Genomic DNA, 72,089 nt, shown 5'->3' on the forward strand with positions numbered 1-72,089 from the left:
ACGTGCCAATAGAGGGTATGCGCATGCATAAAGTGAGTGGCAAATTGAGTGGCAGATAAGTGAGTTTTACGTTGTTTAATGCTATCAGATATTTTGATAGCAACAGATTTTCAGTTTGGATATATGGGCTGTCAAGGCCAGTTTTTTATAGTAGGTGTGGACTGTGGTAGAGCCTAGTTTTAGTTATAATGTGGTAAAATACACTACATAGGCGTTCCCACATAACTTCCGGGTATGATGATGTCACGTGCATATAGCCTCCATTGTGTTCATATAGGTATAGGTGCTCAACAAAGCCAAAAATACAAAACAAAACAAATCATCAAATAATCACATCATGGGTTTGTCTAATACAGCACACCATTTTTTTTAATTCTTGAATTAACTATCACTGTTTTGTTTTTAGTCCGGCACCAAGCCTAATAGGTTGTAGATGTGCGTGTCTTTTTGGCTCTTTTTCAGCCTCATTAATTTGCCATTTGTCTAATAGTTGTTTGCATCGTAACTACGAGCTGTGCGACCTCTCCTTCCTTTACTAGTTTTGTCTCCCGTGGTCAGCACCTCCCCACGATTGTTTACTAGTGTCTACCTCTTTTGTTTGTTCTGATATCATTTGTCTAATTACTAATACAGCAACACATTCTCTGTGCACATAGCTCCACAAAAGCACAACACCATAGGACACTTTCAGGACCGGTGAGAGTAATGTTTGGGTTTGGATGAGCTACAGTGAAGTCTACTAACTAAAACACGGCGTCTCAGAACAAACGTAAAGTATTCTGTGACCGACCGTTCCTCTCTAAACTCTGCTCCAAGCCTTTATTTGTTTTATGAGATTCTTCCGTGTCATTGTGGAAGGGAAAGTGAACGGGCCAATTTTGTCGTTTAAAACCGCTGTGTAGAACAGCTGTTGTTCTGTTCAGTCAAGTACACAAGTGCCCCAGTAAATGGGTGGCTGTATCAACAGAGGGTATAGCCTCGTAAAGTTAAGGATGTCTTCCTGCACATCTGCTTTCACGGCAAATGGATTCACCATCATAAGGTGATTTTACCTGTTACTGCAGTTATAGTATTATTAATTACACATTTCCATTTACTTAAGAAATCACTAAATTGACCAACTTCACAATCCAAGTGCACCATGTTCCGGTTTTATTTCAGTTGTCCACATGCCATCGAATAGTACAGTTAAATCAATCGTAAAAGTTGAGGTATACTGCGATCGTAAGTTATTGAAAGATATACAATTTATATCGATGGATATATATATACTCCATACCTAACCTCGCCTCACCAGGCTTTCCACCACCTCGGAGGAAAGCCTGGTCTCTGTTTCAAAAGTCTGTTTCAACAGGCGGCGGCAACTTCCCTTTCCCTCTCAATAAAAGCTCTCGTAGCCTGTAGCTTTTATTGAGAAAAGGAAAAGGAAGTTGCCGCCTGTTGTTCCTGCCTGTTGCCTACAAAACAATACTACAACATGACGTAATTCAATTCAATTCAATTCAATTTTATTATAGTGTCAAATCACAACAAGTTGTCTCAAGACACTTTACAACCAACAAAGATCCACCCAGAGCAAGCAACATTGCGACAATGGTAACGAAAAACTCCCCTTTAGGAAGAAACGTCAGGCAGAACCCGACTCTAGGGTGGGCGGCCATCTGCCTCGACCGTGTCGGGGGGGGGGGGGGGGGGTAGAGGGAGAGAGAGAGAGATAGACAGAGAGAAAAGACAGAGAATAGGCAGGTGGGCTCCGTGGAGGGGTCTGGTCCACATCTGGTCCAGGTCGAGCTCTGTGAGGCCGGGTCCAGGTCACACTTCTGGTGGGCTCCATGAAGAGGCCTGATCCACGGTCACACTCGGCAGTCAGTTGGGGGTTAATATTAGAGGTCCGCAGAACTGCGACGGGGAGGACGAAAAGAGACTCCGGGGAGAGATTCCCCGGATGCTGGATTAGTGGCAGGCCTTACTGGAGCCTATATAGTGTATATTACAAGTACTGCTGGGAGACAAACCCACACAACAATGTACGACCATGGTATCCAGCTAGACCCGGAGACAAGTCTGGCCATAGGCTTTGTCGTAGAGAAAGGTTTTCAACCTTGTCTTGAATGTGCAGAGCGTGTCAGCCCCACGGACCGAAGCCGGGAGAAGGTTCCACAGCTGCGGTGCCTGGGACCTAAACGCCCTGCCTCCTATTGTAACTTTTGATATTTTTGGAACAGTAAGCATGTTTGCATATTGCAAACGCACTGCTGTTCTATTTGGTTTGTAGGGATCAATGAGATCCTTGAGATATTGTGGTGCCTGACCATTGAGGGCTTTGTAAGTGAGAAGAAGAACTTTGAACTCTATTCTGTATTTGACCGGGAGCCAGTGTAGGGAGGCCAGTGAAGGAGTGATATGGTCTCTTCTTCTGGTACCTGTCAACACACGCGCCGCAGCATTTTGAACTAACTGTAGGCTTTTCAGAGACTTGCCTGGGCAGCCTGATAATAGCGAATTGCAGTAGTCCAGCCTTGAGGTGACGAAGGCGTGGACAAGTTTTTCTGCGTCATTTTTGGACAGGATGTGCCTGACCTTTGCAATATTTCGCAGGTGAAAGAAAGCATTCTTTGAGATTTGTTTGATATGAGATTTGAAAGACAAGTCTTGATCAAAGGTAACCCCCAGATTCCTCACAGTGGCCTTGGAGGCCAAAGTAATGCCATCTAGAGAAAAGTTCCCATCGACCAACTTGTCTCTCAGGGGCTTAGGGCCGATCACGATAACTTCCGTTTTGTTAGAGTTGAGGAGTAGGTAATTACCTGCCATCCAACTCTTTATGTCTTTAAGACATGCTTGAAGTTTGACTAGTTGGTCCGTTTCGTTCGGTTTCATCGATAGATATAGTTGAGTGTCGTCTGCGTAACAATGAAAATCTATGGAGTGTTCCCTGATGATGTTGCCCAGAGGGAGCATATATAAAGAGAAGAGTATTGGTCCAAGCACAGAGCCTTGTGGGACTCCGTATTTGACCTTTTCACGTGTAGAGGAGCCATTATTGACCTCTACAAACTGAAAACGATCAGACAGATAGGACTCGAACCATTTCAGTGCGGCACCCCTGATGCCAACCAGATGTTCCAGTCTCTGTAGCAGAATGTGGTGGTCAACAGTGTCGAATGCAGCACTAAGGTCCAGCAACACCAGTACGGAGAGGAGGTTATTATCTGCTGCAGTCAGGAGGTCATTTGTAACTCTCAGCAGGGCCGTCTCAGTGCTATGGTTAGCTCTGAAGCCCGACTGAAAGCCTTCTAATATATTGTTGTTTTGTAGAAAGTCACACAACTGTTTGGCGACCGCTTTCTCGAGAATTTTGGAGAGAAACGGAAGGTTCGATATAGGTCTATAGCTAGCTAGAATGCCTGCATCAAGAGTAGGCTTTTTGAGTAGAGGTTTGATTACCGCTACCTTGAAAGATTGTGGCACGTAGCCTGTCACCAAAGACATATTGATCATATTGAGTAGGCATGTACCAACCGGAGGCAGGACCTCTTTGAGTAATCTAGTCGGAACTGGATCCAGGGTACATGTCGTTGATTTTGAAGAAGATATCATTGAAGTGAACTCAGAGAGCTCGATTGGAGAGAGACTATCCATATATATATTTGGGTCTGCGGCCACCTCTGAGACCACCATATTTGGTGGCAGTCCAGTGGGAGCCGAGAGTAGTTGTAGATCAATTTGATCTCTGATAGTTTCTATTTTGCCATTGAAGAACCTCATGAAATCGCTACTATTGAGAGTCGTAGGAATCCGTGGGTCCGTGGAATCACGGCTTTTTGTCAGTTTTGCCAAAGTATCAAAAAGAAACTTTGGGTTACTTTTGTTTCCCTCTATTAGGGATGAATAATAAGTGGCTCTGGCCGTGTCGAGAGCCTTTTTGTATATTTTGAGGCTATTCTGCCAGTCTATACATGATTCTTTCTGTTTGGTTGAACGCCATTTCTTTTCGAGTTTGCGAGACGTTCGCTTGAGGATATAATCCGTTCCCGACAGGATCATATACCCTAAATGAAATGGTGCCCAGGCTACTCCATACCTAGCGTGACCGGATTTGACTGAGGGGCTGCCATTGTGCAGCCTCCAGCTTTTCACCAGAGGAGAAAAACTGAATTAATTTATTTTGTATCAAAAAATGAGTCAGGCAGACTCTTCATGTACTAGTCCTAGAGCATGTCTGAAATAAATGTCAGAGTTGAAATCGTGAATATGAAATAAATGCTTAAACATGTAGCGATGTGTAATGTTAGTCCACACAGAAGTGAACCTTTCAAGCCCAGCTGTTTTCTCAACTTGCTGTTTTCTGCAAGACGTTATTCTGTAAGCCATATCTTCCAAACCGGTGGGTCAAACAGAACAAGCAATATGTCAATTTGAAGCTATGATTCCCTGCTTTCATAGGACACGAACAAACGGAAATGACAAAAATCCAATGGCAGCGCCTCAGTCAAATCTGGTCACTACATCATATACCTGTACTACCTGCCCAGCAGCACTCTACAATACATGCATACCTCACTTTACCCAAAATGAACACCCCATACCGCTCTGAACCTTCTCTCACATCCACGTGCAGTTTCTCTCTTTTTCTCCTCATTCTGTTGACTCTGAAGCAGCTTGACAGACAGACGGTCATGATAGCCAACGTCTCGTTAAAATGTCAGGGGAGAATGTATTCCGTGGTTGTTTTAGTCTCACTCAATAATTTAGTGTGATCTTCCACAGTTTGATTCAAAATAACATTGTAATTGTGAATGTGGATGGTTTGGCAGGCAACCTATGCTGGACCATTATTAGAGGAGCAAAAAGAAGAAATGTATCCTCGCCTGAGGGTCAACCATTTCTTCCACGTTTGAAAGATTAGCGTGTTTCTTTGGCAAACTACACATCCTGCCCCGTAGGTTATTATAAAAATAAGACTGACAGAGGCGAAATAGTTCAATATCACCTGGACGAATTAGTGATGTACTGTTTTGGACCGTTTATGTTGAAGGACATGTCAGTTTGAGGCCAGAGCATGTGTCAGTGTTTTGGTATTGTGTGCATAATAATAATGTATACGCAGGTGTGTGCAAGAGAGGAGAGGGCGGTGGGGTTTCGTTGCACAAGCAGAGTAAGACTAAATACCTCTGGTTAAGCTTTGACCGACTGCTTTTATTAAGTATTGCATTCCATCTTTATGAATAGATGGAGATCTCATAGTCAACTTTGTAGCCCCCCCAACTCCCACTTTAAGAGCCGGAGGCCCCTCCATCTGATAGCACTTCAAATATCATCAGGTTAAATACAAGAGGAACAGCGAGTGTTTCTCAAGACCACTTTGTGGTCAGTGAGGGGTGGGGGGGAGCGGGGGGGGGGGGGGGGGGGGGGAGGTGCAGCAGAGGCCTCAAACCCCAGACTTGGTGTTGGAAGGACCAAAGGCCGGGTTACAGGGGCCAAATGGCACCATTTGTGAGAGCAAATTATGAAGAAATGTGGTGTGGGGGTCTCCTTTCAGAGTAGGTTGAAGGAAAAAATGTTCATGCAGCCCAAAAACTTGGTCTCACAGAATCTGAATAGTGTTAGGGTTAACGATAGTAACCCAACATCAAGAAGGGCAGGATTGAGGTGCCCTACGGATGTGTTGAGGCAGTTTTTTTTTGAGTGGTGCGAGCCACTCCTATATACGCAGCTACGTATGTGTGTCCCTATGTATACTGTCTGTCTGAGCACGAACAGCTGAAACCTCGCTAATACCACTGAATGGCACTGTTGAGCAGCGACGCACACACACACACACACACACACACACACGGGAGGAGGGCTAGTACTACAGCACGAGTATAGTACAGCACCACTCACTTCAGACTGGTCTGATTTCTTTTCAGTGGATGAGGTGGTCACGCAAGGTTTGTCAGAAAACAAATTCCCACAGAGTGTATGGAAATCAGAGACGGTCCTGCTGTCAGCAGTGTTAATCCGCACAGACGCTCGAGACATTTTCTATTTTTCTCTCTGGATGTAGCTGTCATCGTCGGTTCCGTCCATCGTTTCCACATGAAAAGAATATAGGGGGAGCAAATTTGGAGAGTGCTTCGCTCCAATGTGTTTTAATAAGTCAGATGATACAATACCCCACACTTCCTCCATCCATTTTTGTCAGTTCTTTTAAGTGAATCCATGTTCACTCCTCCTCACAGTGTTTCTCTTGAAAAAGCTGTAAAGGTTTATTATTTTCCACACCGTCGCTAACCTCATCTTTAACAGATGCTGCGGTTTGTGTCCCGCTTTTGTCAATGCACTACAAAGCTTCCCTTTGTGAGAGGGTGAGTTCTTAACGTACGTATTGGCTGTCTTCACCGAGTACGACATCCAAACAGAGTGGTCAGGAAAAGACCACACATGCAGTCTCAAGTCAGACTATCACTTCAAAGACCTTATGACACCAATGCCAACCTCTCTAAAACCTTCCAGTGTTGGGTTTCCCCTCATTCTTCCTACTTTCACCATAATGCTCGCACAGTACTCATAACTAAGGGTCCATTTTACACTCCCGAGTTAAATTATCAATACAGATTTTTCACTGGGCATGCCTGTACAATCGTTGTACTTATTGTGCCTCCAGACCACAGTCTTTTGTGTGTCCAGCCAGGGTTGCCAGACCCCGATTCGATTAAAATAAACATGTGCACCTGTCTCCAGTGAGCAGCAGGAGGACCAAAAGTTGAGGTGCAGGCCTGAGACATTCTTCTTCCTTTACAGTTTACCATTTTGAAGTGTCGGTCAAAAATGTTGCCGTTTTCCTTCAAGGGTGCAAAGAAAAACCTCAGAGGCGTTGAAGAATTTTACATTCAATGACAATGAGCTGCAGCAGCATTATAATAAAAAATGATCCATAATTCAATGAAGACAATTCACCACAACAACCTCTATAGTACCCACAGTGAGGATTTTAGAGTGGTTAATAACACGTCTAAATATAATTAATGTTGATGGCCGAGTGCCTGTTCTGGCCTGTTTCTTGGGCGGTCATTCAGGGAACAGAAAGTGTAGAGAACATTAGTTGTAGTAAAACTGCCTCGGCAACAGTCTGATAAGATCATAACATTTACTGGAGCTAAACTGATACCTCTAATGGCTATTCTGAGCACAACCTTATAGGTGCTGTAGCTCAGCACAAATACATGGATTCATTGACTCTTGCAACCTTGACAAAAGATGTTACCAAAAATGAAATACAAAAACTAAATACAAACTAATTTTCAGATAGGGTAAGTGATATTTCTATTTTATTTTTTTGGTTGAAAAAGGTTAAGGTTCTTCGGCATGGCCGTTTTAAGCCCAATGAGTGTTTTTTTTGCTAAACTAATGCTTGGAATGGTTTCAGCATCATGAAAGCCCCCTAGTTTGACACATCACATGCTAGATAAAGCATGATGACATTTTGAATATTCTTCTATGGGTTGTTAATGGTATGGTCACATATGCCAATTATGGAAATTGCCCATTATGCAAGTTAGCATCCAGCAGTTTCTACATGCTGGAGACCCATACTAAACATTTCTAACATAAAACGTTGGTGTACTCAACCTGTCTGGGTTCACTTTTTGGCTACTAGGCTATATAGCCTACCTTTAGGCTAATTGAAATGTGATACTGATATAGCCATGTGGATATTTTGTTTAAAAGTTGGCTAGAAAAATCTATCCATCCATCCATCCATCCATTCTATCCATCTATTTATCTGAACGTGGAGACAAACGGGAGTATCAGAAATGATTGATTGAAGTATGTATTAACAGTTTGCAGAATTACAGTAGCCTACATTTCAAGTATACAACTCAATAACAAAAACTGTGAGTGGACGACCAATAAAGCACTAGACCTGTTTAGAAGAGGGTCCACCTTTGTTCAATTCAACATCATATGGACAATTATGTCATAAAAGAATACAATGCAAGAAAGCAGACAAGACGTATCTCGATTCGTATAGGCTAGTGAACTTGACTCACTGCATGCAGACAATCCAGACATTGCAGAGCCGCCCATAAACTGCCTCTGCATGCGTGAAGAGACGCGCTATATAAAGCGCGGTGTGCGACTCAGTGCGAAGGACACCCGTGGGTTAGTAGGCTAGAACTACAGTTCACTTCACCTCGCCAATCTAACAATCTATAGCTGCAGATAGAAATGGATCATTTTAAACGAACATTATGATCAATTTAAAGCATTTCTGACTGGACTGGTCTGGAGAGCTCTCTCTCTCTCTCTCTCTCTCTCTCTCTCCATCACCAAATGGAAACATGATTGCAGATCATGTTCGCCAAATTGTTGATAGGATTCGGTGAAATTGTTACGTCTTCAATGGATTATTTCTGGATTATCACTTTGTGAAGGAATATAATTTCGTAACATTCGTTAATCGTTTTGAACACCTTTCTTAACTGAACGGATTTCTACCCCATCTATTGGTGAGTTGGCCTATTTGTTTAATTATTATCTAAATGAAAGGTAGCCTATAAAACGATCTAGCCGGTGGCAAAACGACATTAAAGCAATAGTCTTATCAAACATAGAGAAGTTTCACTTAATTGTATAGTTGGTTTTGATTTGTGATTCTACAGACTGATAGCTATACCTGAAGTGATCAATGTAGAAACATTTTTGTTTGATATCATTCATCAATAATATGTATTGGAGACATCAAGCCTGCTTGATATACTTTGGCTATAGGAAGGTAATTAATTATGTTTTCATTGTCGTGCATAAGAATATTAAGAATAATATAATAAATAGGCTAAATCAAAAATATAAACTAGAAATTTCAGACTTGGAGTTTAGTCAAAGTATAGTCATAATTATCCATGCATTCTCGGTTTCCTTTCCATCAAATGTTTGTAAACACCGTCAAATCCCACTATAAGCTTGAGGAATGTGTCTGAGGTCGCAACAGCACTGTCATAACTTGTCCTTGGCTGAGTTGGCTCTCTCTCTAGTCATACTTAACAAGGTTCATGGGGTGAATGGGCTTTGTGTCAGCTTTAGTTTCCGAGGTAAATTTGTGGTCTGTGAATTTTTGGGAAAACATTCTGAACATTTACAGGCTACTGTAGGAACATATTGAGTATAGGCTATATAGCATAGTCTCAATAGAATATCATTTCTTATTAAATAAAATATTTATTAGGTGCATGTTTCTTGATAATTCAAACCCATATAGGCCTATCCGACCATCTCAAAAGAATATCAATATTAGGCCTTGTTCTTATATAGCAGGGCTATATTATAAAATGACTGCCACCCTCACAAATAGGAGTGAGAGATCCTACATTAAGCACCATATACTGTGTATATGCTGGTCTGATGGACAATGTAACTGTCAACTGAACAGAATGAACAGAACCAGAGGCTGATGTAGCAAAAGTTTAAAAAGTACAGAAGGGAAGAGTGGTTATTATTAACATGATCCTAAAAGTGGGACTGAGCCCAAGGGCAGGTGATACAGGGTGAAGGCTTCAGGGCCTATATATATATATATGAGTCCTATAGCTCAAACTAAACATAGCCTACAGTCCTACACAACAAATAAACCAATCAAATTCAAACATTAAATACGCAAAACCAAAAGCAAATAAAGCAAGAGCAAACAAAATCCAACCCATGCAATGTTAATGAATGTGTGTCCACTGTCCAGTGCATGTCCTCAACACCACTATGGCAGATGGCCCAACAAACAAATACGATATGGCACCGTGGGAAAAACAGTTAACGGTTGGAGCTTAGGTTAGGTTGTCCTACAATAGAATTATACATCTGGTTTCCCCTCAATAGACGGTATGCACATGCATAAAGTCAATGGCAAATCGAGTGGCAAAATTAGTGACAAAGTGAATTTAATGTCGTTTATCGTCATTTAATGCAATCAAATACAACTTTGTATGAATGGGCTGTCAAGGCCAGACTTCCGGGTTTGATGTCACACGCATACCCTCTATAGGCCTACAAATTCATTACATTATACAAAATATATAGCAAACGACAAAAATACAACAAAATACCAAAACAGACCCAGTCAATATACTCAAGGCTCCTGCACTGAACTGTGGATGTGGTTAACCCATGGTAATGATTTACTACAGGATAGGTTAACTTTTTTAGGGTGCATTAGTCATTAGTGTATAGTCAATGAGTGACGTATAGGTGTAAGCAGAGTAATATAGTAAGAGTGACGACACTAGCGTTGTTGACTCCCATTGTAACAATGGAATGCGGAAGTGCTCATTGTACGTATCTCAATGGGATAGTTCCAGCCATAGGAGCAATGTTTGGAACTATAGCCCATATAGGCACCCGCTTTGCGGCGAGATCAAATCGTGTCGCTACTCTCCTACTCTACACTCTGAGTGTAAAGGTGGTTGCACACTGGACACGTTTTTCGGAAAACCGATGGAGAAATGCCGCTAAAAATCAGAAAATCGCGCTCTCACATCTTTCTTTCACACTCCCGTCCATATATGACAGTGGACTGCATGTACAGGCTACTAATAAAGCTACTCATGAAGCTTGGCAATATGACTTCAAATCAATAGCATTTAGAAAACAATTACAATAGAAAACTTGTCATAGTGTTTGCATCGATTCATTGATACACAAGAAATGGAAATAATTAATCAAAAAAGCTTTTTGATTATTAGGTTAATTGAAGGGTCATTGATAGTTGAGAGATGTACCAAGTTCCTTATCTAGTTCCTTATCTAGCTTCCTGTCTTGCGAATTCACCATCTCTAGGGAGCTATAGGCCCTATAGACACCCACAGTGTCACATTGGTATACTTTCGCTGGCCTTTCATGCATGGGGGCCTCTTTGGGGGATCTTCCAGATTTCCTGTTCTTCTCCCTGGCCTAACTGACAACTAGATAATATCTCATCAAGCATTCACACAATAAGGTTTTATGACGGGGGGGGGGGGGGGGGGGGGTTGAAGGGAAAGCACCTGACAGATGGAGATAATTAGTAAAGCATATATTTGTACTTCACAACATGTAATGAGGCATGACCATATAGTTGATCAAGTTGTATCAGGTCGTAGAGGTTTTAAACGTAAAACACAACAACAGATATTTGACAACAGTTGCATCCTGGACAGGACTGTATGAAAACTGAAGAGGGTCTATAGGCTCTCAGTTTTAGACACAAGTTCTTGCTTGCCTAGCTTCTCAAACTGTTTCATGATCAGGGAGGTGATATATGCAGGTGTGAAGTCACGAGGCGTGACTAATGGGCATGACTAATGGGAGATGCATGTTTTCATATGCAACAGTTGACTATTAAACATTGTCCCCATGTCAATAACCCTATATTAAAACCCGGCCATTCCCCTACCCTTTACAGACTCCCAGCTCTCCCTCACAAAACATCACACCCTGACGAAATCCCCATATTAATAAAAATTAATTATCAAAGCATCAACATTAGTTTGAGGTTTCCTTACCAAGTACTATAGGTTGAGAAACACCTCATGCCTCCAACCAGGTCCCCAACAAACACTCAAATCAGGCTTCTGGCCAAACAGAGGCCACACCTGCTCACCCCTTTTATGCACTACCCTTAAAGGGGCAGTGCTACAGTTATTCCATTAAATATCAACATCAACCACAAACAATATGATTTATTTAAACAATATCCAATGTGTACATGGGGCAGCGGTGGTTCAGGGGTAGAGTGGCCGGATGGTAACCGCAAGATTGCCAGTTCGAACCCGCCAACCCGGGCTCCCCCAGAGTTAGTGTCGAAGTGTCATTGAGCAAGACTCTGAACCCCTAATTGCTCCTGATGTGCTGGTTGGTGCCTTGCATGGTTTCCGCCGCCATCAGTGTATGAATGTGTGTGAATGGGTGAATGTAATGCAGAATCTATGTAAAGTGCCTTGGATAAAGGCGCTATATAAATGCACCATTTACCATGGTGGAAAGTACTTTGCTTGAGTATTTCCAATTACCAATACTTTTATGTTCAACTCCATTTACGTTCAATGTTCAAATATTGTATACTCCACTACAATTATTTCAAAAATGTAGTTGAAGATTTTGATTATTATTACAAAACTTTTGAAAATAGCAGATCTACAAGCTCACAATGCACATGATGCTACGCACTGTGAGCTTGTAGATCGGCTACTTTCAAAACTGTTAATCGGACATTCTGCATAATGAGTACATTTTGAATAGCAGGCTTTTTACTTGTAACAGAGTACTTCTATATTGCAGTATCGATACTTTTACTTGAGTAAAACATTTAGGTATACTTTTTCCACCACTGTTTATTGACCTATACTCTTTCTCCTGCAGGCTCTCTGTGCCATGGGCCTTGTCGTCATAATAACCGTCATATTTCAACCATGTTAGCGATGAGCCACTACAACGCCTCGGCCCCCCATCACCACCACCACCTCCTCCTCCCACCGCTGGCCGAGGAGGTGTCCAACATGGAGGGCCTCATGTCCCTGTCCCAGCACGGGAACCTCACCTCGGACGAACAACAACAACCCGGTACCTCCAGCGAGCCCATCGCGGCCATGCTCTCCATGACCCTGGGCATCATCTCCAACATCGTGGCCCTCGTCATCCTGGCCAACGCCTACTCCCTGCAGCGCCGACGCTCCAAGGCCACCTTCCTGCTGTTCGCCAGCTCGCTGGTGGCCACCGACTTCACGGGACACGTGGTGCTCGGGGCGCTGGTCCTCACGCTCTACCTCTCGGGAGGGGTGTCCCCCGAGGCGTACGGCGCGGCCGACGCCATGTGCCAGTTCCTGGGCGGCAGCATGGTGTTCTTCGGCCTGTGCCCGCTCTTCCTGGGCTGCGCCATGGCGGCCGAGCGCTGCCTGGGCGTCACGCAGCCGCTGCTGCACTCGTCGCTGGTCACCACGGCGCGGACCAAGATCTCGCTGTCGGTCATCTGGCTGGCGGCACTCTGCGTGGCCATGCTGCCGTGCTTCCGGCTGGGCTCCTACACCTACCAGTACCCAGGCACCTGGTGCTTCATCAGGGTGCTGGAGGACGACACCCAGGTAGGGATATGGAGCTCCATACCCCAAAAATAAAAAGCCCATAACAAGCTTATTGAGTGAGTATACCGGTATCAATAAGCTTTGGGCTTATCATTCAAGCCTGTTATTGAGCATAGCGGCTCATGACATCATGTTTAAACAATCACGACAAGAGGTCAATCAAGAAATAAATCTAATCAATCATCCATGCTGGCACAAACATGTCGGTCTAAAAGTGTATTGATACCTACAGTACCAACCAGTGCTGTCCAGGTAAACAAAATTACACTTTTAAAGTGACTGTAAACATATTAACCAGTTAACAGTTTCTTCAATATTATTTTCCAAAAGTAAAAAGGTCAATTGCCTTCCGTCTGTTACTGTATTTGAAGGCCATAGTAAAAGATACTTGTTCTCTCTTCAGAATTTATCGTCCACAAAATAATAGAAATGAGAAAATGCTCAAAAATAGTGAGCTCGATAAGAACCCGGCTCGATAAGCCTGATGGATAAGGTGCTCGTTATTATCAATAATAAAAAAATGAACGAGCCTTCATCCCTAAACACCCTGCAGGAGGCGGACGTGGCGTTCGTGGTGCTCTTCTCCGGCCTGGGCCTGACGTCTCTGGCCGTGGCGCTGGTGTGCAACACCGTCAGCGGGCTGACGCTGGTGCTGGCCCGGCTCCGGAGGCGGCAGCCCGGCAGCCAGCAGCACCGCTCGGCCATTAAGTCTCACGACATAGAGATGGTGGCTCAGCTGGTGGGAATCATGGTCACCTCCTGCATCTGCTGGAGTCCTCTGCTGGTGAGATGCAGATTCCTATTATATGCATTGATTGAAGTAATTATTAACAGTTTGCAGAATGGGTACATGAGCCTAAGCTCAAACAAACAGTGTATACTGTACAGATGGAGAATCTTCATTGTTGTCCTGTTTGTTAGTCATGCTGAATAAGAGTGAATATACTGTGCTGAATTTGGCACACTGGATCTCTGAGGGCTTATTCTTGGATGCCAGTACTACATATTATATACACTATATACTGTGTGAGTACCAAAGTTTAATGGACTACATATTAAGCAGGCAAGTTACAGTTGAGTGTACTGCAACTGTATATGACTGATAAGTCTGATATACAGTACGGTACATACCATCTTATTAGATTAGATTAGATTAGATTCAATTTATTGTCACTGCACATAGTATACAAATACTTTGACAATGAAATGAATGGTGGCGTCCAACCAGAGTGCAATACAGTAATGCAGTAATGGAATAAATATACTAGTAGTTGAATGTACAGAATGTACAGTATGTACAGTAATATATAATAAATAGTAAATAAATAGAAAAATAGATAATGAAGTATAAATAGAAATGAGGAGTATGCATGTATATACACAGTTACACACCCACACAAGCCATAAGCCATGACATGCTAGTGTATGTATATGGTGTGAGCATGAGAGTTCAGTGTCATTGAAGAGGGGCAGAGTTCAGCAGGGAGACAGCAACAGGAAAGAAGCTGTTCCTGTCTACTGGTGCGGGAACCAATAGATCTGTAGCGCCTCCCGGATGGAAGAAGGGCAAATAGTCTGTGGTTTGGGTGAGAGGGGTCTTTCAGGATGCCTCTCGCCCTACGCAGACATCTTTGGCGCTGTAGATCCTCAATGGAAGGGAGTTGGGTGCCAATGATGTACTGGGCCGTTTTTACTACCCGTTGCAGGGCCTTCCGGTCAGACACTGTGCAGCTGTTGTACCAAACTGAGATGCAATTCGTTAATATGCTCTCAATGGTGCAGCGGTAAATGGGCTTATCTGTCTATGACTGACTGTATGATGACACACACACACACACACACACACACACATGCGCACACACGCACGCACGCACGTGCACTCATGCACACCAATTTAATGTACTTGTCGGTAGGTGAGTATAGTACACTTATCTTATAGATCATTTTCCGTTTTAGCGCCCAAACATATCGGAACGATCTTCCACCTCATGTTAGAGCTTCCTTCCTGTGTTCAAATCACATTTGAAAACTCACATGTACTCCTTGAGCTTGGTGTTCGAACATGCGAAGAGTTGCTGTTTCCACCAGGCATTATCTATTTATGTTGCCCTGTTCATTATGTTTTGAGAAACATTCCTTTGGTTACTGAGTGTACGGCACTATGGTTCAACACTGTTGTTTTAAACATGCACTATAAATCAAGTGGATTGGATCCTGCATTTGCATTCTGACAAGCATAATTCAATTCAATTCAATTTTATTAAAGTGTCAAATCACAACAAGTTGTCTCAAGACACTTTACAACCAACAAAGATCCACCCAGAGCAAGCAATATTGCGACAATGGTAACGAAAAACTCCCCTTTAGGAAGAAACGTCAGGCAGAACCCGACTCTAGGGTGGGCGGCCATCTGCCTCGACCGTGTCGGGGAGAGGGGGGGGTAGAGGGGGAATAGGAAGAAAGAATAGAAGAGAGATAGACAGGTGGGCTCTGTGGAGAGGCCTGGTCCCCGTCTGGTCCAGGTCGTGCTCTGTAGGCCGGTTCCACGGTCACACTTCTGATGGGCTCCATGAAGAGGCCTGGTCCACGGTCACACTTCTGATGGGCTCCATGAAGAGGCCTGGTCCACGGTCACACTTCTGATGGGCTCCATGAAGAAGCCTGGTCCACGGTCACACTTCTGATGGGCTCCATGAAGAGGCCTGGTCCACGGTCACACTTCTGATGGGCTCCATGAAGAGGCCTGGTCCACGGTCACACTTCTGATGGGCTCCATGAAGAGGCCTGGTCCACGGTCACACTTCTGATGGGCTCCATGAAGAGGCCTGGTCCACGGTCACACTTCTGATGGGCTCCATGAAGAGGCCTGGTCCACGGTCACACTTCTGATGGGCTCCATGAAGAGGCCTGGTCCACGGTCACACTTCTGATGGGCTCCATGAAGAGGCCTGGTCCACGGTCACACTTCTGATGGGCTCCATGAAGAGGCCTGGTCCACGGTCACACTTCTGATGGGCTCCATGAAGAGGTCTGGTCCACGGTCACACTTCTGATGGGCTCCATGAAGAGGCCTGGTCCACGGTCACACTCGGCAGTCAATTGGGGGTTAATATTAAAGGTCCACGGAACTGCAAAGTGGAGGACGAAAAGAGACTCCGGGGAGGGATTCCCCGGATGTTGGGTTAGTGGCAGGCCTTACTGGAGCCTATACAGTGTATATTACAAGCACTACTGGGAGACAAACCCACAAAATAATGAATAGTTAGCTATACTGTATTGTGAGAAGGTCCCTTTGACTTTGAAGTTTCCTGTGATTCTAGTATTTCCTATTTTCTCTAATGGATTTATTTAAAAGGCAGCCCTTTTTTTAATTAAAATGCAAAAAAATGAGTTGATAGCTGAACCCAGTGTTTCTAACACGATGATGCTAAATGCCTGTGTGCTGTCTCTTGTTTAACAGATCTTTGGCCTGATGTCAGTGATAAGATCCTATAGAGATTCCATCGGGGATGATCTGTCCACCTACAAGACCCTGATGGTGATGGGCGTGAGGCTGGCGTCCTGGAACCAGATCCTCGACCCCTGGGTCTACATCTTGCTGCGCCGCGCCGTCCTTCGGAAGATCTACCTCATCACAAAGCGCCAAGGAAGTATGAAGGGCAGTGTCTTACGCCGCTGGGACCTCACCTCCTTTCACAGCTCAGAGAAGAACACGGTCAACAAACTCAAACATCTGAGCTGAGAATGTCTCCTCTGGAGTTTTCTTGCCTCCATAGCCATGGTCCTTGGAAGTCAAGAAGCCCACTTTGGATATTAAAATGTAGAACTAGAGAATGTGGCTACCGGTATGTAGCAGCACGAAGGTGAATGAGCAAAATAAATGTCAAGATGCAGTCTTGTGCAGATGCAGTGCGGACAGATTGTGTCTGTCTAAACACAGAGCAGGCACAACGTACAGAATTTGACATCAGATGTGTCCACAGTAGACCTTTATTTTCTATTTCCATTCACCTTGAACACTTACATTGCATCTGTTAAACAATGCGTGTGTTTTAAAGCTTTACAACGGATTTGATCCTCTGATCTCATGAATGAACGTTATTTCATACTGTGATATTGCACATAGGCCTATTTTGGAAATATATATTTTCTAATGTTTGCTGACAATAAGTGTCCATTCCTTATTTTATGTCTTCACTTTGCCTAGCAGAAGTAGGCTACAATATGTAACAGTACCATGATAGCATTTTTAAACATTATTTTTTACAGGTGTTTACTTTGAGGAAATGCATTATTTTGCAAATGCATGTTTTGAGCCAATAATCAATAATCCTAGAACATATTTCTGAGCGATAACGTAATGTAATATTCTTGTATATCTCATTTTGAGGTTTGACAAATGTGGAAATAATTGTGCAATAATAATAGCATGAATGCTGAATGGAAAATGCAGGGTTATGATCCAGGAAGGTAAAATCTATTGGAAAAACCTACGGATATATTCAGCCGATTGTATTCTGAAATCTTACCGTTTCAATATTGTGGAATTCATACCCAAGTCTTTATGTTTAAGCTGGTTAAGTATAACAAAGAAAGTACACTTTTCCTTGACTTAACACCATGAAAGGACTTGTGTATTATTGTAAATTCAATATGCTAACTTATTACTTGAATCCTCAATTTTATGAGGATATATGAACTGAATGTAAATAAAAAAATAATTGAATGTCACCATTTAAAAGCTATAACATTTTCTGTTCTTTCATTTGATTTCTTATCTATTCTATTTATTCTGTTTTAGTTATATCTCAAGAACAGTTTCGGGGTTTTTTTGCCGATGGGTTCCCAGTTTGATATTTAGTGACTTGACATGAGGTTGTGTTGACTTTTCAAGGATGTGTTTGCTAAAAGTAAATATAGTAAATATGCATTGAGGCCAGATAACTCAATCCCCAAATATTTTGTACATGATTGGACACAGACCACAAACCTTTGATGCGCACATACATATTGTACATGCGCATTAATTAGCCTGGCATGGCCAGAGCCAGACAGACTAATATCACTGCGTAAATATTAGTCTGGAACTTTGGTGTAGAAGCACTTTGAATAGATGACTCTGATTGGTCACCCACAACTCTGGGATGAGCGAAATGTAATTCAAATTGAGGAGTGCCAGACCAATAAATCTGTGGCAGATTTGTCTGGTTTCCAGGCTACATACAGGACCACACCAGGCATAGAGATTCACAGATCCAAGGAAACGCACTTGGGAGGTGACAGGCGGGGCTAGGAGGCCCTCAGCAACATTTTCCGCTTGGAATTGGGGAAACCAGCTCTTGAGCTAGCTCAATATAAATATGTGCAGGTTCCTTCCCTGGGCCCTCAGCATTTAAAACGAATTCTAGACATAACTTCATTGTTACAGTGCGTGACTACTGGTGTCATTTGACCACTTTACCATCACAGAGAATTGTACCTTGGCAGTATACTCATATTGTACATTGAAGCAGGCTAATAGTGTGCATGTGTGGGTGCATATTATGATAAGGGTAGACAGACACTAGAGGGCAGCACAAACAGAAATTCAGGCAAACTATAATGGGCAGATACAAAAAAGGGTCAGTAAGTAGCAACATACTGAGACTAGGACTCACGAACAGAAAAATAAACAGCTGCTTGTGGTTTCTTACGGCTGCACTATGCAAGATTTTAAGCAACAATGTAAATCATACTACGCAGTTGAAAATGGGTAAGAACAGCCCTTTATTGACAGATACAATGTAAGTTGACAGGAAACGGGGAGAGCAATGGGGAGGAAGACACACAAAGTTCGTCGGGATCGGGACTCGAACCCGCGACACACTGTGTCATGCTGGACCACCAGCCAAAGGTGCCCAGACCGTTAAGCCAGCCTAGGGCCCTTAACCATTCCAAGTTAACCCTTCCAACTTTCCAAATCAACAGTAACTGAATTCTGACAGCACTCTCTGTGGGCATCTTGCCCCAACTTTGTGCTAGGTTCTTCTGACTCACTATATAATCAGTGCAATCCATAGCAGAGAGAAACCATTAATAATAATGACAGTCAATAAACAGTAGATAGGAAACCATGCTTACATAATGTTTCTGGACTGTGGCTATCAAGAGGTTCACCACAGTATGTGATACTGAAAGTGGCTGGGGGGGGGGGGGGGGTCTGTGGTCTGAGGAAGTAACAGGAGGAATGGGGAGGGGTGGTGGGTGTTGTGACACACTCATAAATCATGTGAGTGAGCCCTGTCAAGATGTCAAGGGTTGTGATAAATCACTCATGATGACCTGTCAATCAAATACAAACGAACACACATCGTATGCGCACATGTTCAACCACTGAAGCCCTATAGACCAATTATTATTGGTTTACAAACATTGGGACTGGGCGCACGGGTGACTGTTTCATGTAATCAATTCCCAACAGATCTCCAAACCTGTTGTTTTGGGGAGCGCTGGTTTCAGTCCATTCAACCTCTCTTGTGTGTTGGCTAGTGAGATGCACCCTAGGAGACATTTATACTTCAAAGCGCAACAGTACTGCACACATAGAACAGCTGATATACAAGCTCACATCGCATTGCAGATGCGACTGAGGTCTGCGTGTGCGACACCATCGCGGGACGAAGCATAAATTATACTTGATGGGTTGCAGGCTCTTCATGAGTGCATCTCCCGGGCCGTTCTTATGACAGCGACTGGAGGTGTGGTTTTGAGGACAACTGATTTCAACTGAGATCACAATAAAAATCCTAATCATTCTTCCTCCACACTGGGAGAAAAACAGCATCTGAAAGTTTGATGGTGCAGCATTTTTTACACGTGAGTGCATCTAGAACTTTTCCATTGCATCTTATGAGAGGCGGGGTTCTTGTGCTGCTGTTGCTCCTCAGTGTGACGTCATCTGTTAAGGCGTCTATGCTTCAGGCCTCTAGACTCTTGTGGTTGCTTCATGCCTCCTGTACTGGCCCCTTCCCTATCATACTGCCCTTATTTATATGCCCACTTGAAGTCTCAACCGACCCCAACCCTTACCCCTGCAGCCATGATCTTTATGGCTGGGGTACAGCAGGCCTGAATGTGCAGCAAGGTTGTGTTCTCGCTCAAACTCTTTTCTCCATTTTCTTCAGCATGATGCTCAAAAGAGCTACTGAAGACCACAACGAAAATGACGGCATTTACATCCGGTACCGCACTGATGGCAGCCTGTTTAACCTGAGGAGGCTGCAGGCCCACACCAAGACCTGTCAACAACTAGTAAGGGAACTACTCTTCGCCAACGATGCCGCCCTCATTGCCCATTCAGAGTCAACCCTGCAGCGTGTAACATCTTGCTTTGCAGAGGCTGCCAAGCTCTTTGGACTGGAAGTTAGCCTGAAGAAGACAGAAGTTCTTCACCAGTCTGCACCCCAGCAGGAATATCATCCTCCCTGCATCACCATTGAGGGGACAGAGCTGAAGTCAGTCCACCAGTTCACGTACCTGGGATGTACCATCTCGTCCGACGCCAATGTAGGCAAGGACATCGACAACAGACTGGCTAAAGCAAACAGTGCTTTCGGCAGGCTGTACAAAAGAGTTTGGAAAAACAATCACCTGAAGAATGGTACAAGAGCTGTGGTATTGACCTCCCTCCTGTACGGCTCAGAGTCATGGGTATTATACCAACTTCACCTGCGACTACTTGAGCGATTGCACCAGCGCTGCCTCCGCACCATCCTCAACATCCACTGGAGTGACTTCACTACAAATACTGAAGTACTCAAGAAGGTCGGAGACCATCAGCATAGAGGCCTTACTGTTGAAGTCACAGCTGCGTTGGGTGGGACCAACCTGGCAACATTGCCAGGATGGAGGATCATCGCCTGCCAAAGATTGTACTGAACGGTGAACTCTCCTCTGGCCATCGTAACATCGGTGGTCCAAAGAAGAGATATAAGGATTGTCTAAAGAAATCCCTCCGTGCATGTCACATTGATCAGCACCAGTGGTCTACCCTCGCCTCAAATCGTGAGACTTGGCGTCATACCATCGATGATGGCGTGTCTACCTTTGAGAGAAACCGACGCGCCGTAAAAGAAGAAAAGAGAAGAAAAAGAAAGAACTGGAATGCAACACAAGCCGAAACATCAGAACACTCGTTTCCCTGCAGCGGTTGCGGCAGAGCTTGCCGGTCAAAAGCGGGCCTCATCAGACACCAACGTGGACATCAGCCTCCCTAGATCTTTGTTGGCGAAGCAACGCCATGATGACAGCAGGCCTGAATGTGCCTGAACAATATTACAGCCACTTTGTTTCTTTGGTACATCCTGGCCAACCACACTCTTCGTTTCTTCTTTATTGTTTAGGATTCAGATTGGGCTGTCACCTGTCAAAATAAATCGACACCAAGCTTTTAGAATGTGTACAGTGCATAATAGAGAGCAACAGTTACACAAATCTGCATTAATTTAAACTGCCGTTATGAGCACATCCACACAGAAACAAGGCCGATTTTTCATTTTTTTTAAAGCATCAACCCTCTGAGACATCATCAAATTTATAGTTTGATATTGAATTATTTGCTGGCGCAATTTCGGATTTTGTTTATTCGTCACTCGCCTGGTGTATAAGGACCTTTATGTGATAATACTTTGTTTCTGGGTTTCAGGAAGGAGATAAAAGTGAAAATCGATCATACATGTAACTGTTGACCACTGTTCATTGTGTGCCAATAAAATTGCATTGAAGGGATGAGACAAGCAACTTACTAGCTGCAGAGAAGGCGTGACTTTGGGGTAAGTGAAAATAATTATAATGATGATATCGAGGGATGTCTAAACTCACATAAATCAATCAAAAGTAGCACAGTACCACAGCAAAAAGAGTCCAAGTGGTATGCCAATTGCCAGACCCAGACCAATCCACTTCCCAGTGTCTTCTCCAGGGCACTCTGTTGCAAAGAATTCATCTAAAACAAAACATATATATTATGTACAGAAACTCAGAGATGATAACATAGATGTTTTACTATGATTCACAAAATGTAAAACAAGATCTAAAAAAAGACTCCACTACTTATTAGTGTACATTTCACTAAGTTGCACAGAATCTCAAATGTATCCGAATCCGTATCACTGACTCCTTCAGTGAGTCTTTACCTGGAGCACAGGTGGGCAACTATGATGAGAGGGCCACTATATTTCCACACTCGCTCCAGAGCATATGCTGTCGGGCAGAAACCTCTTCTCTCCGTATTTTAACCTTTTTTTCGTAAATTAATGTCCTACCTCGTCAGATATCACACAAAAGTAGCAAAAGTAGCCGATCAACAAGTTCAAAATGTGTCGCTGTGCGACTCGTTTTGACGTTGTATATCTTCTATTGCCCATGACCTGCGGACGTTTATCCCATGCTGTTCAGTGGAATTATGAAAATGAAAACACAGCATGGTCTAAACATGGACTTATTCAGTAATTCAACTCAATTCAAGTATTATAACAAAATAAATGAATAATTAACAATTATGTGGCTCACAAAAAACTATTGGCATTTTGCTATAGGACAGAATACAGCTCTAACTTGGGAGTATGGGATAATGCGTTACATACATACATATTAAATTCAGTACCAAGCCAACCATGCAGTCTCACCAGGGACCTGGTAGTATTCTTTCCGGTCATTCTTTTCGATGTCATGCTGCTCTACTTCACAGTGTGAAACAGTGTCGATGGCTGTCTTCTTCTCCACCGCTGACTTGCACATGCTGGCGTAGAGTCCATCCCTGTCAGCATCACCCATGGTCATGTTAGTAGGGAGGACATCGCCCTCGTGGTCGCGCCACCTCATCGTAGGTTTAGAAGAACAGCCAGCCAAGCATGCACATTATAGGAACGTTTTCTGATGGCTCCTCCAAATGAGTGGATGTAAGGTTGAGGGAGCAGCACCTGTACAATACATTCAAAACAACATAGAATGTGGCTCAAATTGCTTCACAGGCAGCGAGGACACATGCAAATGTAAGGACATGTTAGTGTTGATATGTAGGTCGAAACGTTTTCTTTTTTATACTAACACCTAAATAAAAGGCTTAAATTGTCCGAGCTGCTCCAGTGTCTTCTCCTTCTTCTAAAAAGGAGATGTTTTATTGAACCTTTATATTAAAGCATAAAGGTGGTCACTACCCCTGGTCCAGGTTATTAGTGAGTAGTATCTACTGCAGCCTGTTTAATGTAATGGTTTCTTCTATTATACTTAAGTTTCCATTATATTTAATTCCTTGAATTCAATTGAAATAGACCTATTAGACATAGATTAAATTAAAGTGTGCTATCACAACATACACTTTGCTAGGTAGGATGATGATGTCCTGTTTTAAAAGAAAATATATATATCAAGTATATTTGTACGTCTCTAAATGTTCTGATGAATTTAAAATGGTGGACCCTGTTGTAAAAAAAAGTGTAATAATGCTTTATCATGGTGTCGTCCACAGTAAGTTTTTGTATTGATGCTTTCATTTGAAATGTACCCATTCTGCATACTGTTAATAAATACTTCAATCAATCAATAGGAGTCAGACTATAATTCTGAACCAGTCCAGAACCAGCCCAATTAAGTTTATAGTTTTGCAACACACCCTCTCTGGGTTGATTTATTTGCCCACTGCAGACCAAGACAGCCAGCTACACTCAGTCAGATACTTTACTCATTATAATTCCACATACACTGTCTAGAGTTATAATGCACCATGGCACTGGCAGCCGTTGAGTACACGTACCAACCTACAGTATATCAGTGCCCAGGGACTAATAAACGCACTGATCAAGGACGTTATGGTGGCACTGACTGACTGCAGTGCAGGCTGGCATAGCCCCTATGGCACTGGGTGGCATGTAGGAGGTGCCAAGTGAAGACATCATAATACGCATTTGTCAAACGAACAGACTTCAACTCACAGACAGTCTGCCGTGTTTCACTCTTAATTTTGCCAACTTTGTCAACAGATAGGCTACATCTACATTAATGTTATCAATGTCTGCGAGTCATTTCTCCATTGAAGCTTTGTGAAGTTGACAATACTAAATTTCTATCGCTTTTTAATTTGTATAATAGTCTGTCCTGGAGATTGGAGAATAAGCAGAGCTGCACAATATAAACAGAACTCGATCCCTCGCGTATGAAATGCTTAAATATGAAATCTGATGTCTCTTTGTTGTTTTAGACTAAAAGTTTGTCCCATAAACTGCTGACACTGTCAAAAGTAAAATCCTATCTGCAGACATTATAATCACTCACCGACAATCAATCAGCTCAGCTGCCTGTTAGTACCCCATAAAGTGGATTCGATGCATTGCAAATGTCCATTCTAATCCTCACGACACACCGGTCTGCTTCGTTCGTCCATTCGCCCATGCTTCTGTTGAAGTTCTGTCCATCATTGCATGGACATGTCCACCCATCCATACCTCAGGCTCCATCCACCTCCACTATATCCACTCGGTCTGCGCAAGCCTCTGCGATCTCAGGGGAAATTTGTCAAACCATGACGTCATCATCTCCAACAACAACAAAGCTCTAAAAAGTGCAAAGCACATCATTTATTTGATTATTTCTAGTACAGTCTATGTAACATCCTACCATGTAGTAAGTTGGTTATTATTTACTGCAGCAGCTCAGGCAAAACAGTACAGGCTATCACTGTCCATTTGATGGTGTCCAATTTAAAATGTTAAAGTCATTCTGTTCTGGTTGGTTCGTAATCGTGATGTAGCACAATTAAGATTTTGTACCCAGACCCAGAGCAGTAGCCACGCATAGACACCAAAAACAAACCAATGTGTGGCTCATGATTTTAAGAGTGGGCTATATACTCTAAGCTCATGATCCTATTCGAATTCCTACACAACGAACTGTTCCGTTGTCAGTAGCCTATGTCAGATCGGCTCAAATACTTTCCAGACGTTACCGTATATAGTATTACTTGTTTCTCATAAACATGATGCTAAACTGTAACACCATAATGCAATCTGTTCAGGTACAGCAGAGCGTATCAAGTTATGAGTAACTACTAACTGAAACTTAATGCAGAAAACACATTTGAATATTGCTGCCACCCAGAGTTCATTTTCAAACGTACTTTTCTGCATGCAGTATCACCTGTTAAATCTGCACATTTGTGGAGATGGCCTAGTTAGTTAATTATCAATTCAAAACATGCACAAATGCACACAAGTGAGGCATTTTTATTTTTTTTATTTTGTAACACTTCGAACATAACTTATTAAAATTATAGAAAATCTCATAAATCCAAAAGCATTCAATGACAGGGAAATATTACTTTCCACCACCTGAAGGTTTCACCCATCATTTTGATTGGGAATAAGAATCCTTGGGAATAATGGCAACCACTGTGCTATGGGGAATATTTGTGCACAGAAATCAGGCAAGCAAATCAGAATTCAACTTTTAATGAGTAGGCCAAACTTAACACTGACTGGGCAGCCTTTTTAATATTTTGTACCGGTACATTAGATTAGAAGCAACATTCAGTAATTGTTTACAATTCACTAAATAAGGCTAATGTCTTGCTATAGTGTTCCCAATCCTCAGTTAAATACAGGATGGACACTAAAGGAAAGGGGGCGAGAGAGAGAAAGGAGTACTTCATATAGTTTACAAATGCTTGAATCCACTAGGAGAGGATGGATTGGTTAACAAGTTACAACCTGTCATTCGAGAATCGTTTCACCACCAAAGGCTGCAATATTTAGACTTTCCTGCATAAACACAAAAGGGAGACGGGTACACATTGCATTTTTGTCAATAAATAGAACTTTAAATCCTAAACCTGGCTGTTATTGTAATTTTGATTATATTTACACCCTTATCCCACGGAGATAACATATGGCACTAAATGCCATTGAATAGTGCTTAGCATGTGTAATAAAGAGCAGGGGTAGTGAGAATAGGGCCGAGAATAGTGTACATGAAGAGACACTGCATTATTATGCCTTTACCGCAATCATATTCGTGACTCAGATGAAGGCCAGGAAAATATGCCTACAGAGTACAGACACCATGGTATATTCGAATTCCACAGTAAGATGTCTCTTTTCCTGCCATCACACACACCCTACAACTTAACACTTTAAAAATGGGATTCACTACTGCTCCAGATTCCACAATTCCTTCCCATGAAGATACACAGGTAAAGAGAACATTTCTCATCATTATTGGCCATTTACTTTGCAACGACAAAGGTCAAATCAGACCAGATAGAGCCCCAAAATAAATCCCCAAAGCAAAAACAATCAAATAAAACAAAACATTTTTTTTGTTTTCTGAGAATACACTGCACCACAGCAGTGAGCACTTTAGCCACGACTTTGTACATTAGAGGCTGGAGATCGAGTAAAAGGGAGGAGTATGTAGTTTCTCAGAAAAAAAAGAAGTTAAATGCTAAGAGGGTGGTTATTAGTACACCATTCATGATAGATACAGAGTAAATGGTATGCAAAAAAAAACAAAACAAAGAGTGTGAATTGTGAATAGGTTGTGTGTGTGTCTATAACTGCATGTTGTGTTGATTTATTTTTCTCCATCCATTGAGAGAATGTGTGTCTTGTCTTGCAGGAGCAGTGAAGACTTAAGAGTCAATCTACTTTGGGTGAAGGAGAAAAGGACGACGGGGGATGACGTTGAGGCAGTTAACTGCGACGGGTGAGGCTGGTCAAAGGGGCTTGAATGAAGGAGGCGAGTTCAGACTGTGGTTGTCGAGTGCGGCCTGGTGGCTTTTCCAACGTGTAATGACATCACTTGTTGGGGGGGATGTATGCTTCCAGCAGTTGCTGAGAAAAGGTGTTGACCTTTTCTGCGCCTCGTACCTCGTGGGGCAGCAGCGGTAACTTAATTATGTGGAAATCTTCATACAGGTCCTCCATCTGAAGAGAGACATTTGGATATTATTTAATTGACGATGACTTTTACACAAAAGTTATTTTGCCCGTACAATTAGATGCCTTTCTAGTACTGGCAGGGGCCCCAGTAGGAACTGATACTAGGTGCAACAATCAAAAGAGAGCTGACAAGAATAGCAAAGAGACAGATCTACATGTGTTGCATCGATACCTTTTGACTTTCCATGAATTAAGTATTCATTAAGTAATGATTTTTTTTCAGTAATTTCACGAAGAAATTAAAGAAAAATCTAAGAAATTCCATAAAGTAGAAAACAAATGTTTAAGTAGTAGTGAAAATAGCAGATCTATCTACAATACATGCTCACAACACAGCACAAAGCAATGCGTTGTGAGCTTGTAGATCTGCTATTTTCACTAGCTCAGTCTCAGGGAGACATCAAATCTCTCTTTTGGGTCACAGGTTAAAAGGTTTGGGAACCACTGCTATACTGTGCTGCCCAAAATAACATTTGACATGCAGCGTTTAGTCAATAATTAAGCTCAAGATAAATAGCATACACTCTAACAAAAAACCATTGCATACCTGATCTAAATATTTTGACTGAATCTTATGGCGGGCCTCACACATCCTGCACGGTCTGTCTGTATCGGGGAAAACCAGCTGGTTGACAATGATGTTGTGTGTGTCGATACGGCACTTGGCCAGCTCCTGGATCAGCCTCTCCGTCTCGTACAGCGACAGGAACTCGGCGATGCATACACAGATGAAGGTGGTCTGCTCCTGATGGACAGTAGGTAAGGAAAGGGTCGGAGACAAGTCAATAAAGCCCCGTTCAGATGTTGTGCCGGCGATGTGTCGGCAGACATTTGATGTTGGTGTCGTGTGTAAACGGCCGTGCACCGACATTTGAGTGGCGGCAATGTCGTTTTGGCATTTATGTCTGCTAGGGACCGGGTGCAGTACGTAGTTCAGACAAGTCATTGGTCCGGCAAATGACACCTCATCTCCTAACCCAACCATAACCGCAAGCACGGGAGCAGACACTCACATGTCGGACTAATGCACTGTCTGAAAAGCGTCCACCTCCGCTAGGGACCTACAGCCGACGACAGGGGCATTTCTGCAACATAGACCCCATGGAAAGTCATTTGGGATCAAGATACGTAGGAACATTTGCCTTTAGGCTTCAGTTGTCCTTTAATGGGGTTTCCGAGCATTACTTCTCATGTTCCCAACCACCAAAGACCGACAAAGTGCAAACTTTGTAAATAAAGAACGAACAAATGAGTGTGTACAAGGTACAATGATCTGCAGTTACAATATAGTCATAAGAACAGAAGAGGAAAGATTATATTATGTAATATCGTCGTATAACGGTTTGTCTTACAGGGTCTTTGAACTGCTCACTGACAGAGCGGATGACCGGCAGGGTCTCTTCTAGCTTAGAGGCGAGCTGGTCTGCGTTCATATCCCCCAGACCCAGCATATTACACATCTGGAAAGATAAAGACACATATAAAGAGGTTCATATCCCCCAGACCCAGCATATTACACATCTGGAAAAATAAGATATAAAGAGGTTAGGTGGAAGAATCCAATCATCACTAAACAATTGCTACATAGTTGAACAATGAACTAATAGGAAGATATCTAAGCAGCAACGTATAAACCAACAAGAAAATTATCAGATCATTTATTTTTATTTTTCTACAAGTGTAAAAAAAAAGGAGCAAAAATGAATTAACAAAAGGAATTAAAAAGTAACATAAGTGACAGGACCTTTCCTGTTATGTCTCACCTGAGAGATGAAAGGGCTAATCTGGTTTTTAATCTGCATGAGTCGGCCCAGACCTCGCTCCACGATGGTGGGGAAATTGAGCAGCCGCAGCGTGTGGCCAGTAGGGGCAGTGTCAAACACCACCACTGAGAAGTTCATGCCTTTCACTAACCTGGTGTACAGAAAACAAGGTATACAGTTATACAGTGTAAGCCTAATCATGTGGAGCTAGGATAAATTAAATATGCCTCAACACACGGTGGTTAAATCTGAAATCCTCTGGTCATTCAAAGTGACACATCATGTTGTGTCAAACTACCTGCATCTAATGAATAAATAATAATTTGGTCAGCTCTCGTTTGCGGTATTTGTCACTGTATATTTGCATATACAGTGAAATGTGGTATCTGCATTTGATTTAAGCTACCCTAAAGCTGGACTCGGACTGCAAGTTAAACGGGGTGATTTGGTTGTCGGAAGGGGGGAGGGGAGTTGCACCACTCAGTTCACACGGGTGTGAGTCTAGCTCAAGTATCAGGAGCAGTGGGTGATGCAAGGGCAATGCTGCAGGGAGCAGTTAGGGGCTAAGGCCTTGTCCACACGTATCCGGGTAAACGGCTAAACGTAGGTTTTTATATGCGTTTTGGGGGGGTCGCCCACACTCGAACGCGTTTTTGGTCCATATAAACGCATCTTTTGGAAAACTCCTGCCACAGTGTATTTTTTTAAAACTCTGCCTGTGTGTTCCCATGTGGACAATGTAAACAGAGTTTTGCATGGGTCTTGCCATTGGTCATATGAACAGAGAGATTTTTTTTTAAAACGTGTCGTATGGACAGAGAAAAAAACTAAAACTAAAACGCTACGTTTATGTAGGTGTGGATGAAGCCTAAGTATCTTGCTGCAGGGAGCAGTTAGGGGCTAAGTATCTTGCTGCAGGGAGCAGTTAGGGGGTAAGTATCTTGCTGCAGGGAGCAGTTAGGGGCTAAGTATCTTGCTCGGGGACACTTCGACACGTAGACCGGGACGGGAACTGTGGACCTTCTGTTTCCTTATGCACTCACCTAGTAGGGGTGTTATGCACTCACCTAGTAGGGGTGTTATGCACTCACCTAGTAGGGGTGTTGTGCACTCACCTAGTAGGGGTGTTATGCACTCACCTAGTAGGGGTGTTGAGCGCAAGCTTAAGAAAACACAGGCCAGTTACTCTAAACCAGCATATCTAAAAATAAATTCACACAGATGTGATAGGCATCAGCTAACCTCATGACCTCGGCATAGCTCATGGCCTCATCGATGCCAGGGAAGGCGCTCATGGCTTCCTGCATCATCTTCTTTCCCATGCTGAGCATGTTGTCTTCCTCAAAGAACTCATCGGGCAGCTCTGCCACACCCAGGCTAGGGTCAATTTCCTACACACACACACACACACACACACACACAGAATGTAGGGATACACCGATATGGAAATTCTTTACCGATAGCGATGTTTAAAGTAACATCAATTTAGCCGATACTGACACCAATATGGTTATTTTGTTTTTTCCCCCTCGTGTGTCAGGGAAACAAATAAATCTTCAATACAAGAAATAAATGTTCAGAATCTACAGCTTGGTAGTAGGCTGCAGATAACCAACACACCAACATAGCTAACACAAAATGTATACATGCTTATCAACAACAGATAAATATCAGCTAGTGCCATGACTGCCAACAGCTAAAGTCAGTTTCATTTGTCGATACCGATATTAACCGATAACAGCAAATATAGGCCTATATGTGATATGTGGCCGATACATCAGTGCATCCCTAATAGAATGGGTTTGGTTTATTGTAAGCTGAACACCCCTGGGCCATTTTTGTGAGGTATATAATGACGACCAGCAGCCCTGTACTGAGAATTCTTTCAATAAAATGAATATGTGTAGCGGTTAAGGAAATGTGACCTTTCTTTTTTTTATTTAACCTTTATTTAACCAGTAAAATCACATTGAGACTGCGTCTCTTTTACAAGTGGGAACTGGCCAAGAGGGAGAAATAAAAATTACACTTCAATACCACATTGTCAATGTTACATTTTGAACCAGCAAATACAGTACAACATCCATAATACACCTTAAAGTACCCATGCATAAATACAACAAGTCACCTGTCCTACTTTTTTAGTAGCAGGGCAAAATACACCATATACACAATCTCCACGATCTGAGCCGATATAATAAATATATAGGCATGAACATAGGCTAGTACATATCCAAACATGTGCAAGTGTTGGATTGTACATCAAAGATGATCCTTTTGAAACTTCTCAAGGGAACTTTCAAAGCCAATTTTAGTCTGGACTGTAGATCATTCCACGACCAAGGGCCAAAGAAGGCCAGACATTTTTTACCCCCCTCAGATTTGAATGCTGGTACTACACACAGCAGCCAAGCATTTGACCTGAGGTTTAGGCCGTTTTGGACCAGATCGAATTAGGATGAAATGTAAGACGGCAGGTCACCCAGAATGGCTTTATAAATGAAACTATGCCAATGATGAAGCCTGCGAGCTGCCAATGAGAACCAACCGACTGCAGCATACAACGTGCATTGATGTGTTCTGAAAGGTGCATTTGTTATGAATCTCAATGCAGCTGCATGGTACAGGGGATCTAATTTGGTCAAGGTTGAGGAGCAGGCAAACCTTTAAATGGTATCACCATAATCCAATTGGGACAGAAAGAGACCAATGACCAGTTTTTTACGAGCTGAACAAGCAAAACAAGCCTTCAATCTGTAGAAGAAACCCAGAGTGAATTTAAGCTTTTTGCACAAGGAATCAATATGAAATTTGACCTCAACCGTTAGTTGACAAATCTTCAAGTCTTCTACACGCCACAAGGACGACACATACAAAAGGGGTGAAACAAGCATACAGAGTTGTATTTATTTCATGCAAGATTTTGCAAAAAGAAAACAACCCAAAGAAAAACATGGACGCTAACACTCTTCTCTACAAGCTGGGTCACTTACCATGGCAAAAAGGTTCTCATAGCCCATAACCTTAGTGGGGACCTTTGAAAACTTCTGGTCAAAAGCATCAGAGATGTTATGTGCAGGGTCTGTGGAGATGATGAGCACACTCTCTCTCACTGCAGCCAGCTGGACAGCCAAACTACAGCTAGAAGGGAAATGGGCAGAGGTTTCTGGCAGGGCTCTTAATACAGACTGTAGAAGGTCATCGTTTGTGGCAGCAACAAGTGGACTAACTATTATTCACCTACACCAGTGGTTTTCAGACCTGGTCCATTATTTATTTAGCATTTGAGCCACAGACGACCAATTGATGAGATTTTGCTTCTCACACCCAAGACAAACATTGATCAAAATAACAATTATTCTACATTCTCTAATTGTGTAGACTTCTTGTAAATTAAGTAATGTTTAACAATATTTTAACTATTGAGTGTAAAATCTAAAATGAAACCAGGTGGGCCCATAACCGTAAGTTTGATTCGTTGTTTGATTTTACATTCACCAACTTTGATTGATTGATTGAAATATTTATTAACAGTTTGCAGAATTACAGTACATTTCAAGTTCAACTGTGAGTGGACGACCCGATAAAGCATTACACTTGTTTACAAAAGGGTCCACCTTGTTCAATTCATCAAAACATTACATTATATACAGTGTTTGGGGTGGGGGGTGTGAACTCTCCATCGTTTAGCTGGGGAACCCACTCAAGGGGTTCCACTGATGGTCACCGGACCACTGGTTGAAAGCCACTGAACTACACAAATAAGTATTAGTAGGTCATCGATATTATTGATTAAAAAAATAATCAAATAGGTTTTTGCTGCTATAACCTGCTAACTAACAAGCAGCAGCAGGTAACACATTCCTTGCCAGCTTATGACAATTTCCTTTTCTATATAATAATAAAAGCAAAAGCTGCTAACGGGAAAGAAAACGGTAGACCCTCTTGTAAACAAGTATGGTGTCGTCCACACACATAACAGTTTTTGTATTGAGTTGTGCTTGAAATGTACTGTAACTCTGCAAACTGTTAATACATACTTCAATCAAGCAATCAAGGATGACGATGAAGATGTCATCATGTCAGTTTATAACAATATAATCTCATCTTGCTCAAAAGTGCTAACGTTGTTAGCCAAATAGCATATGCTAGCCAGTGGAATTTAATTCTAAGCAGACGTACGTGATTTAAGTAGCCCAACTTTGCAAACACCCAATTTTATTGCTAATCTACCGTTGGCTATCAAGGTTAAGTACACCCAAGCCGTGTTAAAATAAGTCATAAATAGTCTTCATGGCTAGGAATCAAGTTAACATGAACGTCCATTGCACTGTGCTAAACAAGCTAGCGTTGAAACGTGAGAATGCCATGACGTGGAGATTATTAGAAGCAGGATTTCCCCTCAAACTTACCTACATGTTGTTTTACCAACACCGCCCTTTCCACCCACAAAGATCCATTTCAAAGATCTCTGTTCGATAATGTTCTTCAGGGTCGGTTCTAAGGGTTCAACATCGGGTGCATCTTCGAATTCGTCTTCCAATGAAGCTGCCATCTTGTCTGTGGGGTCAGGTGGGGAGCTGGACCAGCTGATCCACCGTGGCTGGCTGGGGGAAGAGGAAGCTAGGAAGGCTGTACCAACAGTGGTTCCCAAAGTGGGGTTCGGAGACCCCCAGGGGCCCTTGATGGAGTTCCAGGGGGTGCCCAGCTAAATGATAGCTTGGAACCAAATGGACCCGTTATGGTCTTAGCTCTGATCCATAGGACCCAGAGCTGGTGGGTCTGTAACTCTGAGAGTGTACAAATGTAACCAAATGGACACACTCTCAGAGTTAAATCAGAGATAGAAATGCTATTAAATGTGAGTCCGTCAAACTGGGGGTCCTTGAAATTAAACGGGTTGAGAATCACTGCTAGAGCCGTAGAAATCTTCTCTTTGTGATGCCAGAGAGAGCAGTGCTTGTCAAACATTCATAATTCAAAGGAATACAGCCACCCCAAAGGACTACTATATCTGTACCTTAAGTAGACACATGCAGTAAACAAAGCTGCTACCTTTAAACACATCTTAAATCTGAGTTTTTCTTTTGTATACTATTTAAATAGTCCTGAGAATAAATTGCTGCAAATTCTGTCCCCAAAAAATGCTTACATTGCCAAAGCATGCAAGTGTCAAAAAAGCTTTATACCCTGTATAACATGTATATAATGATGCAATGTGACATAGCTGTTTACAAAATGCTGTAACCCCTCCCACTACATATACTTTCCCCTTTTTCAACTGTTTTTATTGTATTTTGATTGCATGCTTTGGCAATGTAAACACCCGACCCCTGGCCTGGTTGGACCACACTTAAAGTGTGCTATTGCTAATAGGTCTCAAGGGAATCTTCTTAGGCCTAGGGCAGTACATGGTTCTCAAAGGATTTTCATATTATGAAAGACCCCCAAATAGTAGATATGCCTATTTTGGCTGCTGACCCCAAGAAGAGTTGTCAAAATGTGTCACAATCCTTCAAAGATTTTTAGATCTACAAGTTCACAACTAGATTGGCTAGATTTCCCAATAGGATAGAAGTGTTTCAGCTGTTCAGGAACCCCTCCCAAGAACCCCTGGGATGACAAGTGAGAGCAAAAATGATGCAACTCATGCTCAACTCAATTTATTGTCATGATCAGGTTCACACATTTTATGGTTCACAAAAGGTGAAATTTGTCATACAAGCTCCAGAAATACATAGCCTAGAAGGAAAAAAAATGTCAGATATCAATATAGTGTGAAATAATGTCTGTGGTTAAAATATCAGTGGGATGGCATGAAGCAGCAGCAGGTGAAACGATATTTAAGGTGAAAAACATCAACACAATAAGCAGCAGGTATTAATGACAGACAGCATAGTCATATTATATCACAATATAGGCTAGTAAGGCTACACAGACAGAAATGTGTTGCCAGAAAAACCTGGCGAGTACATGTTATCTCTTTGGTATGTTCCGTATGGGTGTGTCACATATATTCATCATATTATTTTATTTACTGTATACCCTGAAATCTTGAATAAACTAAACTGAGAAAAACAAAAGAAAAGCCTGGCGACAGGTGGGTGCAGTGCTTGTTCAGTAGTTTGATATCGTAGCCTCAATGTCTCTCAGATGTTAATTTGTTGGTGGTGTGGGGGGTGGTCATGCATTACACAGACAGTACACCAGATGGGACCATGGGATGGTAGTTAGTGGCACTGTCTAACCATGACTGATTTGCTCCAAATCTGTGAATGCTGGCCCAGAACCTCAGAACCAATGCATATTGTGGACCAAAGTGGGGCCTTCTGGACATTCTTTTTTGTTAGTTTTTCCCCCTAATGCCCAGAACTGCCCCTAATTTCACTTGATATTTTCTGTGTTCTAGCATATACAACATGGGGTGGGGGTATTAAAAGATGAACATTGATATTTGTTGTTATCCAGTCCATGCTTAGAAATTAAACTTGTATCAAGTTCTATATGGGCTATTCTAACATTATACATTTATATGTATTTATATAAGTTAATGCACAAAATGTTCAAAGACAAACTTTACACATCAGCAGCAGCATCAATTGAACGGCATCAACAAAACAGTCATGTATACGGAAACTTTTCTTCATGCCAGTTCGAAAGACCCTGAGCCACAAACATTTATTTACATGAACATTTGCATGCTGTAACTACAGGATATTGCACTTGTCTCCACATGCACTTTCTAATCACTTCACCTGCTCCCATCTCAGTGCTGCCATCAGGGCCAACAGCAGTCCTCCTCAATCCACCACCTCCATCTTCGCTTCCCCATACCAAAATCTTCAGATGTGTCGTCTGAGCCCTCACACAAGCCATCCCTCTGGGAAAGGAACAGCTTCGCGACCCATCTGCTTTCTCACAATCGGTGTGACGCAGCCATCGTGGCCAAAAAACTGGACGCAAATCGACCCACTGGTAGCGGAGACTGCACGTGCTCCTGAGCACCAAAAAGTCTCTGACCAGACGGGCAGTATCTGAGGGTAGAGAACCGAGATCCAAATCCCCTGCTTCTTTTTCTAGTTTCCTGTGGTAGACTGTGGCGCGCTCGGTCAGGTCCGGAGAAGCACTGACGTTGGACCCATCCTTGAAAATGGTATAGTTTGGCAGGTGTGCAGCTTGTGTGTCGCCACGGTGGGGCACAGGGTGAGCGTCACCCTCATGTCTTACCTCTGAAGCCAAGACCCCTGCAGAAACATGAGGTGGTTGGTCTATGGACATCCAAAACGGGTCAAAGGAGGATCCCAGAACACGCAGGAGACGGGAACGACGCAGGTGTTTGGCTTTGGGTGCGTGATGGTGGTCGTCAGAGCTTATTGACAGCGAATACGGTTGAATGGGCTGCGAAGAGGTGCTTAAACTGGCTCTCAATTGCACCAATGCCATATCCCAAGCTGTGTCCTGTTGGGTTCCAGCAGTAGTCTCATTCAGCATGAGCTCCTCCTGAGGTAGGTCATTTGAAGCAAAGACTATGATCCCATTTCCATTTAGGACAGACATACACATCCAGTACAGAAAGATCTTCAAACTAATCCGTCTGGACATCATGGATGTTAGGCTAAAATAATATAATACACTGTATTGTTCTGCTTTTAAGCTGTGAAGTGGTCTGCGTCTCAGGGTAGTAAGCATACATGTGCCAGACAGTCGGTGCAGATATCCTTGAGCACTCGCACAATAACACACCAAAGTTAGTGCCTTCTCAGACAAACAATAGACATTTTATCTCCTATGGCTCAAAACATGACCAAGACAATACCCAAGGACGAAGTGTGCATGGCAGGATGTGAGAACATTTGCCTGTCATTTGATTGAACACTGGTCACAACCCATTGTATTCTTGTCTTGTTACTATGTAATAAATAAATAAATAAATGTAATTTCCTTGCAAACATGAGTTGATTACCTGTGATCTACTGAGGACATTAGCACCACCATGAGGCCGATTTGATTATGGGGCAGAGCTTCCTTGGCCTACTGGGAGTGAGTGTGCAAACTAAGTTTCACACTAGGGCTGCCGTAATTGTCCAAAAATTGGATTCGGATATTCGTTTTAAAAACCCACGTGGATTCGAACAATTCGAGCCATTCGGATTTCGGATTTCAATTCGAGCCAATCGGATTTTTTTATAATTATATTTACACCAATACAACCTGAGACATAACATTTAAGATCGCATTGCTGGCGCAACTCTCTCTCTCTCTCTCTCCGCGCATTGGTGTTGCTGAAAACTGAGATGGAACACAACGCGCATACATTCTCCCTTCTCCAGTAAAACATTTTTCTTAAATGAGCAATCCTACCACACAGCCTTATCAAAACGAGGCACGGAGGCAGTATTAATTTACAGAACAGAACACTGCATTGCTGGCGCTGCTGCTGCTGCCGGGGCACCACATTTCATCCTTACGCATTTTATTTATCTTTTTATAATTTCCTGAAGGATAAAGTCGCTTCATGATTGAAGATTGATGAGTGATAGATCTGTGTGTTGTCTAACAAGCCCAAATTTATTAAATTAATTAATTACCAGCAGCCAGCTGCATTATTATTATCTGTGGACTGTGGGTCTGCTGCCGACGTTATGAAACTTTTTAGCTGGCTAGCTTCTCCGCTGTTATGCTCAAATTAGTGACCCTAAAGAATTCTGAGGCAACATGGCTGGAGACGAGGCAGCCAATCAGAACTGCGCTGCGCTGTATTCTGTGTTTAGGAAGAGTGCGAGGCAGTTGATTTATTCTTCAATGTATGCCGTTGTCGGCGTGTCGCGTGGCAAATATAACTAATCTACAAGCTCACAAGTCACAACGCTTACCCATGGCACCGAAAACTAATAATAATAATAAATAAAAAAATATTTTTTATTATTATTTTTAATTCGAACCTTAATTTTATATATTCGGTTATTAATTATTTTTTTTGATTCGAATCTATATTCGGATATAGAATATTCGTTGGCAGCACTATTTCACACTGATCGGTTTAACTGTGTATATATTTGTCATTCTGTCTACAGACAGAATGACAAACAGACGGACGGACGGAAGGACAGACACGCAGAGAGACACACACACACACACACACACACACACACACACACACACACACACACAACATAATGTGATGTCTATTTGGCTGAGCTGTGTCAAGAGTGTCACTGTTTCTGTGTCACTCATTCTGTGCATACACACACCCAAGATGAGTCAGAGAACAATCCAAAAACACATTCACATCAGTCTGAAGAACAGTCCAGACTAAACATTCGTATTTCAGTGCAACGGTAGATTTATTCGAGGCTACAGGAAATGAACCTCCTTCCACCTCCCCCTTCAAAGCCATACTTAGTTTGCACACATGCCAAACAGATTTTCAACAAGCACTTGTAAACATCTGTACAAATACCAGCTTTGTTTATCTCGTCGTGATACGTTTAATAAATATATTTGAATTCACATAAAGTTAAAACGGCACTATGTCACTTTTTGTTAACGAATACAATGAAAATGTGGCCAATCTGTATGGTGTATGAGTATGTAAATACAATATAACTTATGCAAATGAGGTGGTTGTATTTCGTCTCCCTGCTCTTCTATTGATAGATTTTGATCATGTCAATAGTAGTGTCATGTCGTGTCATGTCTTACGGCAGATACAGGATCGGACACAAGCAGGCAGGCTCTATTAGCTCAATGCTAAAATGTTCAGGACTTGAGCAGGAAACATAGTGCAGCTTTAATATTACAAAACAGCAGAAATAGCTTGGAAATTATGTATTTGTGTAATAAGTTGATTTGCGTCCAAATTATAATAATAATAATTATTATTTTAATATGCTTTAAAGAGCGATACATCTGTGTATCTGTGATTATATTAAACCAAATATAAAAGAACTTAAGTAGCATGGCAGTGCACAGAAAAACAAAGGGTCAGAATGTCAGTATGTGAGCAGAAACAAGAAACAACAAATCCATGTGTCGTGACTTGTGTGGATGACGACGCGTCATCTGTCCTCTGACCTGAAAGTTCGCTGCTTTTGTGCAGTGGCTCCAGTTTCAGAGAGAGAACAGCTGGTCATGTGACTTTTCTTGTTGCCGAGTTGATTGTGTCGGCGGTCTAGATGAGAGCGCGGGCACGGCGGGGGGTGTACGGCTACTGTAGTCTGCAATGTTCGCCCTGTCATCTAGAAACCTGTCAAAGTCTGAATGGAAACCATGGATAAGGACACAAAATAAAGGTTGAGAGAGAGTGAGCATCTACTAAATACCTATTGGGCTGTCACAAGTATTACACATTTAAGTTGACGATTAATTGCTGCACAAATAATTGCGATGAACGATTTAATTGTGTTTTTGGCATTGAACATTGGGAACTAATTAGATTTGCGTTTGGTTTTTAGGCTTCGTAATCACAAACTGCACAGGGCACATATGACAAATACAAATAAATTACTGATATTTAATATGTTCATACTTTATTTTGTTTTATACTAAATAGTGGAAATAGAAAATGTATGAAAATGTTTAAATATGTAAACGATTATGCAAAATAATTGCGATTATCTCAAATAATTGCAATTGTTATTATTATTATTATTATTATTATTTTGTAATAATTGTAACAGGCCTACCTATTAAAACAGTAAATTGTTAATTGAGAGAGATTGAGAGAGAGAGAGAGAGAGAGAGAATAGAAATAAAAATAATTACGGTATTCAGTCTGTACTGTAGTAGCTTGCACTAAAATGACAGTGATAGAACTTACCTTCACTGGACACGCCTTCACTTACTGCAGACTGCTCGTCTTGCTATTTAAAACACAGCAAACCATGTAGATTACATTCAGCATACATACACCCACAAGCTTATATTTGAGATAGTCACCGTTATACATGGGTGGAAAATAAATGTAATGTCTCACCATATCTGAAGATAACCATCTGTCGATATCGTCCAACGTAGAGGTTGGTGGCATCTAAGGGAACAAGAGACGAGAGTAAATGCCAGTCCACACACCAATGCAACTCCTTGGAACTCCTTGGAACACGCAACTACTTACAACCATTATCCCCCCAATGGAGGTTGCAAGGAGTTGCATTGGTACGGTCCATAGAGTAATAAAAGGATAGAGACCGAACCGGAGCGTTAGCCCCGCCCCCCGCTATTCATTTCGATGGAAGTTGCTCAGTGGCGTTTTGAAGCACCCGGAAGACTGCCGGAAATACAATTATAACTCAATGGCTCGAGTGACAGAAAGTTAAGCCCGGTTTGACGCACGTTACGCACATGGTGTCATGAACGTCCGTCCACCTCCATGAAAGTGCTGCAGTTCCACTTTTCACCAGTAGATAGTGGCAGATTCAACATTGGATAGCCTTACTGGGGGCTTGGTACAGTCTGGCCTCTATTTTTTAATTTTTACATGTAGCTCTATAGCACAGTAGTTCTTAATATAATCATATATATATATCTTTTTTCAAATATGATTATTTTTGGCGGTCGGGTCCCCTGTTCAAATAGCTCTAGCTTAGTTGTGTCTGTGTAGCACTCACCGCTCCAGTGACCTGTAACCTGGTGTCTAGGGCCTCGGCGAGGCCCTCCACCGCTCCGGGGTCCTCGTACCGTACGCTGGGACAACATAAAACGTATACAGTGTGAGCAGTGGTAGGAAAGGTATGACAATTGGAGAGAGAGAGCTTCCTGAGGAGGCCGGAGGGAGCGCTCCATGATCACGGTCAGAGGAGGCCCTCCTCTGACCGTGATCATGGAGCGCTCTCTCCGGTCTTATCACATTCAGGACGGGAACCCCTTTTAGTGTTTTAAGCATTTTGTTTTGTTCTAAAGAGTTGGCCCTAGTGCCACTCAGCTTGATATGCCCTTTATGCCATTTGCAGCCATATCCTTCCAGATGCGTTGGGTGTGTCTTGCTTGATTTCCCTCATTGCAAAAGAGCTAGTTCCTTGTTGACCTGCCCATGTGCTGCTGTATATAATACGCCTACTTGATGTTTTGTACTCGAAGACCTGTAAGTGTTGAAACATTGTGCTACATTTTTGTGTGGACAACCCTTCCTTTTCATTGTACGTATATGTTTGTCCAGCACCTGTAGAATTTCTGGAGATGTGCATGCTTCCTTTTGGATCCTATCTCTTAAGCATTTTGCTAGTGAAAAATAGAGAGATAGTAGATCTGCAAGCTCATAGTGTGGCACCGAGTCTTGTAGATCTGTTGTTGCAAATCTTTGAATATACAGTATATTCTTTCAGAGCAAACGTTTTTAACTCAAATCTTTGCTTCTGGGGACCAGAAGCAAAGCCACTGATTTCAGAAAACTGTCATGATTTAGTAGACATTTTCTAGAATCGTCCTCAGGTCTAAATGGGTTATGACAGGTACTGTACTGTAGGTGTGGTTTTGAGGACAACTTTTCCTCCAACAATTCCTATTTATTGTTTACACACAACAGAAACCAAGGATTATATATTTCAAGGGGCGAGAGATCACAATAAAAATCCTAAGCATTCTTCCTCCCAATGGGAGAAAAACAGCATCTGAAAGTTTGATGGTGCATTTTTACACGTCGTGAGACCTTTTCCATTGCGTCTTATGAACAGTGGGATTCATGTGGTGCCGCCATGGTGCTTATCAGTGTGACATCGTTTGTTAAGGCGTATTCACACCTTTTTCTCTGCTCAGCCAGGGAGCTGCTCCTCGTCTGGGCAAACATGTCAAACTCCTCCTCCTCAGCCACAGCTGTTGGAAGACGGGAGACGATCATATTTTATAATGTGATGAATGATGATACACAGCTTTTTTTAACGCTTTGTTCTGTAGGGCTGCAACTATCGATTGGAAAAAAAATCAACTAAATCGACTTAATACAATGCGTCGTTATGCAACACATTGATTGTGAGCTTGTAGATCTGCTATTTTCAAAATATATTTTTATACATTTGAAAACATGAAATGGAACATTCTGCATACCGAGTACTTTCTACATTTGGTACTTTAAGTACATTTTGATATCAATACTTTACTCAAGTCAATTTTGAATTCCGGACTTTAACTCCTAACAAAGTAGTTCTGTATTGCAGTACTGATACTTTTACTTTGAGTGCTTTACGTTGAGTACTTTTTTCACTCACTGGCAGCCAGTCACTCACCGTGCTTGGCGTCCTGCTGCTGATTGGCCGGTGCGCTAACTGTGGGCTGGCTGGTTGTGCTGATGACTGCTGGTTGGCTGACAGTCTGAAGGCTGGGAGTGAGGTCAATGAGCTGGGGGCTACTGACAGGGTCCTGCTGGGCACGCACACACGCACGCACGCACGCACGCACACAGTCACACTTTTTTTTTAATAATATTTGTTTTATTTGGAAAGTGCAATACAATACATATAGCATTTATACATATGACACAAGAGCAGTTCCCAAGATTTCTTCTTTTTTTCCCCTCTTCCCTCCCTCATCCCCCATGTCTCTGTATAGTCCTTTTTCTACATATGACATCAAGTCCACACTCAAACAGGGACAGACAAGGCAATATCACTTCAGGTTGAATTTACTTCTACTGTACTTTGTGTCTACCCTTTTCATGTCCATTATTTATTTGCCATTTGAGCATCACAGACCATGAGATTTAGCCTCTCAGACTCAAAACGTATAATATGTGTCGTCGTTGGATATAGGATTCCATGCTGTATTTATGTGGCATCATAGGAGATAACAGGCAAACATTGATCGTAATAACAACTCTTCTACACACTCTAATTGTGTAGACTTCTTGTAAAGTAAGTAATGCTGAATGCTAAACAATATACTCGTAAAAAAAACTAATATACGTAAATTGGTTTTACACTCTCAAGGTCACCACTAGGACCACTGATATAAACCACTGATATAAATGTAAACCAAAAACAAAAGAGAAGTGAAAGATGACTTTTCTCACCTGTTCTGTGGCCGTGCTCTGCGCCTTAGCAAGCCTCTCAAATCTAAAACACATTAAACAAGAACACATATACAGTATATAGTACCTCATGCAACAGCATGTTGGGCAGATTTAAATTCCTGTATATGATATGATATAATCATATGATATAGTACTTTATTGTCAGTTTGCACTGAAATTTGTCTTGCGACCCAGCGGCCTTGTATGCAACACACATACACACATTTGACATAATACAAAAAAAGAAAAGAAAAGAAAATACAATTGCATACATAGAAACATAAAGGCAAGATCAATGTCCACAGCTCAGGCTAACCCTGGCCAATATCCCCTCATGTATTTCAAGAAAGAAAAGCTCAAACCTCTCATAGCGGATGAAGGTGTTATTGAGGTCGTCGTTGACCACCAGCAGCTCTGCGATCAGTCTCTCATCCAACAGCCTGGGGATCAGCTCCACCACTCGGCTCTGCATGCTCTTACACACCGAATACAACTGCTGCTTTGACACAGGGACCAGAGGAGAGAGACCTGAATACAACTGCTGCTTTGACACAGGGACCAGAGGAGAGAAACCTGAATACAACTGCTGCTTTGACACAGGGACCAGAGGAGAGAGACCTGAATACAACTGCTGCTTTGACACAGGGACCAGAGGAGAGAGACCTGAATACAACTGCTGCTTTGACACAGGGACCAGAGAGAGACCTGAATACAACTGCTGCTTTGACACAGGGACCAGAGAGAGACCTGAATACAACTGCTGCTTTGACACAGGGACCAGAGGAGAGAGACCTGAATACAACTGCTGCTTTGACACAGGGACCAGAGGAGAGAGACCTGAAAAATGGTCTCTTTTTTCTGTACTTACTAAACGTACTATTTAAGTTTTCTGAAAAACCTATGTTTCTATGTCAGTGGTTCTCAGAATATTTCATGTCAAGGACCCCCAAAACTATATGTAATTTGCTCATAGCGCGGCACTCGGTGCCACGCTATGAGCTTGTAAATCTGCTATTTTTCAATAGTTAAAGTATAACATAATGCTTCAAACAGAATAGCACGCACGTACACACACACACACACACACACACACACACACACACACACACACACACACACACACACACACACACACACACACACACACACACACACACACACACACACACACACACACACACACACACACACACACACACACACACACACACACACACACACACACACACACACACACACACACCTTCAGAAGCTCTCGGTCGTCCTGCTGGCTGCCTCCGGGTGTGAGCTGGTTCAACATGTCAGTCATTACTGTGAGGTTACACTTCACCAGGGCCAGATCACCTCTCAGTTTCTGCTCCTGGAAACAGAAGGTTTGACCTTTCATTTACTTTTATCATACGAATGTATTGTAAAACCTGTTTCTAAATAGGCTATACACGTCTGCATGTTTAATAGTGTGTCTGTGCGAGTTGCGCACGTGCACGCAAATGCGTGTGCATGTGTGCGTGCACGTGTCTTATGGGGCGTCGCTACACGAAAAGTAGCACTGTGACTACAACACTGCAGCGGACACTCCTGACAGTGATCTGTAACCGGGGACAAGAGGAGGCGGGGTGTGTGTGGACTCTGTGTGGCAGTAGCCTGGGCTGCGTTTCATTTAGGGTTTATTCCCCCCGGTTTGACCTGAATTAGGCTACAGTCCCCTATTTAATGGCATTTCTATCTCTGGGACCCCAAATTATATTGTAAAATCAAAGTTAATTTAACTCTGAGAGTGTACAAATGGAACCGTTAAGGTCCATTTGGTTCCATTTGTACACTCTCTGAGTTACAGACATAAGGGTCCATTTGTACACTCTCTGAGTTACAGACCTAAGGGTCCATTTGGTTTCTAACTATCATTTAGCTGGGGACCCCCTGGAACTGGCATAAACAATGTGGCCAGCCTGTGACGGCAGTAATCAGATTATAAATTAAATTAGAATTTAATTAAATCAGAATTAGAGTTTAGAAATTAAATTAGAATTCTAATTAAATTAGAATTTAATTATTCAATTTTCTTTTTATAGGCACTTCTTAAACAAAAATAGCATCTCTAATACCAACTGGCTTGTAGGCTACAAGTGTAATACCAATAATTAATCTAAAAAATCGATTACATATTGGTGCTCCTTAGATTTTGGTAGGTGCTCCTAATTCTTTTCTGATGCTCCTTCATTCTGAAATTGGTAGCACCAGTGCTACCAAGTAAAAAAGGTTAATTTCGAGCCCTGAATCTATGACATCAGTTAGGTCTCAATGATATATCTATGACTCTAACTTTAGGCATGGTTTAAGCCTGGTCAGAGCTCAGAGCCCCTTGACTTCCAGAATAGAATTCTAGTTAAATATTTCAAAAGGTTTGAAACAAACAGATCTCAACACGCACACACGCACACGCACACGCACACACACACACACACACACACACACACACACACACACACACACACACACACACACACACACACACACACACACACACACACACACACACACACACACACACACACACACACACACACACACACACGTATTTATCTCTGCAGTAAGTACCTGCTCAGTAGTGATGGAGACGGGCCCCTCACTGGGCTCCACCGGGGACAAAGTCCCCTGAGTAGGAGCAGGGGGAGGAGGGGCTTGTTGCTGGGGCTGGGGCAGACTAGGGACAGTGGTGGCAGGGGCTGTTTCAGCAGAGCCGTTTTCTGGAATGCTCTGCAAGATGAAGACAATCAATAATAATAATAATCTTTATTGTCCCCGAAGGATATTCGTCTTCGCAGTTCTGTTCAAACACCCACATCAAAACAACGCATAGCACATATAACACCAAAGACAAAACAAAAACATGAGGTCCTATTGGCGGGGCAGTTTGTTTAATGCCGCGATGGCCAAGGGTACAAAAGTCCTACTAAAAACAGACCTTTATTCCACAGCAAGGTTGTATCTTTAAAAAAAAAAGGGGATGATCAAAGTGCTAACCGTGTGATGGCCTTATTGTTCATATCAGAATGTCATGTTGATTTGCTGATATAAGACTTGAAAAAAAAGTATATCTGTGTGGCGTGTGGATCGGGGAGAGAACAGACAGACAGACTCACTCTGTTTGGTGTGTGGATCGGGGAGAGAACAGACAGACAGACTCACTCTGTTTGGCGTGTGGATTGGGGAGAGAGCAGACAGACAGACTCACTCTGTTTGGCGTGTGGATCGGGGAGAGAGCAGACAGACAGACTCACTCTGTTTGGCGTGTGGATCGGGGAGAGAGCAGGCAGACAGACAGACAGACAGACTCACTCTGTTTGGCGTGTGGATCGGGGAGAGAGCATCGAGGTCCGTCATGGGGAACTCCAGGCCTCGTCTCCTCAGGTCTTCGTACACAGACACGACCCCCGACAGAGAGGTAGAGCTACGGAACGCGTCGGCCCACGACTGAGTTCCACAGAGACATACGGGAAAGAAAGAGACGACGGAGAGAACATCATGCACGTTCATTTTGACAACTCATTTTGATTTGGGTTTAGTCATAGCCCTAAAATCTTGCGCCACCGCTAAACCCCTTATCCCTAAACTTATTTGCCATTTTTTACTATTTTAAAACATTTTAAAACATTACAAATAGCAGTCTACAAGCTACAAGCTAACAACGTGTCGATGTAGATTGGCTAGTTGAACTATTTTTAAATGTTTTAAAATAGTAAAAAATGGCAAATAAGTTTAAGGATAAGGGGTAAGGGATGGAGCCCATAGTCTTTTGAATTTTAGTCATCTGAAATGTTTATATCATATGGTTTTAGTCGACTAAATCTTCGTCCTGGGCGATTAGGGTGTTAATTTAGTCGACCAAAATGTATCTTAGCAGGCCATGATGGCATCGTAACTTGTAATGCCTGATTTATACTTAGCTGCATGCTGAAAATAGCAGATCTACAAGCTCACAACGCGTCACACTGCGACGCGTTGTGAGCTTGTACTGTAGATCAGCTATTTTCTTAGTTTTACTGGTCCTCTTCTCCACTAGTCCCTCCTTAACATTTGAGTCCAGTTTTCATTAATTTTGTTGACATACATATCAATTTGGTGGTCTAATTTGGGCGCATGTTCGAGCGCTAGTCCGACCGATGTTCCCGCATGTCGGACAAATGCTCCGTCTGAGCTATGGCAATGATCACCCACCTGTATGAGGCTGAGAACCCTCTCATGGAGAGCTGCCGGAGGGTTGTACTTGGGCAGGATCGATCGGACCAGAACCCCTTCAACAAAGTCCTGGGATGCCACCAGAACATGGAACCGGTGGCCACAGTTCTTCACACAGGTCTCCAGAACCTATCAACCAATGGATAAGAAAGATACAAATGGCCTGGGATGCAATTGGAACCTTCATTATGTAGCCTACAGCTTGGAACCCAATAATCTGATAAAACAATTACTCACTGTAAGAGAAAGCATGATCTCTCTGAAGTTCTTGTTATCCACAATTCTCTTCTTTAGAGCTTTGACTGCATCTCTGGGTCTAAAAAAAGAAGAAAACATGACTACTGTACTGTATATACTCTTGTGGACACAAGTTAAAACATGTTTGCACTTTGATCTGGGATTACCAAGATCATGCTTAAATGAAAGACATCCAACTATGTACCAAATATACCAAATTGTTCAACAGAAAACACTAAACAGAAAATACCCAAATAAAAATAAAAATAAACAAAGTGTCTATAGTTCACAAATTAAAAGACTGTGCACCAGATGGCGACTATTTGCAGCTATACTGTAGCTGATGAGGGCTGGTTCTCAAAAAACTGCCAATTAAACCATGTCAAGGCTTTTAAGATTTATTTATTTATTGCCAGAAAACTGCTTTGGAGAATGAAGATATCAAATATCACAGAGGCCACGCAGTACAATGTAGTGGTCTGTAATGGTAGTGAAACTGACCAAAGATAACTCATAACATTATATATCTGCTGTCACGATTATGACATTTTACATTTTACATTAAATGATTAATTGTCACACAAATAATTGCGATCAACGATTACATTTTTTTTGTCCTTGGAACACAGGAGCATATGAATAAAAAAATACATTTCTGTTTGGCTTTTAGGCTTTGAAGTTGCACAGGGCAGATAAGACAAATAACCTAAATATACAAAGAAATTACTGACATATTTTATAACTTTATAATTAAACGCATCATGATGTGTTGTGGGCTTGTAGAGCTTGAAAATGTTCAACGTGAAAACGATAATGACGATTATGAAAAAATAGTGCGATTTATCTCAAATAATTGCACTTAGACAATTATGAAATAACAGGCCTGTAATATCTGTTGCCAGTTGTGCCGTGCCCATTGCCTACCCGTCATCTGTCTCGTTGATGATGTCACAGATCTCCATGTTAAGACCCCAGTCTTCAGACTGCAGCAGAGCATTGGTTGCTCTCTCTGTAAGCACAGATGTTGTTATGAAACACACAGAGATAGATAGAGGGGGAAAACAGTGTCAGGTCACAGTGCTGTGTTGTGTATTCATCCGGAATCCAAAGGAAAGTACGCACATCTCTAAAAAACGTTCAGGTGCTGAACAAAAAGATACGTACAGGAGAAGGAGAGAATGTCCGCACACTAGTTGAGTAGCTCCCACTGGATTTTTTATTTTAAACGTTTCGACCCCTTTAAAAAACATCATCCTTTAACATCATCCTTTAAAAAAACAATTTGCAGCGGGAGCTACTCAACAGTGTGCAGACATTCTCTCCTTCTCTTGTGTATTCATCCAACAGCCTATAAGAACATGAATAGGCTCGGAGTAGAGTCGCTGCTTCTTTGCCTGGAAAGGAGCCAGCTTAGGTGGTTCGGGCATCTGGTTAGGATGCCTCTCAGGTGTCTCCCTAGGGAGGTCCTCGCGGCACGTCCCACTGGAAGGAGACCCCGGGGCAGACCAAGGATGAGATGGAGGAAACACATCGACTCACTGGCCTTGGAACGCCTCGGTATTCCCCAGGAGGAAGTTACTAAATGTTGCTCTGTGAGAGGGATGTCTGTGGATCTGTTGGCGCCGCGACCCGACTACGGATATTGGATGGACATTAATTAACAGTCGATATAATATAGCCTAATATAACAGAAAAGAGAAAGAATATATATATATATATCATGGTGGCTATCTGAGATGGTTATGACAACACCACAGTAACAGTGAACAAAGTTGAGACTTCACCACCAGACATAAAGGCTACTATGAAAGGCCAAACAAGCATTTTCCTTCATACAACTCCGTGGGCCAAAGCCAGCTTTCTGTTATATCACGTGTGCTTCTCATAATTCTCCAAATCTCCTTCATTCCTTTCCTCTCTGCACTATTCCCTTCCCCCCCTCCTCCTACACACTCTCACCTCTGCCTCTCATGAAGTCTCAATCCCTTTTTTTTTACCCCCTCCCTCCTTTTTTGCTTCACAACTGTTTCATGTGACTGCAGTCAGCTGCTTCTGTTCACATCGGGCTGATGGGCTCAGAGGCAGCTGAAGCATTTATGGCATTAATGTGTGATAGAAGAAAGTGTGCAGAGGAAGTGGTTCATATATTGAGATGCAAGGATGGTATTGTGACTTGTCTAGCAGCATAATTTGATTGCGAAGAGGCCATTTTAGCCCGAATAAGCATCATCATCATCAGGTTACAACAGCAGACCATGCTTCTGTCTGTCGTCAGCATGGCAGAAAGTAAATACCTTTTCGGTACAAGCCTATAAAGCAACTTTGTCATATGAATAATATTGAAAATGCCCCCAAATTCCCCACTGAGAACCAGCATTCATTTAGGAGTAAGCAAAGTTACTATATTTACCCAGGGTAACTGGACTAAGCTCAAGAACTTGTTTACAGCCAGGCCCTGCTCATAGAACATTTCATGGTAGGGGTTCAATTCCTTGCTCAAGGGCACTTCAGCGGTGGTAATTTTAACGTGCCGGTCCGGGTATTACGAACTAGCGACCTTCCGATATCAAGACCGCTCCGCAAACCGTTCGGCCACCGCTGCCTGAGTGTCAGTGTCATTTACAGTTTATAGTAAAGATAGGCTACATCTGTATAAATGGGAGTATAGCCTTATTGATTGATTAAATACATTATTATCAGTTTGAAGCACAGGATAGTAGGCTAGCCTTAGTAGAGGATCTAAAACCCAGGAAAGCCTATGGCTTATTGTTTCCATTGGGGTCCTTCATATTCAAGTCATTGGAACATTTAATTTAATTACATTACAAATAGGCCTATAAATAGCCAAACGTTAACTTTACAGTGAAGGAGGCAAGGCACATCTGTATGAATGTCATGTGACAGTTTACAGTAAAAGTAGCCTATAGGCCTAGTCTCCATCTGTATGGGTGTAAACTTTACAGTAAAAGTTACATCTGTAAGGGTGTAGTCAGAATACTGAATACAGTTTAGACAGTCCGGGTGTTAAATTATTATACCGTTATGATACCGTTTACAACTAGTAGCCTAAAGGCTGTTTGTTTGAGGAAGTTATAGCATACCACCAGATTGGTCAACAGAGGTGTCATTTAACTCCGAACAACGAATCAAATTAAAGATCGCGGCAATCTAGACCCACCTCTCTCCTTTTATTGGTTACAAACACGTACTTTCAGATTATGTCAAAATTGTTGATCAATGATCATTTTAAACAAATCCACGAAAAACCGTCGTCTCTTCTCTATTATGTATGACTGAGAACAGCTTATATTGGAATAATTACGGTTATTTAAGAAATGTAATAATACTTTAATAGGCTTAACATTGCATAAAAACGAGCAGCGCATTCTGCTGGGTTTATATCATTTAAAACTCACCAATTCTCTGACCGACAGGCGTTGAAAAGGGGCTCCCTATAAAGAACTCAATTTTATCCCCGAGTGAAAACATCTTCGGAGATGATGACAGATGAGAAACACACGCACACACACACACACACACCCACACAACACACAACACACACACACAGTCACTGTTGAAACTTCTTTTCAACAAGTGTCCACAACGCGATATTTCCTCTACTACAGAATAGATACAACAACAGCATACAGCAGGGCGCACTGCGTTTTCATGGTCACGTGAAAGATCCAAGCCCAGGAAATAGCGGATAAAGGGTTAGAGTGCAGAGGAGACCACAGGCTTGCCCCTATTTTGTTTCGCTGTGTGAAAACCGGCATAAACTGTAAAAAAAATAAAAAAAAATAATAAATAAATTATATATATATATATATATATAAGACACATTTTTAAGGCCTTAAGATGTAGACTAGAGCCCAAATAAAACACTTTAGACCAGGGGTCATCAATGTTTGCCTGCATGTTGGCTTGTGGTGGACATTTTTGTAAAAATTCAATTTTGCCACAAACACATAAAATGAGTGGACAATAATATTACCATTTACCAGAAACACAAAGAGCTAGCCCTGAATGACCATAAGTTAACAGTTCTGTATAACTCTGAGCGTGTGCAACTATACCTGTGAGTGGGGAGTGTTGGCTGATGAATGAATATCAACATCCGATTCCTAATACATCCTGATACTGGGGGGTCAAATTATGACAGTAAGTAGTCTAGGTTGGCTCTGGGTATAGAAAACAGAGTTAAGCGATTGAAATTGGGATTGACATTTAAAACTGTAAATGTAGCTTTCATGCCCTCTATGCCCTCAGTACCCACATACGACTACCTCAAAAAAGTGAGTGACACCCACAGCCACAAAACTAGAGGGAGCGAGAACAACAATCTAGTACCATGACCCACTTTCAAAACAAACACGGGTAAGAGCTCCATACAGGACTGCCATGAAGTGTGCAATGCCCCACATAACTCCCTCCCTCAAAAAATGAAAATCACTGGTGTTCTTTAAAACAGGCCTAAAAATCCACCTTTCAGCAGGCCAAAGGGAGAGGAAATGATCGCTCCTCCCTTAGTTAAGTGACTAGCCCCCACCTCTTTATAACACCCTTATTTTTCCCCAATATATTTTTGAGGGGAACCTATGCCCAGCTTTGAGGGTTTGTGTGAACACAAACATTGGCAGATGACTGGCTGATCACCCCATAGTGATGATTTGATTGGCTGAGCAAAGTACATATTGAAGGTAAAAGTGAGGGCAGAAAAGTGAAGACGCCAAAAGTGATTGGCCGGAATAACATTTGTGATGATTTGATTTGACCGAGCACGGAATGTGACGTATGATGAAAATGTATGATGATAAGGGTGGCCCTCACTTCGCACGAGTGTGATTCTTTTCAACATTATTATTACTTTTTATGATGATTTGAAATTTTATTTTATTTTTCATGTCATGATTATGAATTGAATACAGGACCTCAATGGAAACAAGACCGCAAGGCCATTTTTACGGTGATATCCTTTTGGACTGTTTGACTGTACCCTGTACTGTTTACATTTCTGCCAATAAAGTATTCAATCAATCAATCAATCAAAGAGTATGTGCAGGATAGCAAATGTCCTGCTTGTAGTTCCATAATGTTAGCACTAGGTGGAAGCAAAATACTCACGAATGGGTCCCCCAACAAGGAACTTTGGCCAATGAATGTGTTATTCTGAAAAGAACATACCTTCCTCACTAACAGTGATATGGCATTTATTACAGTGGTGATATAGCCTATGTCATAACCTATATCAGTGGTTTTCAACCAGTGGTCCTTGACAAGGTTCCAGGTGGTCCCCCAGATAAATGATGGAGAGTTGGTAACCAAATGGACCCTTATAGATCTTTAAGAGCTCTTGAGAGCGTAAAAATGAAACCAAATGGACCCGTACCGTACGGGTCCATTTGGATTTATTTTACGCTCTCAAGAGTTGTCAAACATCCGCATTACTTCATTTACAAGAAGTCTACAATTATAATAACAACAAAATATAATTGGGTCTGAGAGGCTACATGTCATCAAATGGTGGTCCGTGGCTCAAAAGCCGAATAAATAATGGGCCTTGAAATGAAACGGGTTGAAAACCACTGACCTATATTGTCGACATCTTTTGTCATGTAATCGTTTCTCTACACATGCTATTGTAAGTCTAGGAAGCTGTGCAGATCATGCAGCCATGCAGTGAGCAAAGTTTGTCTGACTATACATAATGTGGCAAATTATACAACATAAATAGTAACATGAGAAATAATTATGTTTTACCCATACCAATTTGTTTCAGTAATAAAAATTGTTTATTTTTATTTTTTGGTGACCAAGTTTTTAGTAATAATTTTTCATTTTACTAATCCCCCATCCCCCCATCCACCCACAAGGTTCCAAAATATCGTTGCAACAGGAAAGACATTTCGTCAGTTAGCTCAACATCTCATAACATATAGGCTGCATGGCTGGTAAACTTAACAATGAAATTGAAAATAAAAAAATATCAAATCATAATTGTGCTTTGACCTTTTCTATAGCATCTGTAAGTGCCAATAGACTGCCTTTTTGCTCCATTAGCTCTCGCAATTGATATTTCCAACCCTAATACATTCAGAAATAATATTTTCCTTTTTTTTGCAGCAGTAACTCCAGCAAAGAATACTTTTTTTTGACTGACTGGTGTCAGTGTGGAATCATCATTTAACAACAATATCTGAGGAAGACATAGCACCTCGTTTTCGAACAATTCTGATAATGTCCTGGCTACCCGAGTCCAGAATACCCTAACTCTGGGACATTCCCAGAACATATGCATAATTGCATTATGTGCCCACTATTTCAATGGAAAGAATCAAATGAACTATTTTAATAATGAAATGATATCAATAAACTATTTTATGTAGTTAAAGCAAGCCCGACCCGATCCGGTTCCTTCAATGTTTAAATATGTGTTCATGCATGGCTTGTGTCTGGTTGGTTTGTTTACCATGCCCTCAAACACAGATCTCAGCGTTTTCACTCGCAGCCAACTCTCCACATTTTGTTTTGACATTTTCTTTTTGCTCAGAGGCTCAGTGACCACCACTGTTGCCTCACAGCAAAGAAGCTCCTGGGTTTGAATCACGCTTTTTGTGCTGTGTTTGCCTGTTGTTCACGCAGGGTTTCCTGCGTGACCTACTGTATTAGTCCGGCAGCCAACATAATAGGTTTCTTTTGTTTAAAGTGGGAAATTTGATATTTGTTGTATGTTTTTTTTTTTTGGCTTTCGCCTTTATTTGGGAGAGAGATAGGGTGGGTGACATGCAGTAAAGGCCGTTATGGTCAGGCATGGGTTGCCAGCCCAGGTATATATATATTTTTTATTGGCCTAAAATATTGTCTATATACATACATTCATGAATCCACTTGCTGACCGGCTGTCAGCATTGAGCAATTTTTTATAGGGGGATATATGTGACCATACCATTAACATCCTACTATAAATGCTCCACGTCTCTGTGCGCGTGCGTGTGTGTACGGTTGTAATGCACGTAACTCGAGAACCGTTTGCCCCACCGACTTCAAATTCGACACACGCGTTCCACAAGGAGTGCAGTTCCCAGTAACGAGTCGGTCGGACCCATGGTTCTCCAGAACCACCACAAAAGGCTCTGCCAGTGGGCCTAATCAGCCTGAATCCCCTCACCTGTGCAATTCAGAGGCGTATCTACAATAAGGCGAGGGCAGGCGTCCGCCTGTCCAAATCCATTTCTGGCCTGGCCAAAATCCATACAATGAGAAAAAAAGAGGACAAAAACCTGACAAAAAGACCTGAGAACTATTAATGGACAGCTGATTGGCCGTTGCGGTAGAGCGCGACCCTCAATCACGGATTGGAATGTAAATGCATGCCTTTCAGCCTTTGTATCCTACTCGTCTAGCAGGTATATCTCTTTGAAAACCTTTAGTGCTACGATTGTGCTCGGGGAGACGACAATTAAGACATCTTGCCTGCCCAAAACGTAATTCCTGGATACTGCCACTGGTGCAATTTCCAGCCAATTGATTGCCATGGCAACCACACACCTGCCAATTGATTACTTAATCAGTCCACTTTTCACAGTCAGTTTGCACTCTTCACACACAGGCAGACAGACAGATACAGAGATCTCCAAGTGGGACACAGACAAACAGTTAAAATGGGTGCTATGACAACAGGTATTGCAAACTACAGATATATCCATATACAGTATGGGCACAAATAGGACACAGACGGATAGTTAAAATGGGTGCTATGACAATACAACGGGTATTATTAGGTTCCCAAGTTGCATCGTAGGCTACCATTATAAAGAAAAGAAGGGTTACAAGACCATCATTTTTGCCAACTGCAGTGGGCATTTTAAATAAGAAAATGTTTAGCTCTACTACCTAATCCCTACAACACATGATCACATGTTGCTGCGTTATTATGGGAATGCATTACATATAGTAGGCTATTTTAAGGCATTTGTGTATTGATGTTTTTAATCTATACTGACAACACTATACGTACAACACTTAAACACGTAAACATGTGACGATAGGAGGTCATCACAGGGTCACAGGAGGATAAATCACTTATGGCGGCCCATCTCTTTCCCGCCCCTTTTCCATCTAAAGAACTTTAGGTTTAGAACTGGTTCCGTTCTAGATTCATGGAATCTTGGAGCCTTTCACAGATTTATTTTTTGTTCCTGTTCTGAACCAACTTTTAGGGTTCTGAAAAATTCATTTTCAGTGGAAACACTAGTCCTGAACTGTTTCAATATTAGGTCGGAAAAAATAACTGAACCGGTTCAACTCCAGTGGAAAAGGGGCTTCATGGCTCATTTTCATATCAATTTGATATGTGATGATCACCCACCTGTATTGTGCTGAGATCCCTCTCATGGAGAGCTGCAGGAGGGTATACTGGTTGGAATTTGGGCAGACCAGAACCCCTTCAACAAACTACTGGGATGCCACCACCAGAACATGGAACCGTTGGCCACAGTTCTTCACACTAGAACCTATCAATCAATGAGAAAGATGCAAATACAATGGAAGCTTTATTATGTCATTATATTGATTTGAAACCCAATAATCTTCCAATAAAGTTCCCTTCTTTAGCTTTGACTGCATCTCTGGGTCTGAAAAGAACGCTGGAGTCTATCCCTGTTACAATGCGCTCGACCCCTGGGAGATGGATTGCTGAGGTGGAGCGCAACAGCTACCATCAGTGCAGAGTACTTAACCGCACAACCTGCTCATACACTGAGATGGCGGTGCCCTTGATCGAACCCATGACCTTGCGGTCCAAATGTCGAGAGCTCTACCAACTGCCGGAACGAGACAGGCAGGCAGGCAGGCAGGCAGGCAGGCAGGCAGGCAGACAGACAGACAGACCTCTCTGAACTCATCAACCGCCATGTCCCCTCCCGCTCCCTCAGGTCAAGCACTGCCAACCAACTGGAACCCCACAAATCCAACAAACATACATGGGGAGACAGGGCCTTCGCTGTGGCTGCCCCTTCTCTTTGGAACTCACTCCAAACTCACATCAGAGCTGCCCCCACCTTCGAAATGTTCAAAAGCACACTCAAAACCCACCTTTTCAAACTGGCTCCCCCCCCCCCCCCAACACACACACACACACACACACACACACACACACACACACACACACACACACACACACACACACACACACACACACACCCTTCTTATTTGTCCCTCATTTGATTTTGATTTCTAGTTTTTAACCTTTTAAACCTTTTTAATTGTTTTCTAAAAAATATGTCTGTACTTCTTTCTGTAAAGCGACTTTGGGTACCCAGAAAAGAGCTATATAAATCGTATATATTATTATTATTATTATTTCCAGTTGTTTCATGATGTTTTTGTTTTTTCCATGTGGATATTTTGCTGTTTTGCTTTGAGATCAATATTGTATAGGCTGTTTTCTGTTGTACTATTCTTTTTTTATTCTGCTTGTTGTTGATTTTGTTTCTAGTCTCTGCATGTAAAGCACTTTGTGAGTTTTCTCTGTGAGAAGTGCTATATATAAATAAAATGTACTAAAATGTACGCAAGTTCGAATCCTTGGCGTTAACATTGATGCCGTGACCCGGATCGGGTTTCCCCATGGTAGGAGGTCTAATTAAAGGGGAGTGTAGTGGCTCAGAGCCTCAGCCTAGCCTCAAAAGTAATATCTCCCGGTCCATAGGGATATCCCTTTGGTCTAGTGGTTAAGATGTTGGACTTTCACATGGGAGACCCAAGTTCGAATCCCGGGCGTTAACACAGGGATATCCTGACACATGGGACCTCCTCTCGGCGGAGGGTGATGTTCCAAACGGTGCTACATTTCAGCAGCATACAGTGCAGTTACAGTATAACAGTTACAGTATAACATTGTAGTAAGTAGTAACTGTGGCTCCCCCTATGGGGAAAAAAGCATTTCCCCTCATTGTGTAAATACATGTTTTGGGCAGTTAGGACAATGGCATGATGTTTGCAAAATGGAGACCATCTGCAAACTTTGTAAACCAGTTGTAGCCAAATGGAATTCCAGAGAGAATATGTATGCATATTGAGTTTGGGGAAACATTTGTTTGTAGTAGAACAAGTAGGAGTAGTAAAAAACAATCAGACCCGTCTGAGCGGTGCAGGCTGTGATGTGTGCATGTGCGTGTGTGTGTGTGTGTGTGTGTGTGTGTGTGTGTGTGTGTGTGTGTGTGCGCTCGTGCGCTGCAGTGGTCAATGGGTCTGTCGGTGTGAGTATGTTAGGCTGCTCAACAGTGCCAGTGTTTTGCCGTAGGCTACTTAAACGGACGGACATACATACAGTATAGGGACAGATGGATGGACAGACACACATAGCTGTTAGTTGTAGCGGTTAGGCACAAATACAAATAAAATAAAAACACAAAAGGTGTAAAGGTTAAACCTAGCCAGACATAAATGGGCGTGGCCTATATTGCATCATAGTCCAAGGAATCCAGGGAAAGTGCAAAGTCAAGTGCAAAGTGCTGAAGGCACGCTGCGTCACTGCCAATCACAGCGTGTCTTTTCCGGGACTTATCAATTCAATCAAAGGGAGCTTTATTGGCATGAGGAAAAAAACGTTTACATTGCCAAAGCAAGAGCCGCTGGGAAAGACGGAGTCGTGCGGCTCGCGCCTCTGATTGGCCGACCGAACGTCCACTTTCCTCTGATTGGCCTACCGATTGTCCACTTTCCTCTGATTGGCCTACCGAACGTCCACTATCCTCTGATTGGCCTACCAAAGGTCCACTTTCCTCTGATTGGCCTACCGAACGTCCACTTTCGTTACCCGGAAGCTCGCCAAGCTTCCGCTTTGCTTCCGCTATGCTTAGAAAGGAATCTCGGGATAGCTTGCCTCCAGGTTGCCTTCCCTCGAGTCGAGAGTCAAACGCCCCAAAGCCGGAAGAGGCGTATGTCATGGATGGGACTTGAAGCTGCTTGATGCGAATGTCTGGTTGCACTCAACTCACTCACTCACTCACTCACTCACTCGCAGGCAGGCAGGCAGGCAGGCAGGCAGGCAGGCAGGCAGGCAGGCAGGCAGGCAGGCAGGCAGGCAGGCAGACAGACAGACAGACAGACAGACAGACAGACAGACAGACAGACAGACAGACAGACAGACAGACAGACTCACTCACCATGGGAGCGAAAACATCATCCCCTGTCGGCCATTCCTGGTGGAGATAGTGATAGCGCATACCTAAACGCAGACTGCGTATGCGCTCGCGTGTGCGTGCGTGTGTTTGCGCGCGCAGTTGCATTGGTTGTAGATGGATCCCTCCTCCTCTCTGCTCGTTCGTCAGTGTTGCCATGTATGCGTATTATAAGCGGCTCTGGCCTTGTTTTTCAGTAAAGTTGCTTGAATTTATATGGTAGTTGCGGCCGGGTTGATGTTTTTTGGGGCTTGTTTCTAAAGTGTAGTGTAGTTGCTTATTTTAGGCTTCCTTTGTGTTGTTTAAACCACTGTTTCTCAAACATTTTCATGTCAAGGACTCCCAAAATTCCTATAATTACGTATTTGTCTGCACTACAGCCAAATACATGTTTAGCACATTTTGCTCCCTTGCATTCTTTGATAGCAAGGTGTGTTCAAAGTTAAGCAAGCTCCTATTCTTTAATTGTTGCACCAAAAACCAGACCCCCATCCCATAAAGACAAAATACTGCAGCTTTTAAGGAGCCCAAATAAACCAACACAAAACAACAATTGGCCCCATGTTGGATTTTTAGGGGCCTCAAATTAAAATCAAATAGATTGCAGAGCTGTATAGCCTATATATAACATGGTGCTCTCCCGTCTTTCCGATGGATGAGTATCCTTTTAGTGTAGCTCCTCATGTGGGAGGGTAGGCAGGGACGTGCACAGGGATTTGGAGGGGCAGGGGCTAAAATTTGAAAAGGGCACTTGCGGCGAGACACCACATAATTTGGGTTTTATTTAGGGGTGCCAGTGCCAGACACCATTTTGCGGGGGGTGGGGACACAAGGTTATAATAACTATATACGTTACTTGAGTCAATCAGTAAATCTACACTCTCAGTAATAGCAAGATATGAACATTGATAAGATCATAGAATAAAATGTGATGCTTATTTACTCAATCAGTACAAAGCTATAGGCCTAGTATTGAACAAGATATTGACATTAATTCCATGATGAGATTCAGATAGATCATAGAAAAGTAATATAATTCTTTAAAGCAATTACTGTGTCCCAGGGATAGTGCTACACAGCATACACTATAGGCTGTGTATAGCACTATCCCTGCATGGGACACAGTCTTCCACAGATACTAGGGAATTTAGCTGATCTACAAGCTCTCAACGTGTCGCAGCACGACGCGTTGAGAGCTTGTAGATCTGCTATTTTCGCTATTTTTGTCCAAAAGTGCCCCTGGCTCTCTCTAACACTCCCTGCTGTCAGCATGCTGTAGGCCTATGCTCCCAGTTTTCTGCAAAAAAAGAAAAAAGGTGGACCCTCTTGTAAACAAGTGTATAATGCTTTATTGCCATCCACTCACAGTTAACAGTTTTTGTTTTGAGTTGTTGTGCTTGAAATGTACTGTAATTCTGCAAACTGTTAATACATTCTTCAATCAATCAATCAATCAATCAATCAATCAATCAATCAATCAATCAATCAATCAATCAATCAGCTTTCACAGGGGTGGGAAATGTATGTTCATGGGAGGGGGGGGGGTGTAAAAAACCCAATAAAAAGAGAATAAAAAAAAGAAAAAGCTTTCATAGACCTGGCTATACTTATTTCTCTCGCAAACTCTGGCAACACTGTGGCACTTCGTTCGTTCGTTGTGCGGACGGGGGGGGTGGAGGGGGAGGAGGGGGAGGGGGGGGAGGGGGGGGAGGAGGGGGAGGGGGGGGGGGGGGGGGGGGGGGGGGGGGGGGGAGGAGGCGGTGCCAGGAGAGGAGGAGGAGGAGGGCGCGAGCCAGCCGAGCCGAAGCAGGAAGGAAGCACTGAAGCAGGGCTGTAAGGAAAGGAAAGGGGAGGCAGGCTGTGAATGCTAACAAGCTCTTCGTAGTCATATTATAGCTTCCACACATAGGGTTTGCCTTTTCTGAAGAAGAAAAAACACCCAGCAATGGAGTTGAACGACGACCACTATTGAAATATTACTATGCGCCCGTGCAGTGTATTTCACCACCTAGAAGCAGCGCGCCTTCTTCTTGGATATATTCACCGACGTCGTTGGCAACTATAGTTGTGTAAAATCCTCTATTTCCGCCGCCGAGTGAAATGTATCGCTGCTGCTCGGATTCCACATTTTTCTGACAATGGAGATAGAAAATATCGTGGCCAACACGGTTCTCCTCAAGGCGAGAGAAGGTAAGAGAGCAGTCTGTCCAGCTCCATGGATGACACAAACACACACAGGAGAGAGAGAGAGAGAGGAGGAGAGGGCAGACCTCTTACAAGAAGACTAGCTTTTGGTTGCCATCCTTGGATTATGCTTGAGATCTCTCTCTCTCTCTCTCTCTTTGCACCTATCTCTCTCTCTGCCCCCCCCCTCTTCTTTCTCTCTCTCTCTTCAATTCAAAATTACGAATTCAATTCAATTCAAAGGAGCTTTATTGGCATGAGAAAACAATACCTGCGGTACGTTTACATTGCCAAAGCAAAAAGTGGAAACAAAACAATCAAGATAAAACAGTGTAGGCCCTACAAATACATATTTGTGCTCTCTCTCTCTGCCACTCTCTTTTCTTTCTGTCTGTCTGTCTGTCTGTCTGTCTGTCTGTCTTCCCTACGCAGTGGTATTCCTCCAGAAGGGGGACGCACAGTTTAGCGTTGAAAACAGCTGTTTGTATACTAATCCTATAGTGTGTTTGTAGGGCAAACGTACGGCCCAACTGGTGTGTGTTTGTGTATGTGCGCGCGTGTGTGCAACACATCGCGTAATGACAGTTTGCATTAGCATATGTCAAGCACCTATTCCCCCCCATTAAAACAGTCGAGCCATTCAGGATCTTTTGCGACGATAACATTTCGTTACAGATTACTGATTCGTTTACAGGATTTTTGACCAATATCAAGTTGAACATCTAGCTTAGCTTTACTATACGCAGCAGAGGTTGAAGTGCCATGTTTGTATCTGTATCCTCCTTAACACAGGTTTCTGTCAGTCAGTGTGGTTGTAATTTATAAATCCTAATACGGAGTGTGTGTATAGCCACCCGTGTTGCTAAAAGGAAACGGGAACGTGTCACATTATTTGACGCAGATGTGTTATTAATTCCTCTGCACTGCCATTACATCCACCAGGCCAGAGAAAGAGAGAACCTGTAACAATGCAGAGATTATGAGTTGCGTTGGGAATGTGTTTTATTTTTGTGGGAGTTAAGGGGGGCGACTGACTGTCTGTCTGAGAGGCCTTTTATTAAGGATCCCTGCAGACATGGTGCTGTACTGTACAGCGCATTAGCTCTACTGGAACTGGAAGCGTATGTTGATCTCATACAGTGCACTATCTATTCTACTGTATATCCACCTCAATCTACCTGGGGGAAAGAGAAGGCACCCCAGACAGTCCCGGGGTCTCTCTCATCTCATCTGGAGGGAAAATATAATTTGACAGAAATTCACAGAATATGAGCAGGAATAAGGCAGAGAGCAGAGAGGATACTTGTGTTGCCAGTGAGTGGGCGCAGGGGGTGAAGGCGCAACATTGTTATCAGCAAAGCAAATAGATAAAAGAAAGGTCCTTTAAAGTAATTGCTGCTGGCCAACGGTTTAGATTCCGTTACCTTTCCCCTCTTTTTTTGCGAATAGAGGTGCGAATTGCGATCCCGATCAAAATCACTCGAATCAGGGGGATATTGTGCAACGTGATGATTAATACATTAATTTAATTTAGTCTAGAGATAACAAAAGATTAATTGGTGAACCCCTCACCCCATGTATTCATGAATTGCACATTTCTGTTGTAGCCAACCACAGCAATCCGCCTTTGTTTTCAAACGCCCCCGTTAGCAAGTCGGCAAAACCGGTTGCACATATCAGCCGGTGTTGCTTGTCAATTGAATTAAAGAATGTAGATTGAGCTCTGCCAAGGCCTCAGTCTGACTTCGACTAGACAGAGGCTCACTTGTATTGTTGTTGTTGCAGGGCCACTGTATTTTGCACTTCTTTTATTGTACACTATGCCATAGTGTACTTATTTTATTGTACATATGGCTTTATTTCCCCAATATAGCATCCTTCCTCGTTTGTAGTTAAATTAGTAGTCTTAAAACGTCAACTTAGCTGCCTGCATGTCACATGAACAACGGAGCAACACAAGCTGTCCATGTATAGTTGGTTAGTTTTCACAAACAACTGCATACACGCCACAAGGGGATGAGTTTTCTATAGGTAGGCTACTATATGTAGGTACAGGTAACTTTCCTATAAACATAAAACGTCCCTAGCCAAAGTGTCATAACGGTTCTCTGATTATGACAAGAACACGCATTGGACACCTTGGAATTTATTATAGGCCTTTCCAGTGTCTTTGCTGTGAAGTGACGGTACGGTATAGTAGCTTATGCTGCAGATGGGCAGTGGTGTAAAGTAACTAAGTACATACTTAGTTAACACATTTAACTCCATTGCCGAAGATCTGCGGCAATTAATAAATACCGGTACTACGCTTAGCGCCATTGGTGGAGATCTTCGGCAATTGGTCTTTTATAGTACTTTTGATTGATCAAGTCTTAATGCTACTCACATTAGCATTGGGCTGCTAGCTAGAGTTGTCAAAAACACTGCTATCTTGAACTGCGCACACACCCACCACGCCCGTTCTATCCGTTTCGTTCAATCGCCTTTTGAAAGAAATGCATATTCGGTGGTATTCGTTTTGGTTGATTTTAGAGACGAAACTGAATAGCCAAAGAACCGGGGTTACCTTTCGTAACATACTGTTTTGTTGTGATGACGTGATCAAAATGTAATCATGTCTTTTGCCATTATCATGTAGCTCTACAACAAAGTTTCAGCCATGACAGCAATGGTACAAAAACTGGTTGTAAACGAGAGGTCACATTCACGCATCCGGCTCGTTGACGGCAGACTGCTGGGCGAGCGCTGGCACTTTGGCATGGGTGGTCAGATCAACAAGGAATGAATTCTGTACTGGCCATATAAGGAGCGTGTCTTGAGTGTACAGGGTTTGAGGAGGTCAGATCAACATATGGAGTGTCAGAACAGGTGAGCTCCATACAGTATATCTAAGGGTGGTTGCGGGGACCTTCTCTTGAGTGTACAGGGTTTGATGAGGGCCCAGGTAGGGCCGGGCCTTAATCTTCGGGCCTGTGGAGAACTCGCCGGCTGCCGGGCGAGGCTGCACTAATAACTTTGGGGCACTATTTTTCGGTTTTCGGGCCAACTGTTTCCTATATTCGGTATTCGTTTTCGGCCAAGAATTTCCCATTGGGTGCATCCCTACTCGAAAATACTTTCCACACTGGTAACCTGGCAGTGATTATCACATGAGTTGTTGAGGTTCAGGTCGAGGCAGCACATGATGGCCAAGGATAAATATTGTGACAGGGTGTGCCCCGCTTTTAAAGTTTGAAATGACACAGGGAGTGATGTGGGTTTTATTGTTTGAGAGCGGTCTTTAATGTCATTTCACATGTTAATTTAAGCCAGTCCTAAAGAGGAATTTCAGTGGATTTCACTTTTCCGCAGGCAAGCTCGGTTTGTTGAGTAAAGTCTACATTCATTCATTATCACCAGTACAGTCTTTTTTTTAAAGTGAGAAAGGGAAGGTTGGGTTAGTTCAGATCAGATCAGAGATTTGCAACAAGGTGAGTTCAAACCTGCATTCAACCACTTGCAAGTTGCAACAGAATCTCCAAAGCTGTTGTTCTGCAACATTCCATAACTGGACAGTCGACATCAAAGCATCTAGCAGAGACCGTTTACCATTTCCATAGCAATTGTACTTCAAGTCAAGTCATGTCGGGGAGGCAGTGGCTCAAGAGTAGCTCGGCCGGTAGAGCGGCCGGATGGGAACCGCGAGATTCCCAGTTCGATCCCAGACTCCCCCAGAGTTGGTGTCGAAGTGTCCTTGAGCAAGACTCTAGTCTGAACCCCTAATGTGCAGGTTGGTGCCTTGCATCGTTTCCTCCGCCATCAGTGTATGAATGTGTGCGTGCATGTAATGTAATGTAAAGCGCTTTGGTATCTAGTTTACATATATTTTGTACATTATATTCCGCTTTTTTTAATATTGAAGAGTAGGCATCCAACTAGCATTTCCAGCATAGTCCCTCCGGGCAATGGGTGTTATAAACGGCAAAAATGAGCATGAAAGATCTGACAGCATTTCACGATAATAAGATATCAATGTGTTTGGTTCTTTGTTGTATTGTTTCCCTAAACACTAGTACATGGATTAAATGGCTGAAACTTGTTGCCTGCTATTTGGAAAGTCAAATGTTGACAAAAATGTTTAGAATATTGTCTGGGAATATGAAACATTTGGTCTCATTGTGGCAGTTGGCTAGTTGACCATAAGGCATTCTTTATCAATGTAGCACCTTCTAGGCCATCATCCTGACACAAATGGTTTGAATATAACAGTTGGGCATTATTATAATTTAATCCTCCTAATCTGACTCCTAATCTGACATTTACAAATTTTATCCGTTACATGTCTATTCTATGCTATAATTCTTTCAGAAAGATCTGTTTACCTCATACATACGTTAGGTGTAAAAATCAATGCATGCTATTACAACCATGATGTTATTATGGTGCTTGCCACACCACATCCCTCTTCTTTACACGCGTTTAATTCTTTAATTTCTAATATACAATAATGTTATCAGTGTTGTTTTTGGCAGCAGATTTTGATTTTAGTTTTAGTCATATTCTCTTGAATAGTTTTAATTTAGTTTTAGTCACATTTTAGTCACCTGGAATGTTTTAGTGTTAGTCTAGTTTTAGTCGACTAAACATAATAAGATTTTAGTCGACTAAATCTACAGTTGATTTAGTTGACTAAAATGTATTTTGGCGGTGCCTTGATGCTGTCGTAATGACTGTTTTTATACTTGCTGAAAATAGCCGATCTACAAGCCCACAAGTTGTGAGCTTGTAGATCTGCTATTTTCAGCATGCAACTAATTGTAAAATGACTTATACTGGATCTCTTGTCCACTAGTCCCTTCCTAACATTTTAGTCTAGTTTTTATTTGTTGACGAAATTGTCAGTCTTAGTTTTAGTCATCGTAGCTTAGTTTTCATGTAGTTTCCATTTAGTTTTCCTCAGTGGAAAAAGGTAGTCGACGAACATTTTTCGTCTTAGTTTTAGTCGTCAAACAACACTGAATGGTATCCTATTCAAACACTCGTTTGTGCGTTATCGATGGAACAGTGTCTTTGGTTTCAAACTATGTTCATAGTTGATTAAACTGTCCAATGCCATGGGAATAATGTGGATTTTTAACCCCTGTGGTATTCACCTCTATTGAACGTTTGCAACTTTGCATGCGTCAGAGAGACATGAAAATTGTTTCTCTCAAAGTGTCCAGTCTGCCCACATAAATGCAAATATGTTTGGAATTTTGAGATTCTAGGTTTTTTCATAAACGAGGCAAACAACTTACATGGGGGCAATAGTGGTTCCACATGTACCCCAGCTGGCCTAGATCACTGGTGAAAAGTACCCTTTTCATACCAAGGGCCATTATTTATTCAGAATTTGAGCCACAGACCACCATTTGTGGATGTTGGTACCATATAGGAGAGATAACAGACAATCGTTGATCAAAATAACAATTCTTCTACAATTCATTCTCTTAATTGTGTAGACTTCTTTGGTTTCATTTTACGCTCTCAAGAGTTAAAGATCTATAAGGCCAATATTGCCAACTCTCCATAGATCTGTAAGGTTTCATTTGGTTTACCCAACCTCCATCATTTAGCTGGGGTCCACCTGGAACCCCCTCAAGGACCACTGGTGGTCCCTGGGACCACTGGTTGAGAACCACTGACCTAGTTTCTGACCAGAGTGTTGTCTCCTGTATCTCCGCTTTTCTTCACGGCCCATTATTTACACTGTCTAAATAAAAATTGAAGGAATGTTGTGTACTGTCCATTTCTCATTCCGTTAAAAACAAACTATTACTACTATGAATCATTTTCACTTCCCAATATAGGATCCACTGATTATTTGTATTATTAACCCATTCTGGATGGGGTCGGGAACCCCTTTTGGTGCTTTTAAGCATTATGTTACACTTCAGCTATTGAAAAGAATAGCAGATCTACAAGCTCATAGCGCGGCACCACGTGCCGCGCTACAAGCTTGTAGATTTGCTTTTTTTTTTAAATCGTGAAAATGTGGCGCAAATCTTTGCTCGTTCGCTCTTTCAAAGTGAAGGTTATTAACCAAAATCCTGGTTCCAGGCAGGGGGTGCCTGCCTGGAACAACATTCCTTGACATGAAAAAGGTTGAGAACCACTGATATAGAAAGAAAACTGTTAGGATTTAGAATACTTCTTTTTAGAATCGTCCTCGGGTCTAAATGGCTTAATTGGTGTCGGACACGTGCACTCACTAACCTTCTAACATTTTGTTTAACGACACTGACTGCGAGCTAGGAGGTTGTTTCACTTGTGTGAGACAGTTTTGCCTCTGTGACGTTAGCCAGTGCAGCTTTATTAGTTTTGTGGTCGTAGCTCGGCTAACGCTTGTTGTCATCACTCTGGGGTGTTTCCTCCAGCTGAGGCTCATAAAACACATTGCTTTGTGTGACTGGCCCTTGATGTGGTTCCCATTTGACTGTTGGTAAAGCCACAAATGGGCTGTGACAAGAGAATGAGATGCAATGTGTTACGTACGCGTTTCTCTACCATTAGTAGCGAGTACTAGCGACACTAGCTTATAGTGGCAGTGTTGATTTTGTCGACTAAAACTATGACGAATTTTTTTCGTCGACTACCTTTTTTTCACTGACAAACTAAGTGGAAACAAAATAAAAACTAAGCTATGATGACTAAAACTATAAGACTAAATATATTGACAATTTCGTCAACAAATTAAAACTAGACTAAAATGTTAGGAAGGGATTTTACACTTGGTTGCATGCTGAAAATAGCAGATCTACAAGCTCACAACGTTGTGAGCTTGTAGATCTGCTATTTTCAGCAAGTCATTACGACGGCATCAAGGCCTTCCAAAATACATTTTTAGTCGACTAAATCAACTGTAGATTTAGTCTACTAAAATCTTATGATATTTAGTCGACTAAAACATTCATTCCAGGTGACTAAAATATGACTAAAAACTAAATGAAGTTTCATTCCAAAGACTATGACTAGACTAAAATAGAAATTTGCTGCCAAAACAACACTGCTTAGTGGCTATTCTGGCGAGGGTTTTTTTTAACGTTCTGTTAACATGATAGTGATGCTCTTCCAGCTGCCTGTTGTTAAAATGCAATTTCGTCACAAAGACAGCCGTGTGCCTCCTTTAACTTTACTTACTTTACGTATTTTTGAGGTTTTGACTTCCAAACTGAACAAAAACACTTACTGTATAGTATACACACTTTGCTAGGCTGCCTTTAAATATCCCACTGTTTTTGCATTGAAATAATAGTCTTCACACTCTCGTTGTTTTTGCTCCTACTGTTTTTGCAGAGGTCAGATCAGAAGTTAGAACGTTTTTCAATCACCAAAACCTGATATAAGCTCCATCGGTGATGCCATAAATTCACTGAAGCTGTCATCCAATCGCAGATACCCCTCAAGGTGTACCAGGACGTGCTTTGTGTTCCACACACATGGCCTCCATGCTGGAATGTGGCGTTCCTGGACGTCCCATTCAGCATGGCCATGAATAACCAGCAGGCCCAGTGTCGGAGAGACGGCTGTAAATAATCAAGATAATCAAGCTTTTTGTGTTTGTCATCTTAAACATGCTCAGTTAATGTCTTGCTAATGTTTAGAGTCTCTGGATATTCTCCCTTTCTGTCCCACCTTTCTTGGACTCTCTCTCTCTCTCTCTCTCTCTCTCTCTCTCTCTCTCCCTCTCTCTCCCTCCCTCCCTGAAGACATTGTGAAAACAAGGGTCGGTTTTCAAGCCTGTCTTTGTTGGATTTTATGGAATCATTCTGGAACATAGAGGGGCAAGAAGGAAAGGTCTTGCAACACACCATGGCAGGCTGCAGGAACGCACGTGTGAGTGCTTGTGCATGCGTGTGCCCATGGTGTGTAGGGCTGATCACCAGATGTTTGTTGAAGATTGATTGTCATGTAAATATAGTGATTAACAATTATTACAATACAATAATTGTATTTTCGGCAGTGAACATTGAAAAAAAATAAAAGTATATATATATAATAATAAAATACATTGTAAACATTGCCCAGTGCATATATGACAAATATTGAAATAAACAACCTAAATATACACAGAATTGAATGACACTGACCGCTACGAATAATCCAAATAAATAATCTACTAACTAGGGCCACAACAGGCATCCAAACAAAATTCCTTGAATAATCTATTAATATCTCCGCACATGACTAGTATTTTATTCCTTACAAAAACATCCCTAAAGTACTAGCATTACATTCCCACTTTCTTTGCTCTAATTCTGCCCTCATTTGGTTTTCCGTGTCCTACGAGTTACACATATGTTTGATCCTCCAGAATAATAGGTAATCCAAGAGTATACACACCAAATGCACAGACGAGAACGGATACCGGAGAACTCGCCAGTTTACCAAGTTGAACATTCTTCATCAAAGTCTTCATCGTTCTGCTAACATGCTGTCTTCATCAGTGTAGTAATTGTCAACCCCACAGATGTTATCGTTAATTTCCAAAGTGATCAAATTATTTTGTGCAATTAAAGTCAGCTAGATGATGATAAAAAGGTGAGTATGTGAATACCAATGATAAGTAGGCCTACCAATTCAGGATATTGTTTACTAATGAATTACATTGTTTCGGTACTTTGGTGTTTAAACTTTTAGCACTTTCTCTAGTGTTAACTCTAAACAACTATCCCCTCTCTCTCAATTCAATGCAATTTAAATGAAGGTAAAGTAAAACAAAAATGCACCAAATCGCGGCGAGTTGGTAAACTGGTGAGTTCTCTGGATACCGACGAGAACAACAACGTCAATTCTTCGTTGATGACTACTTTGGTGATGCTACGCACAGTGGTGTTTTGTTACAGGGGAGTACTTGCTCTGTTTTTACTCGGTGTGTACTGTACCGTTCTCATTGCATTATGCTGCATTTAGTGAGGAGTTCTTTGGTGTTCTGTCTTTGTGACGTTGTGGCCCAAGTCCAACTGAACCGTCCCTTTGTCAAGTCTCGCTTGTGGTCACCTCACCAGTGGTGTACAAAGTTAGCCTGGCTTTGGCCAGAAAACATAACGTCCAGTGGTGTACAAAGTTAGCCTGGCTTTGGCCAGAAAACATAACGTGTCTTCGGCCAATTGGCAGAGAGTATGCGGAAGGTGGAGAAATCAGAAAATAATCGGGGGGCCAATCAGTGACTGCTGTTCGTACAACAGTGAAAAGCAGCTTCTGATTGATTGGTCCATGTGTGTGACGTAGAATACACGCTGCGGTACTTTCAAGACAACGGCTGCCCTCGACGCAAAGAGACGCCAAATAATCACAATCATCTTTGTCATGTCACAGTTTTACAAGTAGAAAGTAGAAACAAAAAAACTAAACAGACCTTGTTGTTCTATATTTAAGCAGACTAGCACACTGTGATGACTATCAGCTTTTTGTTAACGCTGATTGGCTGGATGAGTGTCTGTCAAGGAAACCACTCACGCCCACTTTTCAAGCTGCCTATGGGACGAAGTCCAGACTGATACCGGGGGAGGAAGCGTGCGTGAGTGAATCCATGTTATCAGTCTGGCCAAAGCCAGGCTAGTAAAAACTACTCGCATGTCTAACTTACTCACAGTAAAAAAAAATGAACATCTCGTGTGCAGTGACTGGGCATAACATATATTATGATAACACTGGATAAAAAATAGTATAAACTAGTATTAAAAAACAACCAGCTGGAGGCGCTGGCGGGGACAGTTAAAGATAATATTCATCAGCTTATGTAAAGCCCGAGATTCGTACCCGGGTCTCCCGCGTGGAAAGCCAACATCTTAACTACTAATCCAAAGGCATATCCCTGTGATTCGCGGGAGATATTAGACTTTTAGGCCATCAGGCTGAGGTTGTGAGTCACTCTGCTACACTTGGCATATTACTGTCCCTGCTGATTATGATCACACAGACATGCTCCACACACACGTTCCACTTCCAACGTCATGGCTTTTGTTTGCGTTTTACCTGAAGAAGATATCTCCATGGTGCTCTTGAGATTGGCTGCCTTTCAATTGCCTGTTAATGTTAAACATGGCTCGTTCAATGTGCGGAAAACACACAATATGAATTTTAGAACGTAATAAGTACACAACACATGTCTCACGTTAAAACCAAAGACAAAGAGTTGAATATGAAAAAATAATAATAAGCTGATGGTCCTCACCTCATGGACATGGCGTTGGCATTCTGATGCACCGCCATTCCGACAACAATTTTACAATTGATAATTTAGGCATTTAGCAGACGGTCCTAATCCAGAGCAACTTACATTAAGCAAGAACAAAAAACATGGCAATACATCAGAGGCGGAAAGTTCTTATAACGGCAGGGGGTTCAAGCAGCGCCCCCCCCCCCCCCCCAGCGGTGGAAAAAAAACGAGTTTTGTTTTTTCGAACAAAAGCCACCTTATTAGCATTTGAATGCGGCATGCGCGGCGGCCCAACACCTATCTTGAACCCCTCGTAAAGGTATGTGCAGACTACGTGCATGACAACATGACCACTGGGGAGGGGGAATTTCAGTGGACAGTCAGTGGGTGCATAATTTACTGCAGTGCATATAGATATATTTTGCCAAAATGCAGTGGGTTCAGTCGCGCCTTTGCCAAAATGCCAGGGGGTTCAATCGCGCCTCTGAACCCACGGAGTTTCCGCCACTGCAATACATCATATACATAAAACTAGATGGTTTTATACAACTAGACTAGGTGGCTTCCGTGTGCGGTTAGGGTTAGGGACAGACAGGGTTAGTAATGCTAATAAGGCGAGTCGGAATGGCAGTGCGTCGGAATAGCAGGCTTGGGAATGCAGGTGTGTAACCCAGCTCCTTACCTCACAGGTCCAACTATGGCAATTCTAATTGCTACTCTCTCTATCACACTATATATGGCCATGAAATTTAATTTAGAACTGGGACCTCTAGTAAATCCTTTACATTATGGAAGGCTTACTAGCCTATAGTCAGGGAATATTATCATAATAATGTCAAATCTGGGAATACATTTCTTACCAAGCCTTATTTTGGTGGTTGATGGTACCTTAACTTTCAGCAGCTGTCAAAAATTCCCCTAGGGTCGTTGAATAGAAACCAATGTTATTTTTTTACTTTGTTTGGGCAACTTCACAGAATTATAACATACATATTTCACTTTCTACATGTTTCACTTGGCACCCTGTAGGGGCAGTGTTGCAACCACACTGTTGTGACGAAAAGAGAGTTGAGCCAGAAGGCAAAGCTCTCTGTCTAACCGAGCAATCTTTGTTCCTACTCTCACCTATGATCATGAAGTGTTCCTACTCTCACCTATGGTCATGAAGTGTTCCTACTCTCACCTATGGTCATGAAGTGTTCCTACTCTCACCTATGGTCATGAAGTGTTCCTACTCTAACCT

The 72,089-nt window shown here is 42.4% G+C and overlaps 5 protein-coding genes and 1 long non-coding RNA gene across 8 annotated transcripts in view; 2 read left to right on the forward strand and 4 right to left on the reverse strand.

Moving 5' to 3' along the window:
- Positions 1-8,108: 8,108 nt before the first annotated feature.
- Positions 8,109-18,088, forward strand: LOC308312987 (prostaglandin E2 receptor EP1 subtype-like). Its single transcript, XM_080759823.1, has 4 exons — positions 8,109-8,495; positions 12,373-13,091; positions 13,645-13,875; positions 16,552-18,088. The coding sequence occupies exons 2-4, from the start codon at positions 12,423-12,425 to the stop codon at positions 16,831-16,833; spliced, it is 1,182 nt and encodes a 393-aa protein (XP_080615949.1). The 5' UTR covers positions 8,109-8,495; positions 12,373-12,422; the 3' UTR covers positions 16,834-18,088.
- Positions 18,089-21,992: 3,904 nt separating this feature from the next.
- LOC308313313 lies at positions 21,993-24,552 on the reverse strand. The gene is made up of 3 exons (XR_013963880.1): positions 24,402-24,552; positions 22,757-23,050; positions 21,993-22,074 (listed from the first exon to the last, which is right to left on the reverse strand). It is a non-coding gene; the product is annotated as an uncharacterized lncRNA (long non-coding RNA).
- Positions 24,553-25,557: 1,005 nt separating this feature from the next.
- get3 (guided entry of tail-anchored proteins factor 3, ATPase) lies at positions 25,558-33,399 on the reverse strand. Its single transcript, XM_080759151.1, has 7 exons — positions 33,237-33,399; positions 31,818-31,965; positions 30,067-30,215; positions 28,825-28,975; positions 28,414-28,521; positions 27,609-27,806; positions 25,558-27,046 (listed from the first exon to the last, which is right to left on the reverse strand). Exons 1-7 carry the CDS (start codon positions 33,377-33,379, stop codon positions 26,918-26,920), a joined length of 1,026 nt encoding a protein of 341 aa, XP_080615277.1. The 5' UTR covers positions 33,380-33,399; the 3' UTR covers positions 25,558-26,917.
- A 2,068-nt stretch (positions 33,400-35,467) lies between these two features.
- On the reverse strand, positions 35,468-36,267 carry LOC308312321 (noggin-2-like; the record flags this gene model as incomplete). The annotated part of the gene is made up of 2 exons (XM_080758922.1): positions 35,468-35,487; positions 35,580-36,267. 2 exons carry the CDS (start codon positions 36,265-36,267, stop codon positions 35,468-35,470), a joined length of 708 nt encoding a protein of 235 aa, XP_080615048.1.
- Positions 36,268-38,167: 1,900 nt separating this feature from the next.
- Positions 38,168-50,929, reverse strand: LOC308310397 (target of Myb1 membrane trafficking protein). 2 transcript variants are annotated; one of them, XM_080756742.1, is made up of 15 exons: positions 50,716-50,929; positions 48,224-48,308; positions 47,300-47,378; positions 47,042-47,191; positions 46,163-46,297; positions 45,422-45,580; positions 44,067-44,183; positions 43,186-43,319; positions 42,824-42,866; positions 42,042-42,174; positions 41,559-41,631; positions 40,431-40,506; positions 39,800-39,853; positions 39,644-39,686; positions 38,168-39,080 (listed from the first exon to the last, which is right to left on the reverse strand). In XM_080756742.1, exons 1-15 carry the CDS (start codon positions 50,786-50,788, stop codon positions 38,935-38,937), a joined length of 1,500 nt encoding a protein of 499 aa, XP_080612868.1. In that variant the 5' UTR covers positions 50,789-50,929; the 3' UTR covers positions 38,168-38,934. The 2 variants fall into 2 exon arrangements, with proteins under 2 accessions (XP_080612868.1, XP_080612867.1); XM_080756741.1 differs by having other exon boundaries at positions 42,042-42,177.
- Positions 50,930-60,301: 9,372 nt separating this feature from the next.
- grk4 (G protein-coupled receptor kinase 4) overlaps positions 60,302-72,089 on the forward strand; it is an 89,720-nt gene continuing 77,932 nt past the window's right edge. For both annotated transcript variants that reach the window (XM_080759779.1, XM_080759778.1), the window contains exon 1: positions 60,302-60,672. In XM_080759779.1, the coding sequence (XP_080615905.1) occupies positions 60,621-60,672 (52 nt within the window). In that variant the 5' untranslated portion in view covers positions 60,302-60,620. The remainder of the gene's footprint in view (positions 60,673-72,089) is intronic.

This window comes from Protomyctophum bolini (genome assembly GCF_963924005.1).
Source record: "Protomyctophum bolini genome assembly, chromosome: 3".
NCBI lineage: Eukaryota > Metazoa > Chordata > Actinopteri > Myctophiformes > Myctophidae > Protomyctophum > Protomyctophum bolini.

Excerpts from the sequence above, each read along its gene's own strand:
- LOC308312987 (XM_080759823.1), top strand. The coding sequence starts at position 12,423 with ATGTTAGCGATGAGCCACTACAACGCCTCGGCCCCCCATCACCACCAC. Across the intron at positions 13,092-13,644 it reads TGCTGGAGGACGACACCCAG|GAGGCGGACGTGGCGTTCGT; the intron begins GTAGGGATATGG and ends AACACCCTGCAG. Across the intron at positions 13,876-16,551 it reads TCTGCTGGAGTCCTCTGCTG|ATCTTTGGCCTGATGTCAGT; the intron begins GTGAGATGCAGA and ends CTTGTTTAACAG.
- get3 (XM_080759151.1), bottom strand. The coding sequence starts at position 33,379 with ATGGCAGCTTCATTGGAAGACGAATTCGAAGATGCACCCGATGTTGAA. Across the intron at positions 28,976-30,066 it reads AGCTATGCCGAGGTCATGAG|GTTAGTGAAAGGCATGAACT; the intron begins GTTAGCTGATGC and ends TCTGTACACCAG. Across the intron at positions 28,522-28,824 it reads TTAGCCCTTTCATCTCTCAG|ATGTGTAATATGCTGGGTCT; the intron begins GTGAGACATAAC and ends TTATCTTTCCAG.
- LOC308310397 (XM_080756741.1), bottom strand. The coding sequence starts at position 50,788 with ATGTTTTCACTCGGGGATAAAATTGAGTTCTTTATAGGGAGCCCCTTT. Across the intron at positions 47,192-47,299 it reads AGATCATGCTTTCTCTTACA|GTTCTGGAGACCTGTGTGAA; the intron begins GTGAGTAATTGT and ends ATTGGTTGATAG. Across the intron at positions 40,507-41,558 it reads CTGGCTGAGCAGAGAAAAAG|CGTACGGTACGAGGACCCCG; the intron begins GTGTGAATACGC and ends ATGTTGTCCCAG.